The sequence below is a fragment of the Chroicocephalus ridibundus genome, chromosome 4 (genome assembly GCF_963924245.1).
Source record: "Chroicocephalus ridibundus chromosome 4, bChrRid1.1, whole genome shotgun sequence".
Lineage (NCBI taxonomy): Eukaryota > Metazoa > Chordata > Aves > Charadriiformes > Laridae > Chroicocephalus > Chroicocephalus ridibundus.
In genome coordinates, this window is record NC_086287.1 from 21,308,356 (window position 1) to 21,369,303 (window position 60,948).

The following is a 60,948-nucleotide window of genomic DNA, read 5'->3' on the forward strand; positions in this document are numbered from 1 at the left end:
TATTGTTTTAAGGGTATTTTCTATTTCTGCTATTATTTTGCTGAGAAGTGGTGACACCCATGGAGGGATGCATCCGTAAACATGCATAATTCACTCCTGGCTAAGGCCAAGACAATACCCTTTGCTTATCTCTGACAGCGGTTGAATTAATGTTGAGGTCAGTCAATAGACTCTTGACTTTTTTGATTCTTCCCCAGCTCAGTCACCAGCCTCCAAGGAGTACATGGGGTTCAAACTGGTCATGTGGCCAACAGCTTTTCCAGATTTTGTGTGTGTCACGCTGATATGATTCATTTCCGCAAGCAGCCAATTTCCCAGTCCTCCGATAAACCCCCCTCAAGCCTCAGTTCTTTCCTTGCCTTAGAGAATCCAAATTTTAGCCTCTGGGGAGCTGGTAGCCCCAAATTCTGGGGCACTTGCTAACTAAACAGCTGCATTTCAGCCACCTGGGGCTCGTTACAAAAGGCAACAGCTGTGTGAGAATTTTTCCCATCTCAGTGCTGCAGCTGGGGAGCTGAGCAAAACTCCGTGCATCCCCCACTCCCTCCTCCGTGCAGGTGGCTTGCGCTGTGCACAGCATCACGCGGGCCTTGGCTTTTGACTGTGCTGGAGCAGAACGAGCAAAGGGGACTAAAGCTATCCTTTCTGACAAGCCAGAAGTGGTGCATCATCCTCAAATGGCTCTCCCCGCCTCCTGAGAGGTCAGCTCCCCACCAAAAAAAAAAAAAAAAAAAAAGCCAAATTTAATGTTGCGTTTCCAGATCCTTTGCTCTCCCCCTTTAACAAAGGGGATGCGCTCCTTTGGGTGATGGGGAAGGCTTAAATGGTTGATACAAGGAGGCCTGAAATCTCCTTTTTTTCTGAAAAGAGAGGTGAAGTATTTTTTCTTCAGCTTGTTTTTTTGATTACAGATAAAGCCAAGTACCACCTGGATTTTCTTCTGAAGTGGTACAGAAATGGGTGAGCTTTGTAACATCACAGATGCCAAGAAAATTCCTTTGAAGGGGACCAATGGGGAAAAAGGACCCAAAAGAACATGTTTGCTTTTGTCAACACTTAATCAGTTCAGATTTTCAACAAAGAGCTGGGAGAAAAGACTCTGAAAAGAGTTCACAAGCCCTCCGGGACCACAGGGAATCTCCCACCACACTCGCCGTGCCTTTTCGGCTCTATGTGCCTTGGTTACTTTGTCATTTTGTCTGGGTGCTACAACTGGAGACCCAACCTTGTGTGGGGTCACACTGCAAAGCAGTGGTGGAGTCAGGACCAGAGTCCAAAACCCTGGCAAGAGGAGGCAGGGAAACTGTTTTCTCCTCTTACTAAAGGAGATTCCCACACACATCCCCTTCTCCCTACTCTCTGATCAGGGATTGAAGACCCAATCTCACAGAGATTACAAACAGGTCATAATTTTCAGTGACAGCACAGGCAATTTCACCTCTGAAAAGCGGAGCATGAAATGCTTTGCCAAGTCATTCTCTTCCCTGAGCTCTTATTGTGCTTCTGTTTTCTGTGGCAACTGCGTATTTGTGTCATGGCATCTCTTTTTGCATATTATTACTCTGTTTTTAATTTAAAGCAGCAGAGAAGCAGAGGCAGATCTGGAAGGGAACCACAAGGAAAAGCATCTGTTTGCTGCAGTGCAAATGGTGCTGCATCGATCCTGATCTGTGACAGGGCTGACCCCAGGCTTGTGCAGAATGCTACCAATCATGTCTGCTGGTCTTCTCCTGTCAACCTGTCAATATAAAGAGCAGAAAGGAAATCTAAACAGTCCTAATTGCTTTTTCCTAGGTCATAGTTCTATACACATACCTTTTCTATGCTAGCAGGTAATCACTGCTTATGTGGAAAGAATTAAGTGCGGCTGATCCTTATCTCCTAACATTGTTCCCCAAGGTGAGTGGTGTGGCGGAGCACTTGCAGTATCAGGCAAAGCATCCTGCAGCGCTTCGGCTCAGTCACGTTGCCGCAGTCTGGATGTGCAGCTGCCTGCTGCTGAGGATCGACCAGTACGTGACAAAGAATACGAGTCTAATTCTCCATTCCTTTATACCCTGTGAACGGGTGCTTTAAGCTTTGTGCAACACAAAGTCCTACAGCTGCGGACTTGGTGGCTCCTTCCATGTAAGCAGCAGCATGCATTGCAAGGACACAAAGCACGGGGGCTCCCCATGGAGCCAAGGACCAGAGTTCTCTTCTTGGCCCAGGGAGCATCCCCCTGTGTGGAGCCTTTGCTTCCATCTGGAGCGGCCTGCTTCTCCCTGAAAAGCACTTGCCCACTCTATGTCAATCAATGTCCCTCAGTCTGCAGAGCCCTTACTGCCCTGCTTAACCCAAGCCTACCATGTGTATCCCATGCTCAGCTCATGCCCATGCCTTCTCATGATGTTCAGGTGGAAATGCCTTGGCTTTACCAAGTGTTTCTGACTCTGTTCAGGAGGGTAAATATAGTGTTCAGATTTCCAAAACTCTTCAGGTGAGACGTCAAACAAGCAGAAGAAGACCTCCACCTCCACTGGTGGCACACCCTGGTTCAGGGTATAGCACGGATGGACAAGTGTGTGCACAGTCTCCCTCTGTAGCCTTCACTTCATCATTAGTGCAGGTAATCAGGGCACAGCAGGTGAGGAGGAACAAGTCTAGGGACTTTCCTCTCAGACCAGAATAAGAAGGGTTTAAAGCTTTTTATACTGGAAAGGTGGCAGGAGGGGTTAGCAGAAATCTGCCAAACTGGGACAGCCTAGTGCTACCAATTTAAAAAGAGGCAGACAACTTTCTCCCCTGTTTTCAGCATCTAGCACTGCCTCCATCTTGGTGGCTCCCACTCAGCCTGGCCTGTCTCATGGAGATTGCGTGACCTGGTGAGCTGAAAGGGAGCTTTACCCTGCTGGGGCCGCAGCAGCTCTGCTTTCAGCCAAGGAGAAGTCATGGCCAAGGAATGGGGAGACGTCCATGCTGCATGGAGCAGCACGGACATGTACACCTGGGTGCGGAGTGGCTCTTTTTTGCTATTGAGGAAAATGGGACATGGGAAAGAAGAATTCTTGCAGAGTCCTGAAATGTTCTGATTTTCAGAACGTATCTGAAACATATCATATCAGAACATATCATAATAGACTGATATGTTCCTGTAGTCCACAGAGGGAATAAAAGGAAACAGGAGAAACCCTGACAGCCAAATGACAAGCAAGTCTGAAACTTTCTAGAAGAAGTGGAAGAGACCTGGAGGAAATTCCACCACTGGTTCCCCGGGTATCTGCAAGCAACAGAAGACAGAAACAGGGAAGAGGCTTCATTCCTGAGATGGAGATGTGAGCTGCCCAGTGAACCTAGCACTTTGTGTAGCACCGACGGAAAAGGCAAGCTCCAGGTCTGCATTACACAAGAGCAAGCAGTGCTGGTACAGCATAAAAACAAAAACAAAGCGGAGTGTTTCACCTGAGGGTGAGGATGACCTTGCAGTTGACCACTACCCCCTAGAAAAGCACTGGGAGAGCATGGGCCCCGGCACAGTGTGGGGAAAAGTCACAGCAGTTCATCGATTGCTCACCAAAAACATAAATGACTTGTAACTGAAATAATGCAGTGAGGAGAGAAGTGAATGCAGCAAAGTTGACAGGTAGGCAAGGAAGAGCCTGAGGCCGTCACCAGCTGCCCTCCCTCATGGTTTGCCAGGTCTCCTTGGAGGGGAGGGTTAAACCGTGGAATTGTTATGGAGCTGGAGGTTGCTCCCAAGCAGAGAGGTCTGAGGCTGCCAATCTCAGCAAGGCCCTGGTGAAGCCAAAGGAGTCAGCTGAAACACCACCCAAGCTGGGCTGTTCCAGCAGCCCACTTCTGAGCAGCAGGCACCTCCAGCAAAATTAGAGGCTCCGAGGCCAGTCTAAAACGCGCAGGGACCTTCTGATGATAAAATGGTGTCTGTGGATGCAGCTGACGCCTGAACTCAAAACAAAAAGCAGTTTGCTGCTTCTGGTAAATACTATTGCTATAGGAGAAATGCAGTTTTATCCTCCTGCCCGGCTGAATGATCTAACTAAAGCGATTCAGCTTTTATGCAGTGTCCCTAACCAATACAGAACTAGCTTGGGCGTCCAGTGCCCAGTCCTTCTCCTGTGGACTATATAATTTCTGACCGATGGACCAAATCTTGCTGTAGATTCAGTTTGGGGCTCTCCTCCTCCTCAGAGCCCTGTTGCCCTCATAAACCACCCTGGCTTTGCTCTTGTGTCCCGTGCTTTATAGCGCGAATCTGATACTTGCCAGTTGCTTTACAGCCTTCTGTCCACTCCAGTAACACAGCCTTGCTGCGAGCCAGCAGCGCCCTCCGCCAGCCAAGCCGAGAGGACACAGAAACTACTCCTCCGGCACCAGCTTATAATACCCCCATTACAGTTTGTTTTAAGTCCCAAGTGTACACAGGGCTGTAGCACCCTCACTGACAGCCCCACAGCACCTGAGCTGGGTGAGGGGCACAGGGATGGTAACGTCAACGGGTCCGACCAATGGTCTTGTGACAATCAGGTAGAAGTAAGGATGCAAGTCAGGTCTGAGATCAAGCCAGAAAATTCAAACACCCCAGGAAGAGGTGTGGGAGCAGGTATGCCTACAACGTATATCAGGAAAGGACTGAAGGGCCAGGGATGAACTAAAACAGTGCTCCTGGGCCTGTGGGTGGAGGTTGTGGGTCCCAGGTGAGGCTGATTGGGTTAATTAAGGCCTACGAGCCTGACACAGAGCTGCAAATGAGCAGCTGTAAAAATTGTGAATGACTCTTGAGTACAGTGAGAGCCTCCAAGTCACCTCGCTTCCTCTCTTGTGTCTCGCAGTGGGCAATCGCAGACACCCGAAGACGAGCCTAAGAACAGAGCAAGCCCAGAGTCAAACTTCTGAGGGTTTTCACAGCCCCCACCAATGTATGGTTTAGGCACTACCTGAGCCAAGTACAGCTTCTGTGTCCTGGTGGATTTGTCTTCCCTGGACGTGTCCAGTCTTTCCCGTCCAGCATCCTCCACATCCTGCTGTGGGCAGTTCCGCAGCATCACTACACATCACGTGAAAAGCCACTGCCTCCTGAACGGTTCGAAGCTGCCACCTCTTGCCTTCATTTGAGCCCTCTGAACTTTTGTGTCAGAGGAGACAGAGGCTAGTTATCTCTGCTAATTTCTTCCATGCCGTCTGAACCACTGACTTCATGTCAATGGGCACAGAATGGCTGAAGGCTGCAAACTCTGTGTGCTCTAACACATCAGCAAACATGCAGTGGATTGGTAGCAGACCCTGTGTCATCTCTTTTCCTTTGAACAAGCATATTTTGGTAACTTGATGGCGTAGAGGGGAAGAGATGAAGGTATCCAGACAGATGCTTCTCTCTAGTCTCGCAACTGCTAGACTCTTTCAGACAAAAGAAAGCTACTAACGCTGTGAGACCATGGCCTCCTTTGCCTTATCCCGGGCTGGCTGGTTGCCAGCCCAGCTAAGGCAGATCAAATCCCACTGCATCTCATCGCTTGCTGTGACCTGATGCTGAAAAATGCGCTTTGTCTGCCCGTGTTCTTACCTGCCACCCATCTCCTGAGCCAGCCTGTGGAAACTCAGTTGGAGACAGTGCCGTGGTTTAACTCCAGCTGGCAACTAGGACCATGCAGCCGCTCACTCACTCCCCCCAGCTGGGACTGAGGACAGAATCGGAAAAGTAAAAGTGATGACAAACTCATGGATTGAGATAAAGACAGTTTCATAAGTAAAGCAAAAGCCATGCACACAAGCAAAGCAAACAAGGAATTCATTGACTGCTTCCCATTGGCAGGCAGGTGTTCAGTCATCTGCAGGAAAGCAGGGCTCCATCATGTGTAATGGTTACCTGGGAAGACAAACACCATCACTATGAACATCCCCCCCCTTCCTTTTTCTTCCCCCAGCTTTATACCCAGCTTTATATACTGAGCGTGACATCATATGGCATGGAATATCCCTTTGGTCAGTTGGGTTCAGCTGTCCTGGCTGTGTCTCCTCCCAAATTCTTGTGCCCTTCCAGCCTACTCGCTGGTGGGGCAGTGTGAGGAGCAGAAGAGGCCTTGAGAGCTCAGCAACAACTGACAACACCAGTGCGCTATCAAAAGTTTTTCTCATTCCAAATCCAAAACACAGCACTACACCAGCTGCTAGTAAGAAAGTTAACTCTACCCCAACTGAAACCACGACAGACAGGGACTGACATTCAGCTTGCTCTTCTCTCCTCCACAAAGATGAGTATTTCTTTATGTGTTTGCGGTGGGTTTTTTTTAAGTCAGGACCTCTGGAAAACAATCCCTCCTCTCCCTAAAATACTGGGAGATACAAACACTGAGACCTTGGATTCTGTGTTAAATGTTGCTGGGATAAGTTGCACCTCTCTGCTTTCTCTCTGCTTGTTTTTCCTTTCAGTTTTACCCTTCAACTCTGAATGTGTGTCCCTGGAAATGATTCCTTCAGACAGTTAGGCCCCCCCAGCTTAGAAGATACTACTGCCTGCACAAGAGCAGCTGGACCCGCTCTGGATGCCTGCAAGGCTAAAGCCCGATGATTATTTCATGGGAGAAGATGGGAGGGGAGAGACCCGCACAGCATGAGCAGAACAGCTTAACCCCTGTGCTGCTGGATCTCCTGCCCCGCTGTCGTGCAGGTGATCTGGCAGAGGGGGCGCTGGTTGGGACACACACCCAGGCGCTACCTGGATGCCCTCACTCTTGGAAGAATGTTTGGTAGCAAGGAAAGAGGTGAAGCTGGTACCAAGCAGCAAGGAAAAAAACGCAGCATCAAAAGGATGCAGCACCTGCAAGTATTGAGGAGAGACAGCAGAGAGGAGCTGGGAGATGCTGGTGCATTTTCTGTCAAGGGGAAGCAATGCCAGGGCATTTCCTTTCTAAAATTTCCAGGCATATCCTTTCTGAAACAGCCATATTGCAGTCACACTGTTTTTCTCTCACCTGGAGTCATCGTCTGCTCTCAGAGGCAGCAACACCATTGTTCCTAGAGGGTCATGCTGGTATTGAGCGCAAGCCAAAGAAGCCATCCTTTAGGGATGCCCCTGGGTGCCTTGCGGATGGTGAGGACCACCAGCAGCCTGCGGTGGGTGAAGAGAAGTGGGCAGGTGGGGGCACAGTTCCTTAGAAGAGAGCCCCTCTATTCTCTCCCCCAAAGCCCTGGAAGCAGGGCTGGAACTACTAGTAGTAGCTGGAACTATCCATAGCTGGAACCTTCAGTCCTCTCCAGAGTTCTGGCTGGTCCCGAGGCCTCTGCCAAGCCCTCTGCCTTGCTTCAGGGAGCAGAAAAATCCCTGGGGACTCAGGAGAATTTGCTCTTGTGCCCTTGCAGGCTTCTATTTTACTCCTCTGGCTTGGCTGTCTGATGGGCTTTGTGCCACCCTCAGCCCCAGCCGCTCGGTGTACCTCCCGCTTGGACCCCGTCCCTTCCTTCCCCACAGCCCCCTTTACAGCGCTGCCCTCCAGCTGTGCGTTTGCGAGAGGGTGAGCGCAGGCTCTCAAAAACGGCCCGTGATGCTTTGCAAGGAGACTCGGGGATCACTTGCAGTGCCTCCCCCCCCCACCTTCCAGATCGCTCTAGTTCTTGCTCCCAAATTTTGCTTCTGTTTCCCAATAGGCGAGTGGGGCCAGCGTGATGTGAGGCCAGTGAGCTCTTCGGCGTACCCCGAGTAAGGAAAAGCAGCTGTACGTCGTCTTTGCAAATGAGGGCGTTCCAACCCCTCTGTGGTTCTCTCCCTCTCCAGTGGCAGCCTCCACTGCTCCTCCTATGCACAGCGTGAAGGCTGCTCCGCCGGGCACAGCTTGGTCCCTGCAGGACAGGAGAGGACACGCTGCAGATACCCCAGCAGCGGGCCCTCCTCCTCCCCTGCCCGTGACGCTGGGGAGCTGCATCAGCGCGACGGAGGTTTGAGCCGAGCTGTCACAAGGCGAGCTGGAAGTGGCAGCACAAAGGGACTCGCAGTCCCTGTGTGTCTGCCCACCATCCTGCCTCCTCACTCCCCGCACACCCAGGCTGTGGCTTGCTTCCTGCAGCCATTCCTCTGCCGTCAGTGACAGGAGCAAGGCGGAGAGGGAGGGATGCACAGGGGACATATTGCCCTGCAGCTTGTGACCCGGCAGCGAGCAGGGAGTGACCCAACGCACCGGGAGACTCACAGAGCCTCCACGCTGCCTGGGCCATGAGCATGTTTTGTGGGATGGCTCTGGGATGAAGCCAGGCTGGTACTGGGGTGTGCACCAGGAGAAATGCATCCTTGGGGCAGCACCCCACAGGGGATGTTACCACCCCGCCTCCCCCTCCTTAAGGGGAGTTTCAGCGTGTCTCGCTCAGATCTCCCTTTGCTGTCCACTTTATCCCAAGTCCACTGCACTTGGGAACAGTTCAATCAGTTTTGGATTTGACCTGTGTCAGCAGGGATCAGCAAAGCCTGCCAGATTAGGTGGGAGATGCCAGCAAACCAGTGGCGCCCTCTCCTGCCTTAACCTTCCTTTTTGGTTTGCCGCCAAGTCATCGCTGCTTTTACAGGGTTTTGCTGGACAGAAATACCCTCTGTCTCTTTCTCCCCCACCCCACAAAAGCAAAACTTAGCGCATCCTCCTAGAGACTTCTTCTCCCTCAGCAGTTTGCAAGCCACCACTCTTATGCAAGGCTTGGCATTTTTCCCCTGCTGCCTCTCATTTCCATCTAACAGTCTCTAAAATCTTGCAGACTCGTTCATTTCCTCCGTCTTGTGCCCCTGGCAGAGATTTCCCTGCTCCTAGTTTGGCTGAGGTCTGAGTGGACCCTGCGCCTACCTATCCTGCCCCAGCACTCCTGATGGTGGCAGCTGGATGCTGTCTATCTGCAGCACACCTTAGGCTTTATCTGCCTGGTGCTTTGAGCTGTACAAACCCACGCTGACGTGCAGTGGAAGGGGAGAGGTCCGATTTGTTCAGCTCCTGGCTTGCAATTCCACCAGTGGGGTCCTGCAGCAACGAATCAGTCTCGGACTGACACAGGTGGACACCTGGCCCGCAAACTCATTTTTAATATCTATAAACACCGGCTAAGGGTTTATTTATTCTTTCCCAGCAAGCAATTGCATTTAAAGGGGAAAGAAGATATTTTGCCATTGACTGTACTCACTGTAAAATGAGAGCATTGTGCAGGTTTGGAGGTGCGGGTTGTTTTCCAGGGGGCAGGGAGATAATTTTCCACCTAGATCTCATGTGTGAATGCACAAGGTGCTGCAGTAAAAGAAATCTGCATGTTACTCTGCGTACGATTCCCCCACAAGGTACCTCTCACTTTAGGTAGAGATTTGCAGCAGCCAGTTGTCCTTCATAACCCCAGCAGCTAATGCCGCAACCCAGGCTGTCCACAAAGTTGTCTATTACTGTGGCTATTGCCATCAACGAAAACTCACAGCTTAAGGGGGAGTGTCATTATCTTTACCATGGTACTAAGGGCAGTGGTTCCAGTAGGAAACGATGAAGCCTGAGGAAACTCTGCAGGCTTGAGATCATGGGAAATACAGGAATCTCCGACATTGTATAGTCGACGCATTTTTTTCTGCCAGCTGATGCTAAATCTATGTTAGTGAACAGCAAAGAGGGAAGAGGTTGGCTGGCAAAGGGTGAAGTCAGGACGTCCGCTGATCTGCTCGTGCCCTTGCTCTGAAGTTTGACAGTGTTGTTGGAGCCCTTGAAGCCCTTCTGTTTCCCTTTGGCAGCCTCTGCGGTCCAGCCCTGAGGGAGAGACCTTGCTAGCTGAGCTGGAATGTGGTTTTATTGCATTGACACTGAGTCAGCTGGTTTACAAGGGTGAATTCTGAACCTCATCTACCTGCTAATGTTTCCTTAGATGTCTGGGGAGTCAGAGCACGGGGGCAGACCATCCGTCACCCCCAAATCAGAAGAAATACTTGAAAAGTGCACTTGGAAACAGAGATTTTCGTAGGCTAGGGGTCAAATCTTGGACTTTCTTACACTTGAATAATCCCATATGGATTGGCATTGGCAGGAACCAGCAACCTCTAGGGCATACAGACATGCCGCATTACCCATCTGAAATGCATGGCCATGCATGAAGATTGCCAGAGTCGGGAAGAAACAGCGGCAAAAAGAAACACCAGGTTTTGATGAAATATGTCCTGACTTCTGTTGGTTCAGAAACAAAACCCATGGGGAGGAGGGAGAGCTGTCCTCTCGGGTGACCTACGGTAAATCAGCCACTCCTCCTGCCAGCTTTCAAGCAAGGGTTTAGCTCCCCTCAGCAACAACCGATACCCCAGGGGCACCTGTGGGGTGGAGCAGTCCCAGGGACCATCAGGACACAAGCTGCAAGGACAGAGTAATTCTTTCTGAGAGCACAACAAAATTCGTCTCACTGTTGGATTTGGGGCTTTTAGCCCTGCTACGACACTGTGAGCCCAAGAATTGACAAGGAGTGGGGTGGCTACCAATTTTTTCTAATATAGGTCTTGGATGACTGAGGGGGGGTTAATTACAGATCAATTCATTCTCTTCTGCTCAACCTGCAAAAGTTGTTGGATCCAGAGAGAGCGATAAGAGGCTTAGCTCAGCTGTCACTCGATGGTGAAGCTGTCAGTCAAGCTGTCACTTGACTGGTGCCCTTAGGCAGTGGTGGTGGGACAAGGAGGTTGGAAGGAGGTGTTCTACTAGTCCTGTGGGAGTTTGGCGGGAAATTCAAGAAGTGACTTTAAGCTTTGGATGCCTCAAGGGGGAGTAAAGCTGGGGGCTGGAGGGAGTGATCACAAGCATCAGATGTGCTAGTTCAGTGTTAAGCATCCTGAAATATTAAGGGTTTTTTCTCCCCCCCTAAAAACATAGCTATCTGCTGGTTACTACGGGCTAAAGATGCACTGGTTTTTAACCTTTTTTCTCTAATTCTAAGGACTTTAAATCTGTATTATTGCTAGCGGGTGAAACCTCAGGTATGTAAATCACTATTAAGAAGCTGGAAACCCACAGCCCCACAGCCCTGTTGCATGACTGCAAAATAGCCAGAGTTGACAATGCTGCAAATAAGCATCTAAGTTAATTTCCAAAGGTTCCCCTCCTGCAATTCCTCCTCCTCAAGGCTCCTGGCTGTTCTGATGAGGGTGATCTTGATTAATGACGGAGCGCCATGCGAGAAGGCAAAATCAGCAGCAATCCCCAGAGACAGTTCAATAAAGCAACAAATGCTGTTTTCCCCTGAGGTTTGTATTTATTCTGGCAGTGCTGTGATGAGGCAGAAGAAAAGCTAGGTAGGAGGGCTGGTTCTGGTGGAAGAAAAGCTAGGTAGGAGGTCTGGTTCTGGTGATTCCTGGAGCAACAGGCATCTTGTGTGGCTTCCCTTCCATTTCATAGTGGATATAGACTTTGTGCCTCTTCTTCCTCAGCGGGGGTACTGCCAAGAACCTTCCTTCTTATTTTCTCAGCTCGTAGGAACTCAGCATCAGAGAACACAACCTTTCTGTCCCATGGGCCTCAGCTGTACTGGAGGGTAGGACTATAAGCTTCACTTCATGGGGAAGCCAGAGCAATAAATATGTAGCTGAGGATTAAAAAGAAATGCTCGGAGTGGGAACCTCTTCGGTGCCAGTCTGTGTCTGCTTTACCAGCGAGGCACAAGAAGCATGCAGACACAGTCTAAATGCTCTTGCCATGGTAATTTATTTAAGATGCATGATATCCTATGAGATGAAACAATGCCCTGATTAGCTTACTCTCCTGTTCTCCATTCACATTGTTCAGACGTGTTTCAGGGCTGGCAGCGGCAGTGGTGCAGTTGTTCTCAGTGTGGATAAAATAACAGTGCTCCTTTTGCTTCAGAAGATCAGCCCATCTTCTCACCCCCAGGTGCAGCCTAGGAGTCTCCTCTTCCCACAGGTACTGAACAAACCATTGGACCACCACTAATGCAACCGCGCTCTGTCTTCCTGCAACTTGCTGGCAGGAGCTGGTCCAACCAGCCACAGCTCCACTTAATGTCCTCCTGACATGCTTGTACAGACAGTGCTGCTGCTCCTCTCAGCTCCCCAAAACTGTGCCAGCAGCCCCTGATCTCAAGGCCTTCTTGCCTCTGTGCTCTACCACCAGCGTTAAGACTGCAGCCCACCTCCTGGGCTGGGAATAAACAGTGCCTGTATGTGATCACTCATACTAGGTACGTGACCTGCCGCAATGCATGCAGACGAAATGGAGATATGTGCGAAGCAAAATTACCAGTATGTCCAGAGGAACAAGCTCCGATGGCATCCGTGCACCTCCATATTCAGACAACTAGCCCTCAGTGCATGCAGCGCAACCAGATCAAATGAAACTTAACATTGACCAAAACCTTTTTTAAGCAGCTCGACAACACAAACCCTTGGCAAAATGAAACCAGTCAAAAAGCCCAGCTGCAAAAAATATGGCCAATAACAATTTTAATTCTCATGTGATAAGTAATGTCTCCTGGCACCCAGCAAGCAGTCGACATCAAGCTAGCAGAAGTCAGTAAGGACGTCGAATAACCCCATGTTTTGCAGCGACATCAGCAGGTGATCATGCTGGAGGCTGAAAGCAGGCAGCAGCCTCCTGAGATGCCTAATGACAATCACTGAATCATAGAATTGTTAGGGTTGGAAGGGACCTTAAAGATCCTCTAGTTCCAACCCCCTGCCATGGGCAGGGACACCTCCCACTAGATCAGGTTCCTCAGAGCCCCATCCAGCCTGGCCTTAAAAACTTCCAGGGATGGGGCTTCCACCACCTCTCTGGGTAACCTGACCCAATAACTGACCCAATTCATGGGTGGGCGACTGTGGAGATGGTCTTGGCAGCTACTGAACTGATGTAGTGGGTACAAACTATACCATTTCCCAGATCAGTTTTCAGCATCTGGTTGAGCTTCTGAACTGAGATAATCTCTGAAGCCCATCTGCTGCTCCTGCAAACACCAAAGGGGAGGTACATCACTGTAGGGAGCGCAAGAGCTGAGCAATACCTTTCTTTGTGGCAGTGAGCAAGTTTCTTCCCTGGCTCTTTTAGAGGCTCTAGCCCTTTCAAAGGGAAGGCTGCAAACTGTGGTTGCAATCCATGAATATGATCTCTGAAATTTAGTTATTTCTTTGAAGGGTGCTAGCCCTCTCTTGCAGGAACTCCAGCATTCACTTCCCCTTCTGCTCTCAATTCCATTAAACCGGAGATCATATGTTACTGTAGGTATGTTAAAAACTACTGAAAATGGTTTGCGATCTGCTAAAAATCTAGGGAGTTTTATTTAGCATTTTGGATAACTGTGTGAACTGTGTGAATTATTGTCTAACTTGCTTGGTCTGCGAAAGGTTTGACATAGCTCGAGCGACGTAGTGAAAAACAGCTGCCGCACTTAGTCATTAATGAGTGGAGGGCCATATATCTCCCTTATTCAGCTCATATGCCAGCAATGACAGATTTTTTCAGTGTGTTATGTTGTTGCTTAATGTGTTGTGCAACCACTCAGAGTTTAGGTCTGCACTCAGTACCTTATTAATTCAAATAGCATGGCACCAGCCTCAGATCAAGGGGAACTAGGGACCTCATGCAGTGTCAGTGGTTTGTTTGCATTGTTTTTTATGCCAAGAGCTGTGAACATTTTCTCTGGACAGGAGTGATGAAACTTGCTCTAGTTGGGTTCTTTCTGATGATCAAACAAGCAGAGAAGTGGCACGTGGCCATATTGCTTCATACTGACAGACAAAAAAAGCCTGCAAGTATATTTGTTTGCTTAGGGGTTTTTCTCTCCTGATGTAATTATGCAATTTTTTTATATGCTTTTGCAATATCAGGGATGTTGAGTCCTCTCATTTCTCACTGTTGACGGAATACTTGTAAAGTATCAGAGGTGCCTAACATAACAGATATGACTCACAACTCTATATCTGATTGCCAGTTGCCAGCTCTGAATAATTCCCAGGTTCCTTTTCCTGTGCTCCCTCTATATACAGCTCTTTAGGATATACAGACCTTTGATATGAGTTCCCAAGCCACTTGCTCCCTCCTCACCTGCTCCTTTTTCTCTCTTGGCGCAAAATGTCTGGCTAAGGTTACCGGCCTGAAGGACCTAACAGCTGCTGAACTGGGTTATTTTGCACAAAGAAAGGAGCTAGGGAAATAGACCAGTCACTTAGTTGTATTTTTTCCCCTCCAAGCGAGGAACATTCATGAGAGTAAAAGGCAAGAAAAGAAGCTTTGTTTGAATTGTCAGCTATGTGTCCTCTCTCCTCTTCCCTTGAGTGATCAATCTACATAGCTTCTGCCAGCCCAAAGCTAATTCTTGGTACCCGATAAAATAGAGTTTTTCCTCTATACAAACAGAGAGCTCCTGTTACCTCACCCCAAAGTTGTATTAGTGGGTTTTGCTAAGTCTTTTGCAAGGCTCCATATATTTGTGTTCAGCTTGTGTTTTATCACGTTCATCATGTCCGTATTCGAGAAGCAGCCTGTGCTTTTCCCTCCTCCACATCACCTCTTGGGACGAAACTCTCTCATTTCTTGGTGTTTGTCCTTCCACGTGGTTGCATTAAAAAGTACTTTGATTGAATGTGTCCATGGCCAAGTAACCTAGCCCATGCCGTATGACTGATGGTGGCAGATACTCCCCTGTAGCCTGTAAGGATTTTTGCAGGAGTTGAACCACCTGGAAGTATTGTGCTGCCCTTAGGCACAGTTGTCAGACAGTACAGTGTGATTACTATTATTATTATTATTATTTGCATCCTTTTCTTCTCTCTATCTTCTTCCTTCTTGCAAAAAACCCCATATTTAGTTTGAGTAACACAAAGTACCCATGAGACCTGGTGGACTTTGGTGTAAGAATATTTCATAGGGACCCATTCACCAGCTCCTGCCTAAACCCTTCTTTCCCCTCCCCTCCCATAATGGAACACTCTTACTTCTCCCTTTACTGGTTTCCCCGCCTCCTCTAGCAAATACCTTCATCAGAGTTAAATGACCTAGTTGTAAGGATGGAGGCAGTGCACACCTTCTGCCAGCCTGAAAGAGGCAGAAGAGACACTGCCATGATCAGAGATCACAGCACAGCTGTAAGATCAAGTACTTCGAAGAGCACTTTGAAATCCATTGACAAGCAATTTGCTAGTTTTGAAGGCATCTCCAGGGAGCAAAGGGGCAGATGGACGTACCGGAGTTGGAGGAAAGGTCACGGGTACAACCGGCAGCTGGAGACAGTCTGTTGTTCTGCACCGTTTGTGTGAAGTGGTCTTTGGGGGGGTGTAGATATCAAAGGAGGTCCATTTCCCAGGACACCACCAGGCTGGGGAACCTCGTAAACTGCGCAGGTTGCAGTACGAAACTCAGCTGGCTTTGCAACCACCTTGCAGAGTGGGGACGGGACAGGTACAAAACATCCCAGCTTGTCTCAGAAATGTGCAACAGTGTGTGGGGCAATGAGCAAGGCTCCCCTGCCCACAGGCTCCCACCTAACGCTGTCCCCTCCAACAGCCTTGTGTTTATTAGTGGCTCCTTTGCCGAGATGTGCAGGAGACGTGGTGCAGCGGGAGGAGGTGGTGGTGATGGTGGTGAGTCCCTCTCTACCCCTGCGCTCCTCGTTTCTACCAGCATCCAGCGCACACCTTCCCACTGTGGGCACGTGGATGTGTGTATGCACGTGTTTGGGAGGCTCAGCCCCAGCCTGGAGCACACGGAGTGCTGCAGCTCTACTGCCCAGCGGTGGGACACATTCCCCGCCAGCAGATGCTGGTGTGAAGGCAAACACTCCTTAGCAAACTGCTGAGAGTGCTTGTGGAGTGCAGGGCGGCACGTGCATGAATGGAGTGTGGTTGCTCTGCTTCTGGGATGGGGTCAAGTCTAGAAGAGTCTTAAGGGATCTGGCTGAGTGCTGGTCTTGGGGCTTTACAGAGTGACTTTGGCTCTGCCACGAAAGTGGCATGAGGGTGGGCTTATATCAAAGACATTTATTTTGGCTGACAGAATGGCAATAGGTTAATCAAGCAGAGAAAGCAGTGAGGAGAAGAAGTTTTAACCCTTCTCTGCACCCTTGCAGGCTCTGGAAAGGGGAGCCAGTCCCTTAGCCACCCTTGGACGTGTTGCATGCACCTCCTTCTCTAGCCCGCTTTCCAGTCTGTCCAACTCCCCACTGGTGTTCAGGCGATCTCCTTCCACCACCCCACTCCTACTTTGAGGCTTTTGGCAGTCCTGGGGTTTCCTGGGTGGAGGCTGGGAACTCTCACATGGCACCTGGAGTGTCCTCCCCTGCAACTCCTGCGTCCTGCTGCCCTTTCCCCTGCCAGCCCCGGGGAAATTTCTGAATCCTGTGGTTGGGATATGCCCCCGACATGGAAGGGGAAAAATCCATAATCATCTCAGTTAATGTTAAACTGATCTTTATTTAGGAAACTAAGCACCAGAAAGTGTGTTACTGGTTAACTGCCCTCTCTTGCCCTGGCCGTACCTGATCTCAGGACGAGAATGGCACCATGCATTGCTGTCCTCCAGCTTCTGCAGACACTGCATGGACCCCTGTTTAAAAAGATGTAGGTGTTCATGCACATGCTGTATCGTTACAGCAGCTACCCTGTTCTTCCGTCAGTGCTTCTGCTGTTTAGACAGCTATGGGGTTTGTTTGGGTTGACTTTTCTTTTTTTAAAAAAATCTACAAGTACAGACTGTGATGGCTTGTTAATAATATAGTGCCTCTTTCTACGTAGGGATGCCTCAGAACTTGTCTGAATCCAGTCAAAATGGTTTATTTTAAAATATATAGCTTTTTTTTTTTTTTTTTTTTTTTTTTTTTTTTTTGTAGCACAGCAAAACAAAACCACATCTGCTCCATGCTGAGTTTGTTTGTGCAGGTTTCTGTTCACCTCACGTTTTAATATTGAATCTATAAACCCCGGAGTGGAAAGAGGGTGGACAGAATGGTGTATTGCAGAAATGCCACCAGTACGAGGGTGACATCAACACTGCCAGGCATTGCTGTGACAATCTTTGTTTCTTTGAGTTATGCAAGTAGCTACAGCCCCTTCCTTCTGTGCCTGTCTCAGGCCAGAAGGCTGATGGCTCAATGGATGCTACTGTTAAGGCAGTGAGTAGAGAGAAAACAATGCAAAATTCATTGGCAAATCCACTGCTCGCACACACACGGGCTGGAAAAAACGAAAAATCAACAGCAACATTTGCAGAGCGTTCAGACAGCTCCAGCTTCAGCTGTATGTAATCTTCAGGTGTTCTTGGCATAGGATCAAGGTCCTGGTTTATGGAGTGAGAAGGGAGGGAGGAGGAGGACTGAAGCAGGAAGCCCGGTGTTTGACTTGAACACGTTGCACTCAAAATCAGGTGTGGTGCAAAGTCTGCCACCCATTTGATTGGGAAAGTAGCGTTTGAGCTTGATTCCTTATTGTGGCTGATCTCTCCAAGCAGGACAAACCCTGATTTCAGCATAAAGGATACAGGCTCAAGTTCCACGTTATTATTTTTAAGCACTCTTTAATCCCACAAGTTAAAATCCTCCCAGCATAGCTCTAGGCAACTACTAGTAGTCCCCCAGGAGTCTAGGGGACTACTCTTATTACTTTTTTTTTCTTTTCTGAATGGCGGTTCCCTGTTCTCCGCCACCCCACTCAGCAACCCACTTTTTTCCACTGTTGGGATTCTTGCTTATGTTGCTTTTACAGCTTTACTTTCTGTGGGATTGCCTCTTGTTCCCAAATACATCCTTTGCACCAGCTTGGGCTGTCCTTCAAAAAAGGGAAGTAGCCAGTGCAAAGCATTCTGGCGTGAGTTAGAGATCCTTATGGATGAGCTAAACACAGCACAGCAGAAAACAGGTCAACAGTAGCTCTCATGAGAATTTAGTTACATATCCCTGGCATGGCACTTCTGATCTGTCCCAACCCTTCTACTTCCCTGTATGGCCACACCTATGCCAGCAGGAGAGGCGTGCTTGAGATCTTTGTGTGGACAAGGCGGGTTGTATTGACCAGTCAAAGCACATTTTGCTTTCCCTTAGGAAAAATTCATCAATTAACGTACTGAAAACATGTTCCTTCTCCTTTTCCACCCCCATCAGTGAAGGAAAAGCTTGTCTGCTCTTCTTCAGGATGGCATTTTAGGAGTGAGGACCAGCTCTTGTTGTGTGTGTTTGTACAGTACCCATCAGACACATTCCACGTCTGTTCAGCAAGAACATTACAAACCAGAAGTAGAAAATACCATATGGTCCCCCTTTGTGGTGATGTTGGAGTCACTGCGTCATGAGAAATCCAAGCCAAGAAACTTGAATTTGGACCCTTGGGAGTTGAAATGAATTTATATCGTAAGCTCCAGTTCTGGTTTTATAATATATCCTTATGGTATACGATGGCACCATTGCCTACTGGAGTGTATACCAGGCCACATCGATGGAATGTAGCTGCCAGCTGTAGCCCAGAGATGACCTACAGCAGCACTCCCACCCCGCCTTCACATGGCACAACATCTGCCGTGGATGAACCATGCATTTGTACTCGTCTCAGAGATTTTCCAGGTTGCAGAGTGGCAGCAGGGTAATATGGTGGGACTGCAGTTAGGAACTTCTCAAGAGCTGCTTTCTGCCTTGTGCCACGGCCCAAAGGCCAATTTTAACAGTTTGCTGGCACCCTCTTTCTGCCCTACCTCTTGCACAGTCTGTGGCTGTCTGAACGCTCTGCAAATGTTGCTGTTGATTTTTCGCTTTTTCCAGCCCGTGTGTGTGCGAGCAGTGGATTTGCCAATGAATTTTGCATTGTTTTCTCTTTACTTGCTGCCTTAACAGTGGCATCCACTGAACTGTCAGCCTTCTGGCCTTAGACAGACACAGAAGGAAGGGGCTGTAGCTATTTGCATAACACAGAAACACAGAATGGTAGGGGTTGGAAGGGACCTTCCGAGATCATCTAGTGCAACCCCCCTGCCAGAGCAGGGTCACCCAGAGCAGGCTGCACAGGAACGCGTCCAGGTGAATTTTGAGTATCTCCAGAGAAGGAGACTCCACCACCTCTCTGGGCAGCCTGTCCCAGTGCTCTGGCACCCTCAAAGTAAAGAAGCTTTTACTCATGTTGAGATGGAACTTCCTGTGTTGCAGCTTGTGGCTGTTGCCCCTTGATCACCTTCGTTGCTCTCCACCGGACTCTCTCCAGCAGTTCCCTGTCCTTCTTGAACTGGGGGGCCCAGAACTGGACACAGTACTCCAGATAACTCCGCTCTCAGCCTGTACTTTCTCTTCCACTCCATCAAGGCTGATGAGCCTAGCGTAGAGCTGCACCAGCAGGCAATGCTAGCCAGAAAGGAGAAAGATATTTAAGTACACGACATTGCAACACATTGTGCCATGATGTCAGGTACAATACATGTCTGATAATGCACTGCTAGAAATATTTTTCATGCTGCCTCTTAGCTGTGAAGAATTAATGTATGTTTTAACTTGTGTTTCAGAGAGGCAGCATTTCTGACCGAGCATGATATTCATTTTTCATGATGAAGCTGCAATAACATGATGCCAGTGGGACAGCTCTAGGAGGCTGAACATAACCGGAGCATCCTGATGGGTCCTGAGTAATGTTGTATCAGTGGCTGTAATGTTCTGTGGATGCACAGAGGAGATAATTTTTAGCTCTTTCCATGTATTTAATTCTTTATAATAATTAAAAATGCAGTCAATTTGATGCTCTGTCCCTGTGACCAATTATTTAATTTGGTGCACGTCGCTACAATTATTATATTACATGAGAATCTTGGCTTTGAAATAAGTTTATAAGGAGCACTTCGTTTTTTTAATTATGAAATTTGACTTTTAAGTGACTACTGTCAGTGGATGGGAACCCCTGTGCTGAAATTTGAGGAGTTCAGCTCACTGAAATCGAGATATGCTTATCCACGTTTCCACTTTTAGAGGCACTTGTTTCATATTTCCAGATCTTTCCTCACATACACCAAAGCCATTTTAAAATGATAGTCAAGACTCTCATGCAGTATCTTGTTTGAGGAAGCTAGAATGCTTGGAAAAGTCTCAAAATTAGAAGAGTTGGCCACACTCATGATTTAGTGGGACTGAATTCAGGGCTGGGAAAGATGCAAGACCAGAAAGGAACTGTGGCTAAATCCCTTTAAGACTGCCATCCCAAAGCGAGCCATTGTACAGTGGCTGCAGGTACTGGTCCTGCTGGAGAAGGACTCTCCTTCCCCAACTAAAATGTCCCTGGTGTCAGCCTCGCGTTCCTCGCCCAGAAACCCTGCATTCCTGCAGTGTGTGCTGCTTCAGTTCCACAGAGCAATAATGCACTGAAATTTTGGAGAGAACGTAATTCCCAAAGAATGTATTTCCTTATCACACCATTGTCTTTAATAAAATAGCTCCAAAGAATCAGCATGGACTATTTTTTTCACAATGTGATTTTTATTAGTAATTTATTCAGCCTAGCAGATGCCAGCATGCAAACTATGCAAAGAGCAAATCTCTTCCTCCAAGTGTAAATATTTGCAGATCATATTCAATGGTATTTAGTACTCTGCAAACATATTGTCAACAGTTCTCTCCAGACTCTTCCCTAATTGCAGCCTGAGAGTTGGCAGAGGCATGTCCTCTGTGAAAAGATGGCTATGGGAAAGAAATGACAGCACGCTAAATAGGTTCTTGGCTTAATTAGACTGGAGCTGTACCAGAGGTGAATCTGGCCCACACCGGGTTAAAACTCTGTTACAGGAACTTGTACCTACCACATGCAGGGTTGGAGGGATGATGCTTCTCGGGAAACAGCTCTCCCAAGCAGGCTGGGAACCTCTCTTGGCTCTGGATGAAAAGGGCCATTACAAGGCAGGGCAGGGAGGTTCAACCTTCCACATGTTTTAAGGGATGTAGTTTCACCTTTTCTTAGACATAATAGGAGATGCGTGGCTATTCTTTGCCTTGGAACAACCGGTTTATTTGAATAGTCCAGGAGAGCAAATATTCCCTATCCCGACCACCCTCTGTTCTTAAAACAGAAATTTGTTATTTCTTAAATGCAGACCTGCCTTTTGGTCTCTAGCTCAGTCAGTGCAAAATCCCTGAACGGGTTAATGTCTGTGACATAGCTTGACTGAATTAGAGACATTTCTGTTTAAACTAATATCCTAAAATCTCCTTTCCTGCATCTCCAGCCCAATCCCCTTTGATAGCATTTCATTACATCCCATAATCTCTGCTCTCCTGGCAATCTGAAATAAGTACAAACCCACTGAAAGCTCGACGGTGGCTTAGCCCTCATTTATATTCTATGAAAACCTGCTATTGCAAGCATGTCTTAGCACCCCAGCTTTTCACACGAGGCATGTCAAGTTGCAAAGATCTCTGAACACTTCAAAATTATGTCCTTGGGGATTCTCAAAGGGAACAGCCTGACCGACTGATGTTCCCTGTGCATCACAGGGAGAGAGGTGAGTGAGGGCACATTCATGACATCCCGTTCTCTTTTTCTGTGTGATCACAGCTTTCTTGCAGTGCCTGTATTTTCCCGTTCCACGTCTGGGCTTCTCCATGTGCATTCTTTTTTCTCCTGTTTTTCCCAGAAATGTGATTGTTTCCCACTACACCAACCCTACGGGCCACGTGCCCTCCTGCTTTGCTCAACAGCTTCACATTATTTCCTCCATCCTTGTGCTTGGTCCTGCCAGACAATCTGTTCTATGGCAGGCAGTCCTCCGCCCCCCTTCAACTGTCTCTTCTAATTCTCTTAAATTGCAGAGCTTCCTTCTCCCTTCCTCCTTCTCTGGAAAGGAGGGGAGGGAGTATTTCAGTAGGTGTCAGTATCTTACATGATGATGGAATGGTAAATCTATACAATATATACAGACAGATGTGCTTTAAATTGAGTCCTTAATGTGGAGTGCTGGCCAGCTCTGCACTTTTGTCTGCTTTTAATTAACAGATCAAACAGGGTATCAACTCCTCCTCCTCCGTGTTAATTTCAAAAAGCAAATTTGTGTGTTCTAAAATTACATCGGGATGTGTGAATGATTTCAGCATCACTTTCCTCTACGGACAGATTAGCAGTAGCAGCTGAAATCCTTACATGATTTGAGGTAGCAAGGGCTCCTTCTTCACCCGTGCAATGTCACAATCGCTACGTAAAGCAGCCCACAATATGGACTGTGCTTGTGTGTGTACAATGCTGTTTTCTGCATCCTTTTTTTGATGACTCTTCTTTGGGCGATTTGGAAACAACCCAAAGGAGCTGAATTCAGGAGATAGTGTGCTTGCTCTAAAACGGGCACCCGTGGCTTAAAGGAAGTCCTGCACCTTCTGTGGTTTCATGGAGCTGGCTCCACGCTTCAGAACGCGGCTCAGACGTACATATATGCCTGTATATACATCTACACAACGTGGTATATAAAAGCTTCAAAGCTCCACTGCTGCTAGGGTTTGCTCCAAGCAGCTGTGGGCTGCTGATGTGCAAACCTTTGGCACAGCCAGCAGCACTAAAAACAGGAAAACAATCAGCAAGGAGCCGATTTCTGCTATTTGATTCAATATTTAATTCAGCAGCATTCTCTACTTGAACAATGCTGTTGCCGGGGGACTATCACATCTAGTAAACCAGAGACTTGCATAGTTTAGGGATTTCATGAGAAAAGTTATGTCTAGATTATGGTGGAATATCTATGGTTTTCATAGTCCAGGGTAGCAAGAAGCTGCTAGCCTGAACATTTTTATAATTTTTCCTCCTTGGTGGTGATTATGAAAGTTTGGACGCAACTAATCCAGCCATTGTTCCTCTACTCCTCACAAAAAATCCTGCGACGTTTGCTTGCAGAGAACATGGGCAAATCGTGTTGGTATTACGCTGAGCTTTGCCAAAAAGACACTCCGGCTGCTGCGCCGCAACTTGGAGAAGATGGTGGACGCTGGAGTTCGTGTTAGGAAAATTCAGAATGAAAATACCTCATCTGACTACAGCTTCTCACCGGCGTACTGCAGCCCGAACTGTAAAAAACCACGGAGCTTAAGCTGTGGTGCACATTCAGAGGAACTTATACACAGTAACGGCAACCGGGGCCATTCGCAGCTTGGTGTAACTGTAGAGAAACGACAGCACGGCCAGCGCCCGCTCGGTGCCAGGCGAGGGGCCGGCGGGCCCGCAGAGAAGAGGCGAAAGCTCTCTCTGAGGAGACGGGGGCTGTTGGGGCCGCCCAGGCCGGGGCTCGGGCAGGCGGCGGCCCCGAGGCCGTCGGCCGCCGTCGGTACTGAGCCGGCGCTCCCGGCCGGCGGGCCAGCTCCGGCCGCCACACGAGCCCGGCTTTCGCACCACGGAGGCGGGTTGACGACCCCGGGCTGACAACACCCGACCCGGCCTCCCCCACCGCCGGCGCCCCCGGGCCCCTGCCTCCCCCAGCACCCCACCCCAAACACCACCCCCGCGGCATACGTCACTTCCGCGGCAGGTAGCCACGCCCCCAGCGCCGGGCTGTTTCCGGGGTGCAGAGCGTTGCTGCGCACGGGCACGCCCCGCCCCCGGCGCGGGCGCAGGGGGCGTGGCCGAAGGGAAGGAGGGTCGGGAGAGGGCGGGGCTTCAGGCGGGAGAACCAATGAGCGGCGGCGGGGGCGCGCCCGGGGCGGGGCGAGGCGGTGGCATGTGGCGGGGAGCTGGGCGGCCCGGCTCCGCTCCTTCCCCGAGGGGGCCGCGCTGGCGCCGGGCGTGCGGCTGCCGCCTCCGCCGCCGGGGTTAGCGCCGCTTCCGCCCCGCTGCCCTGCGGCCGTGCCCTCCGCCGGTCTCCGCCACGTCGTGAGTGCGGGCGCGCGAGGGCTGGGCCTGGAGGAGCGGGGAGGTGGGGGGCACCGCGCCGGGGGAGCGGCGGCGCTGGGGGTCTCCGGGGCGGTGGGGCCGCGGAGCGGGTGTCGGTTTGAAGCGCTGGGGACGGCGGGGCGGGACGGGGACGGGTCACCGCGGCCTGGGAGGGAGGGGAGTAGGGGCTCCGCAGCCGTTCCCATAAAGTGACACAGAAGTTTGCAGATAAATTTGCAAATAAGTTGGACACCCCTCCCTCGCCCCTCTCCCCCCACCCCCAGCAGTCGTGGAGGCGATGGCTCCGCAGTCACCCCTTGCTCCCCTGCAGTGCAACGTGTCCCTGCCGGTAGGTGACTTTGTTCTTGGGGAGGTGGGAGTGGAGGAAACTCAGTTTTCGTTGCCGGGAAGAGAGCCCATTGACTCAGCAAGTAATTCACTGCCCGAAACGTAACATTTTTAGGCCCTATGGGCCACCCCAGGAACGCGGTGTCTGTGGCGGATCGCCCTTATGCACGGCATCATGTAAAAATATGGATATGTAAAAATATCTTGCGTCTGAGTAAATAACGTCGAGTGTGTACCATTGAGATTACCTTTTTAAACGGAACCTGGCTCTGTGTGACGTCGTACCGAAATATTTGCCATCTTGTTGTACCGTAAGTAAAGGCTTTCAGTAGGTTTAACTGTCCCCTGGGCAATGTTTGCAAGGTGTCACCTGGAATCCAGTAAGCGGTAGGAAGAATAAATACTCTTCTTTGAGCGAGCTCTCAAATGCGGCATCCTGTGGGGATATTCTGTCATAGTGGATCTTCTTCTGGCAGATTCATCGAATCCCTTAACTTTCCCCTCTCCTGTCTCCCAAACTTTGTCTTCTAGGCTTGGCAAAGAAAAATCCTGTCTTAGGATCCTGTCAAGCAAGGTGCCTCGATGTCCTCCACGTTAGCTGACTGAATCCCTGCCAGGCTTGGTCATGCAACAGAAGGCTTGCTTCCTGATAAAGTGAGTTAACTGGCTGCTTACTGGAGGAACAAACCCGTAGAAATACTGATTGTCCCCGCCTTGAGCTGAGTTGCAGCCTTGCTGGCTGAGGTAAACTCCCTGATAGTGAGCATTTGGTGCCCTTTAGACCTCAGGGGGTTTGTGGCTGATCAGCAGCTTTGAAAACCAGGCTGTAAGATGCATGTTGATGCAGTGTCTCTCTCAAAAGTGCATGTATTTTTGTATTAATTTTACTTACCTACCATAATCATCCCCTAATATATATGTTAATGCAGTCCATTACATGGTAATGGATAGTTTAGAAGGAATCTATCCATTTTTATTAGCTTTCCTGTCTGTAGTAGATTAATGCACTTGCTGCGCACGTTTGCTGCTTGATTCTAGTTTTTATATGTATATATCTAATGTATATATACACACATGTATTGTTTTAGTACTTTTCTGGGGGAAATTCCAGACTACATGCCTCTTTAACAAGTTGGTGCAGACATCTTTATTTTTTGTTTTAATTGTAAATTCCCTGATGGATTTATAAAACCATCTGCCAGAAAACAGACTTCGCATCTGGTTATGTGCTATTGAAATTCTAATTGGCACATCCGTGCAACCTTCAGCCTCTGCCTTCTCAGGGAAGACTCCTGGCACAGACTTTTCAAAGGCGATGGGAATAATTTGCAAGCGCAATTTCAAGCGTCAGTCATGAAGAACATCCATGCTGAAGGCCTGATAATGTATTTAAAACGTCTGGCTGCATACCCTGGTTTACAGGGTTAGGTAATGTAGCTACTTACTTTTAAATGTAGTAGCTGACTTTTTCAGTTGTACGTGACTGACTAAATTTTCACGGGAAAATGTCACAGGGACATTAAGGAATGGAGCTGTTTGTTTAAAGCAGAGCATGCTGGAAATGTCCAAAACTTTGCTTGGAGAAACCGTGAAGAATTGATTTGTTTGGGTAGAGTTTGCTGCCTCTTTTTGTTTTTTTTAAAGGCACGGATAAAGCTCTTATCCATGAAGCTTTTAGTATGCAGTTCTGCTGATGTCTCCCCGTGCTCTGACACACAGTGTTAACCGAGCATACGTTCTGTGTATTGTCACCCGCGCTTGAACACAGCTTTATAAACTGAAAGCGCCGTAAGGCAGGTCCAGCAAGAGTTTATGCCAGTGTATTTGTGGTGAAAAATTGCGGGCGACCTGGATGTAGGAGAAATGAAGTTGTTGCTCCGCTGCGTACCCACGAAGCAGGTGTATCGCGGCAGCTGCTTCCATCCTACTGACGTGTGTGTTCTGAGTGATGCGGGGCTTATGGCTCAGAGCAGAGGCGCGGGTGGCTGGGTGTCATGCACATGCATTTTCTCACAGCCCTCGTCTCCATATGGAGATCTTCTACATTGCCTGCGTGCGCGTGCTCAACAGCCATCCTCACATCCGTCTGCCCCAACCTGTTTCTGCTCTCATCGCTGGACCCCGCATATAAGCATGTTGAGGCACTGCTAATGTCTGCGTTAGATTTATTCCTGCCCTTTAATTGTTGCTTTGTGCTTGATACAAACTCCTAATACCAAGAGCAATTACGCACTGGGAAAGCCGAAGGAAAAAGCTGTCAATTCACTGACACTTGTGTGTGGATCCTCAGCTGCTGTGCATTGTATGGCTCCCTTGCAGAGCGATGACAATCCACACCAGCTGGCCATTTGCCCTTTGAAGTATTTAAATTGGGATTGTATGCCTTTCTGAAGGAGATGTTCATCCCTATGAACACAGAGCTGGTACAAAGTTCTTTGTGCTGTAGATGATGCTGTAGATGATGCTGTAGATGATGCTGTAGATGATGCTGTAGATGATACAGATACCCTTCCCACCTCTTCCCCCACCCCACAGCACAGTAATTGCTGGATGAAACTCCACGGCTTATGCTGCACCAGGAGCCAAACTAGATGATCGTTGTGGTTTTTTTCCTCCTACCCTTAAAAGAAGTGGGAGGGCAGTATCCTTCCTGCGTGCGCTGTTGCTGGATGCCATCTGACACTGTGCGCTCTGGCTCAGCGAGGAGGTTGCGTCCCGTCCTCCAGGTGTAACCCTTCATCATACCCCACCCGTCAGTGATACCCAGGGGAAGGACTCCTAAAGGGCTTTTGACTTTGTTGACTGGGAAGCCAAGAAGTCCTGTGCAGTAAACTGCTATTGAACCCTTTCTCTCAGGAGTGTAGCAAGCACTTAACGTGTTTGTTCCTCCTGTCTATTCTGCTCCCTTGGGCTGAAGTTCAACAGCTTAGACTTGGAGGAGTCAGTGGAGCTTGTGAGTTGACAGATGGGGCGTAGGGGTGCTGCTGGCACTGCAGGGACAGTAGCAATGCTGAAAATGAGTGCAGGCAGGAGTGCTTTCTTGTGCATTTTGGAAATGTTGTTCTCAGCTCCTCCAGCTTTTGACTGCTGGCAATCCAAGGAGGTCACCATGCAGGTAAGGCACCCAGGGTGCCTGTGGTACAGCAGTCTATCCAGGAAAGGACAACGTATCTCCGGCATGTACGGGGACCCCCTTCTTGAAGAAATGTCTGCATGGACATTGCCACATGTTCCTGTGAACAAATTGCCCAACAAAAGCAAGTGGCAAGAAGTGCAGAAGTGGGTTTTAATGCTCAGCGGAACGACACACTTGCCTCGCTGGTGTGTAAAGCAGCACTTCTAACTGCTTGCTGTTGTGCTCTCTGTCTTCCTCGTTGCTTTGGTTCTTTAAGTGTATTCGTGGAACCCCTGCATTTAGCTGATGGCTCTGCTGTTATTGTGATTATCACTGAAATGAGGTTTCCTCTGGGCAATTTTGAATGTCGATCAGCGTAGGTGCCAAACCTTCTGGCAGTCTTGCATTGCCTTTGCTGGCTTTGTTTTTCTTTGCTGTCGTGGGCTTGGCCTCAAGGGTCTGATCTTGGGTTTCAGTGCTGAGAGGTGGGGGTGCTACTGCACTGACCCCACGCTGGTGCTGTGCTGTGTCGTCGGGCGGGACAGGACTGAAACGCGGTCCCCGATGGCTGCGTTGTCGTGGTGGGAGAGCTCGTCTTCAGATGCACTTTGCAGAACATGAGATCTCTGGAATGACAGTGTGTGAGCCTGGATTTTTCCATCGTGTCCTTTTCTCCCAGTTCACGTGATCCCCTGGCAACCATTTGGAAAGCGCATTGGGTGCCCGTTGGTTTGTTCGTTTTTTTTCTTGTAGGAAAATGTGGTGTGAAGAAAGGAGCGGAGGGCAGAGAGCCAGGGATTTGGGTACTGGTTTATTTGCAGCCAGCTGGACGGTCCCCCAATGCATGTGGCAGGACCCACTGTCCATCTGTACATCATGCACCTGCCTGAGGAACCAGCTGCGTCCTCCGTTTGAGTAGGAAGTCAGGTCTGCGCAGTCGGAGCGGGTTGCAGTTGCTCGCCCAGGTTAGCTCTGTACATCAGTTGCCACAGCTCCTGTCACCTTTGCTTGGGGAGTCTCAGTTGAGCTGTGTCCGCTAAAGGACAACTAAACTGCTCTGCAGATGTGCCTATGGAGTGTCCAAGCCCTCACAGCTACCTCGTTATTCCCTAAATACACAGAGAGGGAAAGTGAGGTTGTCCGTGTGCAAGGGCCATTTATTTTTTTCTTTTATTTATTGAGACATTCAACAAGTCCTCTTCACAACCATCGCTGCTTTTGCTAAGGATGACCCTCTTGCCCCTGACTGTCCAGGAGGGCGTTGGGATTGCCTTCCCTGAGCTCCAGCTGACTCGGTGCCAAGCCTGGAGAACTGCCTGTTCAGCAAAACACTTGCGCGGCATACTTCAGATAGAGAAGGTATGCTGCTTTTAGATCTGTTTTACTTAAAAAAAAAAAAAAAAAAAAAAAAAAAAAAAAAAAAAAGGTGTGAGGGTCGGGGAAAAAAGTGATTTGATGAAATTTGCATTGAATTTTGCATGTATATTTGTGTTGGATTTATATTTGTTTGGCTTGGGGAGTCTTTGCCGCACTTTAACTAAATCTGGGTTTAAATCCACTTAAGTTAAACTCCCAATACAACTTGTGTGTGGAGACCAGGATGAAATCTCATTAATTTTAATAGGATTAAGCATGTTCTTTTGCTGAGTCGTCTTCTCTATCTTTCTTTGGCTTCTCTGTATTAAAAAGCAGGATAAACCTTTCCACTCTTCCTTCTCTTTGTGAAAATGCTTTGACAGTCTCAGAGAAGTGGCTCTCTGGTTGCATACAATAATATTTTACGCTTTTTTTTTCCCTATGCTTTGAGCTGTAGTCTTACTGTACCCAGGCTTTTATTGGCTTTTGCTTCCCCTAAAGGTGCAATAATTCCTGACAGCAAGAAAACAGTTACAAGTGTTTGCCTGGTAAGCTTCTACACTAATTTTTTTTTTTTTCTTTTGCTCCCTCTGGACAAATTTGAAACTGCTATGAAACAAGTCCATTATTAGAGGGAAATTTTGTACAAGTTATCAGGAACTTAAGCATGTGAGGGTAAAAGCCATCCCTATTCATGAAGCAGGAATAAATCAAAGCACAAGGAACAAAGGTGGAAGTGTTACGAATGCAAACTGATTGAAGGCAAATATTGGGGATCCATTTAAGATCAAGCAAGCCATTAATTGGGAGAGTAAGCTACTTTGTGCATTTGTGTTACCCCTTCGCTTCCTCATTTCTCGCTGTACATCATCCCCTGAATCTTACTATTGGCTATTTTTGATTTGTATGCGATTTATGTTATAGGAGGACTCCTCTTCCCCCTTCTTCAGAAAAGACAAACCCCACAGCAGGTATTTCTGGATGTTCCTGAGGTGCTTTTAATGACACTCTTACTAAATATATGCTTTCACAGGAAAAGTAGACTGTCTTGTAGCTCATGCACTAAGCTAGATTTCAAGAGACTCTGTTTTCATTTCCAGCTCTGACCAGTTCCTCCTACAGCATTATGCAAACGTCTCAGTCTTCTCACGCCTCTCTTTTGACCCTTTGAGTTAATGGAGGGTTGGTCTATCTCACCTATGCTCTGCTCTTTCAAACTGATGCCCTGTCATGCTATGGACTGACCCATATTACAAAGCTTGGGCTGGTGTATTTGTCTCAGCAAGGCTCCTTTACATCATCATCCTTTTGATGAAACTTTACATCATCAGCGTATCTTTTTGTTGGCGGTACCATCTGGACTTAAGTTCCCATAGCTAATTAAAAAAGAAAAGTATGGTGGAGAAGAAGCTCTCTAATTTTTTTGCCGTAAGATAAATAGGAGACTGGCTTATTCGGGGGGTTAGGGATGGGAGTTTCTGGTGGGTGAGAAATGCCCAGTGATAAGTTTAATTTCTCCATGTCCAAGCAAAGAGCATTTACTCCCTAGATCTCTACCCACAGTAAATGGGTGCTAGTCTAATTAATAACTTAATAAACAATAAGTATTGCTATAAACACCTTTTCCCTGCCTTTCTCAGCTGTGCTGATCAAGGTTTTTTTCCTCCTGAGACCAGATTTCTTCTCAGTTATCATTTCTTCCTGTTTCCAAAGCTCTTTGTATCCTAGCTGATCTTGAAAGGTGATGTCACTAGGATTTCACAGCAATTTCTGTGAATCTTCATGTGGGTTTCTGACACTCTTTGACCTGATGAGGCTTAAAAAAAAAAAAGGAGCAATGTGCTTCCCTCCTTTAAAAGAAAACATTCTGTACCCAGGTTCCATTTTTTAAAAAAAATTTAGTTTGGAAAATATCTCTTTCATGAGCATGACAGAAAGTGCTGGGACTGTAGGCATGACCAGCTGGTCTGAGTGTGAAAACTTGAGGCCAGCTTTGAAAAGAGCAAACATGCTCCTTCTTCAAGTGTTTGTTGTCCTTGGTCCTTTTTGTTAATGCATTATGATTATCTAGAGTTTTATAAAATGTGCAAAACCTATTTAATCTTTCCAGTTCCTTTTTATAGCAAGGCTTTTGAAGGATAGTCACAGTAGCTTCCTTGGTTTGTGATACGGATGATGTAGCGTCTTTATAACGTTTGCTTAGGCTGATGTAGAACTGCGGAGCCTGATGTATCTCAGATGCTTTCCATGCTTGGAAATGGCTTTGTTTGCAAGAGCAGCACCTCCTGTGTTGTCTCAATGTGGTACCACTACGCAGAGCTCCTTTAGGAAGAAGTGCAATTGCTGTGGCTGAAGACCACCTCTCACCTGATAGTGAGGTGGAGCATATGCCCTTGAAAGTGACAGTTCATAGAATCATAGAATTGTTAGGGTTGGAAGGGACCTTAAAGATCATCTAGTTCCAACCCCCTTGCCATGGGCAGGGACACCTCCCACTAGACCAGGTTGCTCAGAGCCCCATCCAGCCTGGCCTTAAAAACTTCCAGGGATGGGGCTTCCACCACCTCTCTGGGCAACCTGTTCCAGTGTCTCACCACCCTCATGGTCAAGAACTTCTTCCTAACATCCAGTCTGAATTGTCCCATCTCTAGTTTTAATCCATTCCCTCTAGTCCTAAACCATTACCCAACATCCTAAAAAGTCCCTCAGCAGCTTTCTTGTAGGCCCCCTTAAGATACTGGTAGGTCACTGGTAGCTTTTCCTGACACTGCATTAAGCTGTATCAAATGGCCATTAGCGTAGCCCATATGAACTGTTTCATTTCTACATTTGTGGAGGCTTCTGTTCTTGCGTTGGTGTTGTGACTTCTGTTCTGGGAGTCTCTCTTATGAGGAAAGGCTGAGAGCTGGGAGGGCTCAGCTTGGAGAAATGAAGGCTCAGGGGGATCTTGTCTATGTATATAAACGCGTGAAGGAAGAGTCCTCTTTTCAGTGGTGCCCAGTAACAGGACCAAAGGCAATGGGCACAAACTGAAACACCAGAGGTTCCCTCTGAACATCAGGAAGCACTTTCTCACTGTGAGGGTGACTGAGTCTTGGCACAGGTTGCCCGGGAAGGTGTTGGAGTCTCCATCCTTGGAGATACTTAAAAGCCATCTGGACATGGTCTTGGGCAACTGGCCATAGGTGGCCCTGCTTGAGCAAGGGGATTGGACCAAATGACCTCCAGAGATCCCTTCCAACCTCAACCATTCTGTGAAAATTGTGCAGAGAGCTTCTTAAATGTCTAACTGGAAGTCATAACTCTGGCCAAATGACCTGGTGCGAAATAAACTTCGTTTGCATGGTTTGTAGGTTTCTGTGTCTCTAGAAGTGCTTCTGGTCTTTCTCATCTGAACTGTATGTCCACACACACCACTACTTCTGAGCCTTTGTTAAAAATGGTGCAGTGGACGTTCGGTCAGTAAGAGCTGAAGGACTCGTTCATCAGTCAGCTTATTGCGCTATGTTAGTGGACCTTAAGTGCATGAGACTATCTGCATGAGGTAGAAGCAGAGGTCTAGTCTAGTACAGTATTGTCTTCAACAGTGATCGGTAGTATTGGATAGAGACATCTTCCAGCACTTGGTATCATAAGACCCTCTGGCAGTTCAGTTAAAAGCCAGTATGCTCCCACTGTTCCTCTCTCTTCAGATCTTTTGCGTATGTAGAATAGCAGAGGCCCCAGCACAGATCTCTGGAACTTCACTGGTGGCCACTTGTCCCTGTGAAAACCTACAGCTTCTTTCTGTCTTTGTTTCCTATTCTAATCAATTACCAGTCCATGCAAAAGCTTTTCTATGTGGCCAACAACATCTTAGTTTGCATTAGAACTTTGAAATGGTCCCTCACTAAAAACCTTTATACAAATCCACCTGTAATGAACAGCCTGAAAAACTTTAGATATGAAAGATAATTTCCTGCTACAAAAGCTGTGTTGATTCTTCCTGAAGCCAGGAAGCAAGGCAGTAATTGACACCAAGAACAATTATATCTTCATCTGTGATGGTGTTTTTCAAGGGCTGGCCAACAGGTTTACGTTTGTCTTGTAGATATGGCAGGATCCATGTGTTCTGGCTGCAGTGACCGTCTCTGAGATGGCTGCAGTAGGCATGTGCTGTGGCTGAAATACATCACTAAGAACATCTGGAACATAGAGGACACCTGGCTCTAGCAGGCACATTTTGGGCAGTGAAGCCAGCAGGGGAATGCAATGTCGTGAGTCTGTCAGTGGTTGCATAACTTAATTTTATGTAGGTCACAAGTTCCACTAGTTCTGCTAGACTTACGTATAAAGTTAAACATCTGCTTTGTGTTTTTGAAGAATTGCTGCCCAAGGCAGATATGTTGACATGGAAACAGCTGATAACATTCTTCAGGGACACTTGCTGCTTGAGTTTGAGAAGCATGTGGCCTGGATGGAGCTGTAATGCAGATGGCTTTTGTTACCAGCTGACTTGAAAAGCACGGAAGTTGGGTTTGTTTTCTGTTTAGAAAACAGCTTTTGGCTGGATCCAGTGTATTCATAGGTTCCCATTTGTTGCTTTTCTGTGCGTTGCAAAAGGAGCGAGGATTTTTAGGCTTTGAAAATCTTGTAATGTCTAGAAGCTGGATATGTGTTAATGCAATGAAATCCATTTAGCGAATAAACAGCTGTAACAGAAGTGGCTTTCTGGTGCTGATGACCCATCCTCGTAAGGAATATCTGTATGAAAGAGAGTTTTAGAATAAAATATATACAGAAAATGCTGGTGAGGTGGGGGGGGTTGTGAGTTTTCGTTCCCCCCCGCCCACGCAGATTTTGGCAAGCAGGTCTTTCTGGGTGGTATGTTCTCCACTTGGTCTTTGACCCCTCTGAAAGTGGAAACAGATGTAATGCAAACAAGTGGGCAAGTTGTCCCCTGGGGGTTGACTGAAAACTGCAAACCCTTCCGCTAAATGAGCTCTTAGGTTATTGCATGTCTTGGGACAAATTTGTTTGCAGAACCATATTGAAATCAGGGAGTCTACACCTGCAGAGGTTCCTTCTGGAGTTAAAATACACACTTCAAATTTGTGATGCATTCATTAGGTGTCCTGGTTTGAGGTAAAACAGCACCAACTTTCTGTTCAGTAATTTTATTTCTTACTAGGCTTTTTCTAACTCTCAGAAATTAACAGCATGTTGCGTCGAAAACAGTTCATTCTCCGAGTGATAAGACCACTGTTTACAGTCCGTGCCAAGGAATGGTATGCAGAGAGGCTCTTGCTTATACTTACTGCTATAACAACCAAGGTCAGCTAATTTTGTTTTTTGCCCTGTTGGAGGGTCGTAAAGGGAAAAGCATAGAGGGGTCCCACCTACAGGGAGGAGCGGACAGGACAGGTGACCCAAAACTGACCAACAGGGTATTCCATCCCATCTGCATCATGCTCAGTATAAAAGCTGAGGGATCAAAGGGTCGATGCTGTTTCTTCAATGGCTGACATCCAAGGAGGACCCTGTCTGTTCATCTGCCTTTGATCCCAATCGGTGTGCTCCTGACTCCAGCTCTGGAATCCAGTTCCCACCTGTCGCTGAGTCCAGTCTGGGACTTCCCCAGTGCCTGCTGGTGATGTCATCCTGGGAGCTTAATATAGTTTTGTATATACTGTATATATTTCATTTTCCCTTTTATTTTATTATTAATGTTACATTAAAGTAGTTTAGTTTCTTCTAAACTCATAAATCTCTTTATCTCTCCTCCTCTTCTCCATGTACGAGAGGTTGCGGGGGGAGCATCTGTCGCCGGTCATTGGCCGATTTGGCCACAACCACGACATTGGGTATATCCCGTGGTGTGCTCAAGCATTCACATTTAGAGTTGCTTCTGAGGAAGATACAGTGAATGCCATCCAATGAAGGCATACCAGTAACACTGGATTTTTTATGGCGATTCATCTGCACAAAGGATGTCTGGATGAAGGAGAGAATTTGTAAATAAAATACATGTACAAATTTATTTCAGTATTTTTCCCTTGTCTTCAGGAAAGTTATTGCCAGAGGGAAGTGAAGGAAATGTGCAGTGCCTTTAAAAAGCAGAGACTGAAATGGTGGGCATGCAGTGTAAGTGGTTAGAGATAGTTGATGTTGTAGACGTTAATATGCGAGAAGGGAGAGTTTTCTATCTTGGCCTATCAGTGATAGAGGGTTTGCTAAGCAAGATTTGATGCATAATTCCTCTTCAGATGGCTGTCATTAACAAACTAAACACACACAAAACAAAACAAAAAATCCAAACCCCCAAAAACCCAGCCCACGCTGCAAACATCTAATCCTCGCCGCAGGGCACTTTTTCTCCTCCGTTTTCTGCTTGGGCAGATTTACCTCATGATACAATTTCAGGCAATTGAAGTGAAAGTGCCCTCCTGTAAAGTGGCTCAGATGCTCCAGAAGCTGAGTGCTGAGACAAGCAGGTGTTTGTTGGGCTGCTGGTGGAGGCAGAAGCGCCGCTTTTTAGGGCAGAGGAAGCCTTTAATTTCTCCGCACTTGCAAATGAAACTCGTGAAGGTCCTTCCACTGAGCGCTAAAAGTACTTGACTGTTCCGTTACAGCTAGGCTCTCAGGAAAATTAGCGAGTTTAAAGTGTGAGCTGTTATAATAACTTTGTTAAACCCTCCTGTGGGTGCTTGCGTTGTTTGAGATGCAGCTGCTGGGGGACATGGTGTCTCCTTGCCCTGCTGAAGCTCATGCTCCCTGTGTATCTCCGGCATCATCTCTCTGAACTGGGCCTCTGGACCTGGAGCAAAGCCTCTTCTGATGGAGAACTCTTCTCCGTGAATGTTATCTGCATTCTGCCTTCTAAAGTCCTCCCGGTTACTTACTTTAGGATAAGAATTTATATACTTCCTGCTGGTGAAAAGGTGTCGGATAAAATGTCATCAGGCCTAGAGCTGTGTTTTCAGGTTATCTTATGCTTTCACTAAATACATAAATGTCCTGTAGCCAAGAACAGGTTGTGCAAACGTTTCGTGGATGATAACTACAGCTGATCGCTAGCTTTAGGTGCAGGCTAAACATGCTACGTAGTAAGACATGAAACTTGGTCACAGCTTCTGGTCTCAGAGCAGTGCTGGCACAGTGTGCTAGTTGGACCTGATTCTTCCATAAGGTGGAGTGTGCCAAGTCGTTTCTCCATTAAAAGCAAATGCACCCTTTTTTTTTTTTTAGTACCGTTTAAAGAGGTACCTCCCATTTAGTACCCCTTTTGAAGAGGTGCTTCAGAGTTTGTTTAAAAAAAAAAAAAAAAGAGAAGTAAACTGGAATTACAGAGGGGAGCTGAAAGAGCTGAGGGTTGTTGCCCAACATCCAGTGGAAATGTTTTTCTTTTTCTTGTTTGCTTATGTTTGAAAGTTGGTAGCTTTGTACTGCTGAAGCCTGATACCCACTGATTGTTAATGAAGAAGGTGAAAACCTGGCATCAGCTGCAGTCTTTCTGCAGGACCTAACTTTCTCTGCCTCTTTAATTTTTGGCCTTTTGGAAGTGAGCATTGGCATTAGATTTACCAGAAACAGCTTGGGAAGTTGCACTTCCAGCATCTTACTGAGATGGACACAGCCTTCCACAAAGGACCCTTCTTCCTCAAATCCCTTCTTTCTTGAGATGCTGGTTCTCCACTGAACTGACCCGAAATATAGAGGGAACCTCAAGAGAAGAGGAAACTGCTGGTCTTCTGACCCATGCAGTCACTTAAAAGATAGCTCTGGAGTTTTCTCTGATCTCCTTTGGAAACTTTCAGGTTTCTGGATGATTTTAAGAAGCAAATACACTTCCTAATAGTTAACAGTTATCATGCCAGAGCATGCATGATGCCACACTGAGGTTCCTGTCTTTCTGTACGGATGGCTGTGCTGCTTATCGGTCAGTTCTTGTTTACTACAAATTGCAGCTTTCAAGGAAAGCAGAATTGGTGCCTGTTCACCTTGTGTACCTGGCTCTAAACTGATGCGGTTTAGTGGTGTGATTTACCACTGCTTTGTGGGTAGTTGAGCAGTCTCTAACAGGAGCAAGAGCAGCTGAGGAGGCAGGGGTGTGTTTATGGGGCTTACGAGTTTATGGTCAATAGGGTTCTCCAACCTTCAAGTTGGACTTCTTTGTCTGAGGTCTAGTTCTGAGGATCCTAACCTTGCTTTAAAGGATGAGGCTGAAGAAGTGTCATACCTCAGCGCTGGCCACTGGGTCCTCGCTCTTCTGCATTTATAACCTTTTGTCATTACAGGCTTGCAGAGACTCTAGCAGCAAACTGGATTTGGAGGCAGGACGTGCATGTTAATTCAAGTGTGAATTAATTAATTCTTGGCATGTCTTTCGTTTTGTATCTGATTTCATTCAGTCACAGCCTGTTCCACCTCTTGTTTCCTGACCTATGAGGGTGTTCTGCTGTGATCTGATGATATCAGACAGGTTTGTACTGGATTACGTTGGAGCCAAAGTCTTCAAAACACCATTCAGTGTATTGAAGCGAGCAGTAAGAGTTGCTAGTGGTAAGCGAGCTGTACTTGTAGTGTGGCTTTCACATGTTTGTCCTTATCCTTGTTTTTGTTGTCCATGCTTGGACAACCTCCCCCTGGCAGTCTCTTGACCTAGATAATGTACGCCGAGCTCGTCTTTGGACCAGGGTGGGCTGTTCTTGCTGGTATTTTGGCTTTTCTAGTTCACTGTTCCCCTCGTTACAAGATCAGAGCATCTTTGGCATAAAATCAGTAGCCAGAAGTTTCTAATGGGTTCAGTCTGTGCTGCTGCTTTTAGGTCACAACTTCTGGGGCAGTAAGAATAACTTCTTGCTTTGGTTTTGAGCCCAGGTGTTACAAGTTGAGAGAGAAGTTTCAACTTTGTTTTTTTTCCATATTCTGTTGCTGTACTGCTGAGCAAAAATTGAAGACTGAGATAAGCGTGGAGGCATTCAAGAGTGCTTCAGAAAATATCTGTATTCGAACGCCATTTGTCCAGTAAAATACAGAACATGAGAGAGATTATGGGTAAACATGCAGTTTTTTCACTTCATGTCTTTGGTATAAGTTAAACTGATGTTTGTGGTAGTTCTAATAGCTCTTGGTGAGCTGCTCTGCTGACTCTCTGTAGATGCCCGTGGTATTCAGGTAACCATATGGAACAGTTTTGGAGTCCTCGTTAGCAGCATCAACTGGATAGACTGTGCATATCGAGCTCAGAAAGGTTCAGAAGAACCTGCTACTGATGGTGCAGTCCCTCTTGCACGAATAAGGGGCACTTTCTATAAGGACATTTGTACTGAAAAAGGTTTGAGGAGCTCAAGCCAAGCTTGTTTTACTTTGGCCTATTAATCAGTTAGCATCAGGACTCAAAACTTAAATGAGTTCCTCTGAAACTGAAAAGAGGGAACCTAGAACAAGGTAGGAGAGCACAACTGGAGCCCTGTTGCTGCCTAGGAGACACAAGACCCAAGAGCTGGACTGAAGCACTTCTGCAAATGCTGCCTTGGCAGCCATGGACATCCATGAGAGTAAGGAGAGGGAAGGATGTTTATTCTCTAGGTTCTGATGACCCAGAGGTTTAAATTTAGGTTGGTGCGTGACTTGAAGACTTACTGGCTGTGAAGAACCTGCCAGAGGGAAGGCCAGCAAGGGTGAAGAGAGCTGCTGCTGCATTCAATGGTCTCTTTGTTAGGGAAAAAATAGACTTGGCTAAGCTTCCCCACCCACCCTGCCCTGTGATTTCCACATCTTTCAAGCTGTCAAAATCACAAAGCAGGGAGGCATGTGCCAGCAACCTTCATCTGGTATTGCTATAAACATCTTCCTGGCTTGGACAGTTTGGGAAGGATCTTTTGATTTGAGCCAAATTATATATAGTGAAAAGCTTGACAGTATCATATTATGTTGTGATAAGCTGGAATGTTTTTGGGTTTTTTTTTTGCTGCATCTTGCCTGGCAGACGTTCCGTATAAAGCTACTTTTGTTTTGTACCTACAATTGTTAGCTTAAAAAGAAGAAACCTCCGACAATCTGGAAGCCTTCAGGTTGTTTTGCTCATGAGGATAACTGGAAGTGGAGGCACATATCTTGTGACTTTATTTTTTTTTAATGTTTTTTTAATTTCCATATTTCAGGATATGCACAAAGATCCTATTTCCTTGCCTACTTCCTTTCTTCCTTGGAGAAAGAGCCAAAAATGCTTTCTTTCCTTCCAGGTCTTTTAGCACTGAGGGGAAGTTCCTCCTTCAGTCATTGCACTGGGACCATATTTTGGCTGTCCAGGCTCTCTGATCTTTATTCGCCGTTCCTAAGCTCTCCAGAGCATTGCCTGATGCTTTTGTAACATATGGTGCCATCGCTGCCGTGCGTAACCCTGCTCAAAACCATGCACAGGCTTAACTTCCTGAGGCAGAACCTTGTGTTCTGGATGGAGACGTGTCTTCTGTTTCTGCATGCCTAAAATTAGCATTACAGCTACATGAACCTATAGAGGGGCATAATGATTTCTCAAAAATATCTGGAGTGAAAGATAGCATTGCAGCTATCAACTTCAGTGATAGTTAACTTGACCTGTATTGCCAGGAAATTGCTGACTGCGGTAAAATTCCCCAGGGCAGGAGGTGGGTGGGTGACCAGACTTTAACACATTGGCAGTTTTATTTGCTCCAAAAAGTAACACTTGGTTAATTGTACCTTCAGGCTGAAGTCACTGCTTGTTTAAGTCTCTGTTAGCTCCAGACTTGGCAGTTTTGAATTTAATAGCACCTCAGACACAGTTTATTCCTGTGCTGCGTGTGCGCTGTGCTGGTTCTAGCTTCTAGTGACGTCTCTCGCAAGCGTAAAGCACCCATGCTGCAGAGTACCTGCTTCGGCAGACACTTGCGGAAACCAAAACCATGAGCTTGCCTTTTACTTTTCTTGCTCTCTTGTGCTCTGTATTAGCTCAGTGGCTGCAGAGGTCATGTGGGAACCCACTGGGATGGTTCCTTTGAGGGTCTTGTTGAAAGCTGTTTAATTTGAAACACGTGGTATGAAATACCCTGTGTATGATCTCCTGTTCCCATGAGACCACCGCATGTCTGAAAATCTGCTAGCTGCTTTGGGTGTGGATCAGACCAGGGAAGGTTGCAGTTGAGCCATAGTGCACATTTTTTATTGCTTGGAGGTATTTTTGTTGACAGATTTATTGGCCAGTCACAGCTTTATGCAGTTAGCCTTTGGCACTTCATTTTTCTTTATGTTAAAACTGGATTGTTTCACATATTCCAAAACAAGCCACGTTTTCATAAATGAAATAGCTGTGTGGCCATTTTTCACAGGAAAAGCGTCCTGCTGAGTAGTACTTCTCACCATCTGAACTGCAGAACATGGCACTAATATGAGTGAGAAAGGATGATGGATGGGTGATGCTGTTTTGGGGCTTTTAGGCTTTAACATTTATTTTCTCAGAGACAAAGTGTGATAGCCATGAAGCCTCAACGGTGCCAGCGTGGGCTGCCCTCGTTAGTGGGGTAAGAAATGCATAAGCTGTCTGCCTTGTGCCCTGAGAGAAGAATACGGGTGGGGAACTGAAGCACAGGAAGATGGAGATGGGCAAAGCTGGTAATATTCAAAACAAAACTAACCAAAAAAGCCCACCCACAAAACCCGCTGTGGCTAAATGTACCAAAGATTGTCAATCTGTGGCCTTGCATCACTTCCATGGGAAGTTGGAAGCGGGGAAGGAGCCTGGGCTCAGATTGTGTCACTGTCAAATATGGGGTCTAAACACTAAAAACCTTCTTCCTCTCTGGGTTCCTGGTAGGGAAAGGAAAATTGAGCAAGTTGCTGAAAATCTTGAGCCTGAAGGATATACAGCACTTTAATATCTGTGTGAACGAGGCCTGCTGTTCAGAGCCTGCAATTAATCCACCTCTTGCCTGGAAATGGCTTTCCATTTCTCTTGCGGGGAGCATGGTGGTGGTGGCCTGGCAGAGCTGCTGTTCCTCCTGAGCTTTGCACGGCCTTGGCCCCGTGTAACATAATGTGCCTTGGTCAGCATGGGGCCTGAAGTGCTTTATACTTGTGAAAGTTTCATGTGTCGGCTAAGTCCAAGTGTGATCACAGAGTTTCTCAGCAAAACTTGGCATTCCTCCTCTTTGAAAGAAAGAGACTTTAAGGTGTTTGTTCTATTCATGCAGAGCATCTTGAAAGTCCTGGTCTATTATGTTTGGCCATTTATGAGCAAAAGAACAGATTTTCTTGCAGAGAGTAATATTTCTTGCAGAAAGCAGCTGGAGAAATACTTTAGCAGCTGCAAACTTCTTTTAAAAAGCACTTTTTCCACACCAGTCTTCCAGAGGATGCAGCAACCTTCTCAGAGACTGTCTGCTCAGTGACATTGAATTGTTCCTTGCTCTCTGGCTTAATAACTCCCATCTAAGTTGGTCAAATGTGAATCTAGAGGGTGCGTTGGGTGCGCTGAGCCAAGGATACTGTCTCTGTTCTTTTGACTTCATCGTTTGCAGCTGCTGGCATCTTTTGGCTCATTCCCTGAAGCTTGTAGATGCTGCTGGAGGCACCACAGTCACCTTTCCTGTGGAGTGTGTGTCATGCAGATTGATGGGAGGTTCAGCCATAGATGGGGACTACACCACAGACTGAAGGAGGTGGTTCATATTTAGGGATGCTGTTCCTAACAGGTTCCAGTGTGATGCAGGCTCTGTGGACTTACTGGCTTTGTAGGATTTTTTTAAATCTCTTTTTGTGGACATGTATCAGGAGAAACATCAGAAAAGGCAGCAGCGGACCAAACCGATGTCCATCCAATACCCTGTTCTGCCTGCTGTAGTGAGGAGTGTGCCTGCTAATATGGAGGGATGTGCCAGCTCTTCCGTAATACATGGCCAACTGTGTGGTGTTACGCTCTGAAGAAGTGGTGTGGTAGAAGGAATATAAGTGATGTTCTTCCGGACCTGGGCTGGCAATGTTTCTTCTCCAAATCACATTTTGGAACATGTGGAACTTGTGTCCTACTGTTGCAGCAGATCAGCCTCAAATGCTCTGCTGGCTTCATGTCAGCCCCAAGGGTTTGTCAGATACAGCTTGTTGGTCACCATCCTAGCCTGGCTGATGTACTCATGAGATAAGTCTTGGTGATTTCTAGGTACATTTTCCTTCAAAACTCCTTCTGAAAGTATGGAACTGTTCGTGTCCCACCTCAGTCATCCTCCCAGAGGAGCATTTTGTTAATACTGGAAATGGCGAGGGCATGGAGAACCTGTATTTGGGCAGCAAATGGACTTTTGACCATTGTATCCTGGGTTTTCTAAGGTATTGGTAATGCTTCACGCTGTGCAGGCATCCAGGGAAGCCAAAGGAACTGTGTTGAGACTGGGGACCTAGTAATGCATTCCCCTGTAATCTCTAATGCTTCTCTGCTTCACAACCTCTGTTGGGGTCATTCTTCATTGTTGATAGCATGTGACGCTTTGTAGAAACAGCTTTGTAACTTGCCGTTAACCTTCTTTGGGAGCCAAAGGATTTTAATGGCTCTAAAGCTGCTGTTCAGAGAATGATAGAACTTCATCTGGTCGTGCTCAGCTGACAGTGGGCCAGCCTCATGTGCCTTGGTGCTGGCCCTTCTATCTCCAGACCTTTCTACGTGTGCAACTTCAGCCTTGGAGATAAGCTTGGGAAGCCAAATACTTCTCAAGATTGCAGCACGGATTCCCTGCCTCCTGTGTTCTAGCCTCAATTCACAAAATGAGATGTGCTTGTCTCCCCGTAGCAAAATCTGGTTTAATTCTGTTTTTCTGAAGAGTGAACTATAGAACTTGTTTCCAGAGCTGACAACACATGAAGTGATTATCAGAAATGGCGAGTTGAAAACATGCCTTATGTCTTCTTAATTTGATGGGACAGTAGCATCGTTGTCAGCAAAAGGTATTCCACCCTTGTTTTCCCTGCTTTGTCGTTATACTGAGGATAGAAGATTTCTTTGCAGCTCTTTGACCTTATTTCATGCCTAGTCCATGCATGCTTGTAAGTATGAGTTTTGGGGCAGTGTCTGCTGGCTCTTTGATGACAGCTCAAAGGAGCATGTGTTGCCCTAAATGATTTGCTTTGCTCACTTTGTACCTGTGACCTCTAACATGCACAGTCTTTCTTTCCATGTTTTTTTTTGTCTGGTTCTACATCTCTCCTTTTGCCTTAGTGTAGCCCCTGCATGCACCTTGCAGCTGCTTAAGCAGGAGCGACTGAGGCTGGCTGGGAGGGCATGGAGGCAAGGGGGGGTTATATTTGAAAGGCTTCACTCTGCTCTTACAACATCACCTTAATCAATGTCTTTTGAAATAATGCTTTGAATTTTTTTTTTTTTTTTTTTGCACAAATTCCTTGTCTTGAGCACAGGGAGGTCAGCAAGAAGGGAGGAACGCTTCTGAAACCCAGCAGGCAATGCCCTCTGGGGGGGTGTAGACATTGCAGAGTCATCAGTCATTTAGTTGTTGATTCAAAGTTATTCTGTTTTTTCAGTGGGCTTGTTCCCTGCTGAGTTATAGCCACAGATGGTAAAAGTAAACTTTGCACTTTTCAGAGTGTAGTCCTTTCCCAGATTGTATTTGTTGCTGTCTTTTGTGGTTTGGTTTGGCTTTTAATTTCCCTGGGGATGCCATACAGATGGAGAAGGTAGTGCTCAAAGAGTGAATTTTGCCCTTATTTCTGAAAATTACTTCTGATGAGAACAGTAGTGTTCATCTCTTCCTTCGTGTTGTCTCCAGCAGCCAGAGGATGGTTTCTTCTGGGGAGCGACATGATCTGGAGAAGAAGCTTTAGCTGGTGCTTTTCTGGGCTGTAGGTGTGTGGGGTGGGTGCTTGGTGGGGTCTCAGAGTACAAATGGAGACATGTGGGACTGGCTAGAAGTGTGATGGGAAGGCAGAAATAAAGCTTATTGCTTGTAATCATAAAAGGCAGTTGTTAAGTTGGGAAAAGTGACCTGCAAGTAATTGTGACTCTTGTTCTGGATGTATGGGATTGTGCTAAGGTGGACAAGGCCAAAAAAAAACAACCACCCGACCCTTAGCTGGAGGTTGATATTGAATACAGCATGCCAAGCGTCGTCTGGGCTGCATTAAGGTATGACTGCATCTGGTTATCCCCTCGCTGGTCTTGGAAACGTTTGCTTGTCTGCAGTACTTGCAGTCTGTGTATTGTGTTTGTCTACTTCACACACTCACTCTGCAATTCATAAAGGGTTTTTTATAATTGGATAAAGAACATTTAAAATTATTTTAAGTTTGTAAGTTTGTATTTAGCGCCTTGGGGGAGGGATTATCATTTGTCCCCTGAGGAGACCGTGCTTAGTGAGAGGGAAAAGGGGAGACAAACCTTTTGTGTTTGAGCTCGGCGTGTCCCCCGTAACTGATGCTGGCCTAATCCCGACGGGCTACCAGGTGCTTCAGAAGAGGTGAGAAGCATTTATTGGGATTTTGCTTTCCTCTGCAGCAGTTGGAGTCAAGTGGGACCAAAGTCAGCTGTGATGGGAAGGATTTCTGGTGGGTTAATGTGGTTGGGGATACAAAGCATCTCTGTGCATAGGGGACAGCTGGCCACGTTAATGCAACAGCTTCTAGACACTGGGTGTGATCAACATTTGATCTTACAAGTATATATATATATCTTACAAATATACAAATATATGTAGTTCTTGGGTCAGTTGAGATTAAGATTATTTCATTTGTCCTAAAAAAATGAGATTTTAACTATAACAATAATTATAGTATTTATGGATAGATATAATGCTGCTACGTCTGCATTTCCAAAATGCAATGGAAGATGTTTATTCTTGGGGGGTTGGGTAGCATAACTGCAGAAGCGTTAGTAAAGGTAGGAAAAAACCCACCTATAGTAAGAAAGTGCTCTGTTCATATTCATTGATGTTATTCTTTACTATTTTCTTTAAAACAGAAGATGCATACGTTATTGCACAGCCAATTCATCCTCAGGGTCACTTCTTAGGCTATAAAATATTGCTTCTTGTAAGCCTTTTACCTTGAAAAGGGACAGCAAACATAAGCTGGACTGTCTTTAAAACATAAAATACAAAATTTACCCTTAATGATCTATTTTTGTCTTTTTTTTTATGTGGATTAGATACTGCTTGCTGAATATCTGCCTGTGACCTGTGAACTTTACAAAAAGTGCCCTTATTTCTGTATCACGTGGTGGGAGTGCAGGTTGACAAATGATACTCTGAGTGTCTTGGTGAAGTACCTACAGGGTCCATGAGGGAACCCAAATCACTTGCTTTAAGTTGAAGGATTCAGAGGTTAAAGCAAATTTTTGCAGCCTGTCAGCAATCGGGATCTGTCTGCTCTAGGAAAATCTCTTGTGGGCAGAGTATTTCACATATTCCCTTGCTTTCCCCTTGCTTCCAGTCTCGTCAGCTGGAGTTTTCAATGGTTAAATTACTGCGTACGCTAAGAGCGTGCTAAAGCCTTAAGACAAATTTGTGTAAGTGCCTTGTAATTCAGAGCAGTGGGAAAAGTACTGAAGTTATCTTGGCTGAATAACACAAATTCATATTACCAAGTCCCTTTGGAAAACGTGGGGCTGCTTTCCTGGAGCAGGTGATGCCCGTGTACCACGTTGCGGGGGCTACAGTTATGTATCGCACAGGTCGTCTCCTCTCCTGCGCCGATTCTTTCAAGCCCTGCTAACGTGCCCTTGGAAGAGCAAGTGATGAGAAGGAAGGAGCAAAGTCAGTCTGCCTTGTGCCTGCGCAGCGCGAACTGGGAGACCCCAGCGAAGCTGGTGCTGGCTGGGTACCAGGCGCAGTCTCTGGTACGCAGGACTAGATGGGGCTGGTGAGCTGCCTTTCGCCGCCAAGACTTCTATTGTCAGGTCAGACATGGAAATATTTCCAGCTGCCAGGTGGGATGACCCAAGCGTGAACTTTTGGCTGCAGTGAGAAACCTGCTCGCGCAAAACGAGTGTGGTGCTGTGCACACTTATTTCAGGGAGAAAGCTGCAGAGGAGTGCGTGAGCTAAGGCCAGCGTTTCATGTACCCTACACTCTGGTCCTTTTAGGCTCCCTTGCCCTCTGGGAGAGCAGAAGGTGTAGAAATGCTCCATCTATTTTCAACAGGCAAAATAACTCTTTTTACTAGAATAAATAAAAGGTCAGGAATCATAGAATCATAGAATGGTTTGGGTTGGAAGGGACCTTAAAGATCATCTAGTTCCAACCCCCCTGCCATGGCCAGGGACACCTCCCACTAGACCAGGCTGATCAAAGCCCCATCCAGCCTGGCCTTGAACACTGCCAGGGATGGGGCAGCCACAACTTCCCTGGGCAACCTGTTCTAGTGGCTCACTGCCCTCACAGTAAAGAACATCTTCCTCATATCTCATCTAAATCTACCCTCTTTCAGTTTAAAACTGTTACCCCTTGTTCTATCGCTACACTCCCTGATAAAGAGTCCTTCCCTGTCTTTCCTGTAGGCGGCCTTTAAGTACTGGAAGGCTGCTATAAGGTCTCCCTGGAGCCTTCTCTTCTCCAGGCTGAACAACCTCAGTTCTCTCAGCCTGTCTTCATAGCAGAGGTGCTCCAGCCCTTTGATCATCTTCATGGCCCTCCTCTGGACTTGCTCCAACAGGTTCATGTCCTTCTTATGTTGGGTGCCCTAGAGCTGGACGCAGTATTCCAGGTAGGGTCTTACAAGAGCAGAGTAGAGGGTCAGAAATGCTCCCTTTATCTGCCCCAGGGCCTGAAAGCGCCCTTCTTATTTTGGGGAGGAAGGAGGCTTTGAGTTCCTTAGGGAACTTGTAGGGTGACTAGGGATGCTGAATTCGAGGCACTGCATTTTAGCATCGAGTTTAGTCCCCATCTTTGACTCTTTGGTAGTCCTGTATGTTGTGTGTCCTCTGCAAAGCTTGGGGTAGCTGTTTATATTTCACCCTTTTTCAGGCAAGGTGGTTTTGAGGCTAAAACTCTGTTACTCTGTTCAGGGCTTTAGGACGTACAGTAAGGAGGAAAGTTTGGAAACAAAAATTTCATGGTATGAAGCATCAAAATGTTGCAATGTGGGAGTCAAAGCTAATAAATGTTATCTTGGGCTTTCTTGGAGGGGGAAAAAAAGGCTCTTACGAAGATTCTTCAATTCACAAGCGTGGTTGCGACTGGAGTTGAGAGCTCAGGGTGAAACTTCTTGGATGGATGGCTAAATCAGGGTGTTACGTGTGTTACTGATGGCTGATGTTGGATGATTTTCATTATGCTATTTATACCATTCATGCATGCTGCTCATTCTGTGGTGTGAACTGCTTTTGTGTCTTCAACTGCGGTCACCTCTGAGATGTCACGCAAAGTTGAATCTCAGCACTTTCTGAAGGCCATGACGTTTCTCTTCATAACTGCAGGATGAGGACTCAACCTTGCCTCATTGATAAGGAGGAGTGTTGCCCTTTAAAAACTACTTAGGGAGGAGACTTTCATTCGGTCTGGTTCAGGCTGAACTGTTTGGAAGCCCATATAAAGCTTTAAAAAGTCTTCAAAACAACAGAGTAAATCCAGGTAGAAGCTGATGAGCTGCCCTGAAGTCAATGGGAGCTGCTCCAGTGACTTCAAGGATGAGAGCCCATCCATTGGTGGGACAGTTTCTTGTGTGTGCTTTGGTAATGAAGAAAAGACATTGCCTATTTATTGTTTTATGTGGGGAAATGAAAGCTTACTGTGGGTGTGAATCTTCTTCAGTAACAGGTGATGTGTCTGCGTAATGTCTTGGAAGAGGTGAAATATTGGCTTTTGCTTATTTTCAATCAAAGTTGTTTGGTTTGGGGTTTGGTTATTTTTTTTTAGCTTTTTGCAATGAGCAGGAAAATCAAAGCAGGAATCGACTAAGGTTGATGCTTGGTTTTGACTAACTTGGTGTAAAGGCAGGGCCAGGACTGTGGTTCCCCGTGTTATCAGCATGCTCGAGCTGGTGCAAACTGTTCTGCTGAGCCTGGGGACAACACTACAGAGTGTGTGAAAAGGCATCATGTCTCTGCTGCCGTACACCTGTGGGCTTTGAGTGGCTTTGTACACGTGGCTTTTGACTTGAGCTGCTCACTGTTGGGGCCTGAGGGAAGAAGAACAAAGTACCCTTTATAAAGAAAGAGCCTCTCAGTGAATTTGGGAATGGTCTTTTCTTTTCCTGCCTCTGCGTTGTTACCTGTATGTTGTGTGTAATGATACTTGCCTGCCTTCTGTATTTCTTTTTCCCTATTCCTGCTGATAGGAGTGTGTTTAGTAGAACACTCTTTTGATATAAATTGATCTTTTTTTTTTTTTCTTCTTTTTTTTTAATAGGTATATTGCAGTGGATCTGAAAGTGATATAAGAAAGAATCGGTCCCGGGGAGAGAAGCCTTCCTGCAAGGCCAACCCTGAAGATGTGGACTGCCATTGTATTCTTCCTGCTGATTTCCTTCTGTATATGTGAACACAGGTTTTCTGTCCTGAAAGGCAGAGGAGTCCACATAGTGCAAATAAACAGACTTACAACTGAAAAGCAGTGCAGGCAGGCTTGTCGAAGCCCAGGTACTTCAGGTAAGGTTCTTGTCCCTTAGCTGGAATTCCAGCTGGGTTTTCTGTTCCTTAAAGGTCTCCTCTGCTCCCCTGACAACTATCTTTCTTCATTCCAGTTGTTTACAGGCATTTACAGTTATGGCTTCTCTCTGCAGTCCTGTGGTGCTAAAAAACTTATGACAGCTTTGGTTAAATTGAATCCAGAACAACCATTTCCCAGGGCCCTGCTAGCTTCTGTAAGAAAGAACATGCATGTGCGCTTGGTGTGCACTGGTAGCGTGCAAACAGTGTTAGGTCACTTGACTTGAAGAATGATTATTCCATGCTGCCAGATGTTTGCAAGTGAACAGTGCTGTTGTAGACAGCTGCACCGGAATGAGTGGTCTTTACTCACTGGTATTTATGTGTGGTTTTTCTGCCTTAGAAGAAACCGGTTGTATTCTGCAACCAAGCAGAGAGTTAAACAAGTCTGGGGAGATGAGAGCCTTCTGCTGTCTACCTCTGAGATGTCTTCAAAAGCATTGAACTTCTTAATGAGTCTTTCAGAGTTGTCCTTATGAAGGTCCCTATCTTATCTAGCCACATGTGAGAGATTGTAGCACTTACAAACAACTGGTGATGCTGTGGTGAAGGTGAGACCTTGGCTCAGGTGGATGAATGTCTGACACAGATTGATAGGAACATCATAAAGATGCCTTTTTTTAATGCCCTGTGGTTTCAAACCTTTATTTTAAACGTGAGACATCCCTTCATAGTGGAAGGAAAGTACCTTTATAAACTAAGCATTTTATTTAGGACATAAAATGTGAGTGGGTTTGTCTCCCAGGCACCAGAGCTGTGAAAGTTTCAGCCTCTGCTTTTTAAGTTGGTAAACCCTAGAGAGGTGACACATTCACACTGATTGTGCTGTCTTAGGGTTTGTAGCACTGCATGTTTGTCTCTTCCACTTGAGAATCTCTAAACACTGTGCACGTGTCATCTTCACCACCTGATATCTTGATCAGGGTAGAAAAGGTGCTATCAGCTGCCTCTTCCAGAGGAGGAACATAAGGAATTTAGTTATTCCATGATGAGGGCTGGGAGGTGATCTGAGGGCATGCTTTGCCCTGTTGCTGACTGACTGCAGCCACTCTTTTTAATACCCTTCACCTTTTTCTCTCCTGATGGTTTTTGCACAGAGCAAGTCCAGTTGAGTGTTAGCTTTGGGCAGAGGGGGTTGAGGCTCTAGAATTAGATGACCCATTACATCTTCAGGAAACCATGCAGAACTAAACACAAAAGCTAAACCTTCTCGGATTTTATGTTCTGTATCAAACCCACTGGAGCAATTTAATTCCTATTTGTTACTTGATGGCCAGTCTGTTGCACTACCTGGTGTCAAGGGAGATGGAAAAGATACAAACTCTTGGCATAAATGTATAGCCACGTGCAGAGAGATCATCTGGAGACAAGGGCCTGAAATGTCTTTTTTTGTTTTTATTATTAGCTTTAAGTTTTAAGATTAGCTTTACTGCTCTTGTTCTCTGTTCCCACCTTTCCCAAGTATATTTATTTTTGTGCTTTCTTTCATTGCAGGCATGAGGCCTGAGACTTAGATGTCAGAATAGTTACACCTATGCAACTGTCAGTAAAGGAGCAGTGATTGTTATTTTTTAAGATATTATAGTGTTTTTAAGATATTATAGTTGCAGGCCAAGGTTGCATGGGGAGACGTCTTCATAGCTACATTGCCTGGAGAAGTGTAAAAATAACATTCCTAGCTGTTTAGGTTCTCTTCTGTAGATGTAGTTTATACCCTTGCTGATATAATATCACCAACTTAGAGAAGTAGTGCAGCTATCGCAAAAATAATTGCTTTTGCCGGTACATTCACATCTCAGATGTGCCCTGTAGAAAAGGGAATGGTTGCTGCTCTCGCTATTCCAGCATTGCCTTCGAATAGCCACACCAGAGGCCAGGCTACGTAGTTAGCAAACTAACATATCACAAAACTATTGTACCAATATGATGAGACAGTTTGACGCTTCAATTGCATGCTAACAAAAGCAGCAAAACTCTCTAGGGCTGACAGCACGGGTAGTAACTCTAACCTCTGGTTGTTGTCTAATGTGATGGGTTCAAGTCTCCAGATGGTGCTAGGTTAAGTGATTTACATGATGGGGAAAGTGCCCATCTTAGCAAAGATCTGACAATCCAGGATTCCCAGATGCCTGGTGAGCACGGTGAACCTGTGTTGGGAGGTAAGATAAGCTCGTGCTCTTCCCTTTGCATCTCCAGCCACGTTCAGAGCTCTCCCAAGTTTCTTCTATGGTGACCAGTCCGGGGAACATCTTGGCCATCTGAGCAGTCTGGCTCTGAGAACAGAGCCACTGGGCCATAATTCGGGGCTATCTTGCATGCTCTGGGGAAAATAAAGGGAAAATAGGACATGGCTGCAAGACCAAATATTCCTGCACCCTGCTTCTACAATACATCTGGCTTTTCCTTGCCTTTGGGCATCTGCAATTTCTTTCCAGTAAAAGCAGGCTTAAAAATTAAATAAACCAGTTTGGTAGGGCAGGACCTTGGCTTCTGCCTACATGGTTTCCTTTCAGAATAACTCTGAAGAACTTTTGTTATCCTTCCACTTTCTATTTTTTTCTTTTTTCTTTCTTTTTCTTTTTTTTTTTTTTGTCTTCTCATTGGTAGTGAGCAAAAAGGAGCCACTGTGTGGCACATACCTTGCAGTGGACACATCAGCTGGAGCCTCAACCTGGAGTTGCATCAAAGGGGAGTACTAATGAGTCCAGCTCAACAGAGCATCTGGTCCTCCTGGGGAGCAACTGGGGAGGTTCATGAGCAGCTGGATACCATCCTGATGGCAGCAGAAACCAGGCTGCTTTAACTATGCTGACCCCATTAGTCTCTTGACCTTTATGAACTGACTGACTTAGGTAGCCAATGCAAGATGTGCCACTGGGTTTTTGTTTTCCCCTTCCCAAGAAGTGAGAAATGGCACGATTTACAGTAGTAGGTAGTCTGTGTTTCTTCACCAGCATGGCTTATTGAGTGAGGGACAGGAGATGGCATTGGGAATCGGGGCACATCCAAACAATGCTTTCATTTCTGAGGAGTGGATTTTAATTTCTTGAAGGGCTGCTGCTGTATCTCCTGCTCTGTGTGACTGTTGAAGCTTTTAATTTTATCGCTTTCTAAGTATCGTTTTTTAAAGGCTTTGAATGTTGCTTTCTTAACGTTTTACCAAAGTCAGGAAAATCCACCTTTGCTAGTTGCTTTAGGGCTGTCAAACAGACTGTGGTTGTTGGTAGAGGGATTTCTCCAAGTTCATAAATTTTTCACAAGCTCTTTTAATAACTATGGTAATGTAAATGTTTTTTTATGAAAAGTTCAAGCTTTCCATAGCCTTAATCCTCAGTGAGGGCAACTCTCTTTGTAGATAAGAGCTTTAAATATAGTTGTATGTACCACACAGGCATGTTCTTTACCCTTTCTCACACTTCTAACAAAACACAGAAATGAATTTCTCCTACCATGCACTTAAGTTCCCTTTAATCCTCTGATGGGTGGTCAGTTGGGGACAGATCTGCTTCATCCCAGACTGAGCACTGTGTTATCTTCTATGGTTTTTTTTGTTACAGCACATGTTCCAGAAATTAATTGCGTGCTACTGTGATATTACATAAAATAATAGCATAATTTAGGCAGGAAAGGACCTTTTGAAGGTCTCTGGTCCGAACCCAACTTAGATGTGCCTGTTCAAGACCTGATGGAGAGTGTATCTTCTCTGGCCCCCAGCCTAGTGTTTGAGTGCCCTTGTGGTAGAGACTAATTTTTTCCCTTGATGTTGAAATTTCCTGTAAATCATCTTCTTCAGCCCCTCAGACATCTAGTAGCCTCTCTGGGACTTGCTCCAGTATGTCAATACCCGTATTGTATGCTAGGAAGCCCAAAACTGGGTGCAGTGTTTGAGATGTCTCGTCAGCACTGGTTTGAGGAGGTCCATTCCTTCCCTCGAAGCTTGGTTACATGTATGTAGACATGCCCAGAAAGAAGTTACTGAGTTTGAAGGGATGCCAAGAGAGAGTTCCTACTGTGGGTTTCTATTCAGCTTGTGTTGGGGTTTGACTTAGTAACTAAGAGAATTTCTGTGATGGCTCCCATGGCTAATGGTATCATTGTTCAGTCAATGAAGAATAAATTTCTGTGTAACTCTAAGCACTCAGATGAGAGCTGTCTCCCATCTGTGATGAGATGGATGTCTTCTCTTTGGTTTCGTCTCACTTTTTTCCTTTTTTTTTTCTTTTTTTCCTTTTCTTTTCTTTTTTCTTTTTTCTTTTTTTTTTCCCCTCATTAAGACATCTATATGAATGGTGGCATTTAGATGGGTCCAAACTGTAGTGCACTCTCTTTGTCTGTGACAGGGTGAGTGAATTGCTGCTGTTAGGAGATGTTGGTACCGGAAGACAAGCAGGTAGGTAGGGTGTAGCTGCTATATTGATTTTGTTGGCTTTACAGTTACTTTCACTAATCATAGAATGGTTTAGTTTGGAAGGGACCTTAAAGATCATCTAGTTCCAACCCCCCTGCCTTGGGCAGGGACACCTCCCGCTAGACCAGGTTGCTCAAAGCCCCATCCAGCCTGGTCTTGAACACCTCCAGGGACGGGACATCCTCATCTTCTCTGGGCAACCTGTTCCAGTGCCTCACCACCCTCATAGTGAAAGATTTCTTCCTGATATCTAATCTAAATCTAATTCTAAACTCTTCCAGTTTGAAGCCATTACCTCTTGTCCTATCACTACACGCCCCTGTATAAAGTCCCTTTCTGGCTTTCATGTAGGCCTCCTTTAAGTAATCGAAGGCTGCTATAAGGTCTCCCCTCTCCAGGCTGAACAACCCCAACTCTCTCAGCCTGTCTTCATAGGAGAGGTGCTCCAGCCCTCTGATCGTCTTTGTGGCCCTCGTCTAGACTTGCTCCAACAGGTCCATGTCTGTCTTATGTTAGGTACCCTAGAGCTGGACGCCATACTCCAGGTGGGAGTAGAGGGGGAGAATCACTTCCCTTGACCTACTATCCATGGTTTTTTTTTGATGTAGCCCAGGATATGGTTGGCCTTCTGGGCTGCAAGTGCACATTGCTGGGTCACGTTGAGCTTCTCATCCAACAACACTCCCAAGTCCTTCTCCTCAGGGCTGCTCTCAAGCTATTCTCTGCCCAGCCTATATTTGTGCTTGGGATTGCCTTGACCCAGGTGCAGGACCTTGCACTTGGTCTGGTTGAACTTCATGAGGTTGGCATGGGCCCACCTCTCAAGCCTGTCCAGGTCCGTCTGAATGGCAGCCCTTCCCTCCAGTGTGTCAACTGTACCACACAGCTTGGTGTTGTTGGCAAACTTGCTGAGGGTGCACTCAATCCTACCATCCATGTTGCCAACAAAGATGTTAGACAGCACCAGTCCCAGTACCGACCCCTGAGGAATGCTACTTGTCACTGGTTTCCGCTTGGACATCAAGCCATTGACAACAACCCTTTGAGTGCAGCCATTCAGCCAGTTCCTTATCCACTGAGTGGTCCGTCCATCAAGTCCATGTCTTGCCAATTTAGAGACAAGGATGTCGTGCAGAACGTCAAATGCTTTGCACAAATCCAGGTTGATGGTGTCTGTTGCTCTCCCCTTATCCACCAGTGCTGTAACCCTGCCATAGAAGGTAAACAAATTTTTCAGGTGTGACTTGTCCTTGGTGAAGCCATGTTGGCTGTCACCAGTCACCTCCTTATTTTCCATGTACCTTAGCAGAGTTTCCAGGAGGACCTGCTCCATGATTTTGCCAGGCACAGAGGTGAGACTGGCTGGCCTGTAGTTCCTCATGTCTTCCTTTTTTTCCTTTTTGAAAATGGGGGTTATGTTTCCCCTTTTCCAGTCGGTGGGAACTTCACCAGACAGCCACAACTTATTAAATATGGCAGAAAGTGGCTTAGCAACTTCATCTGCCAGTTCCCTCAGGACCTGAGGATGGGTTTTTATCAGGTCCCATGGACTTGCGCACCTTCAGGTTCCTTAGATGGTCTCACACTTGATCTTCTACAGTGGGCAGTTCTTCATTTTCACAGCCCCTGCCTTTTATCTTCTGTGACTTGGGTGGTGTGGTTAGAGCCTTTGCTGGTGAAGACTGAGGGCAAAAATGTCATTGAATACCTCAGCCTTCTTCATATCCTGGGTGACCGGATCCCCCGTTTTCTTCCAGAGAGGGCCTCCGTCTTCTCTAGTCTTCCTTTTATTGCTGACACACTTCCAGAAGTTGTTCTTATTGCCTTTGATGTCCCTGGCCAGATTTAATTCCATCAGGGCTTTAGCTTGCCTAACCTGGTCCCTGGCTGTTTAGACAGTTTCTCTGTATTCCTCCCAGGCTGCCAGTCCTTGCTTCCACCCTCTGTAGGTCTCCCTCTTGCTTTTGAGTGTGTCCAGGAGCTCCTTGTTCATCCATGCAGGCCCCCTGGCTTTTTTGCCTGACTTGGAGGAGGTGATCCTTGAATATTAACCAGCTTTCTTGGGTCCCTTTCCACTCCAGTGCCTTATCCCATGGAACTCTACGAAGCAGATCCCTCAAGAGGCCCAAGTCTGCCCTCCTGAAGTCCAGGGTAGTGGGCTTGCTGTGCACCGTCCTCGCTGCTCTAAGGATCTTGAACTCTACCATTTCATGATTACTGCAGCCTTGAGCTTGACATTCCCCACTAGCACCTCCTTGTTGGTAAGGACAAGATCCAGCATGGCTCCTCTACCACAAGGAGATGGAAGTTGTCATTGACACATTCCAAGAACTTCCTGGATTGCTTGTGCCCTGCTGTGTTATCCCTCTAATAGATATTGGGGTGGTTGAAGTCCCCCATGAGGACCAGGGCCTGCAAACCTGATGTCTGTTTTAGAGGGCCTCATCCATCATCCTGGTCAGATGGCCTGTAGCAGACCCCCACTGTAACATCACCCTCCCCTGCATTCCCTTGAATCCTGACCCATAAGCTCTTGGTCAGCTCTTCATCTATCCCCAGGTGGAGCTCCATGTACTCCAACTGGTCATTGATATAGAGAGCAACAACCCCCCCCTCCTCATCTCTCCTGCCTGTCCTTCCTAAAGAGCCTGTATCCTTCCATTCCAACACTCCAGTCACAGGAGGCATCCCACCATGTCTTTGTGATGCCAATGAGATCATATCCCTGCAAGCGTGTGCACATCTCTAACTCCTCTTGTTCCCCGTGCTGTATGCGTTTTCATAGAGGCATTTAAACTGGGTCTGAGTTGAAGCTGACTTGTGGGCTGGAGTGGCTGCAATTCCTTTGCGGTACTCTCCAGATGGCCTTCCTTTTGAGGTGTTTTCCCCATTGGCTCCTATTGCCTCAGGAGCCCCTGGCTCGTCTCCATAAGACTTGGAGTGTGCTGCAGGGTACCCAGCACATCTTGGAGCAACAGGTTGAGGGCCCTCGCTAACACCCCATCCCTCTAACCTTGGTGTGTTGTCCCTTGGCTTGTCACAGGCAAGCCTGATAATACCACCCTCCCCCATCAAGTCTAATTTAAAGCTCAGTCAATGCATCCTGCTAGCTCATGAGCAAAGACCCTCTTCCCCTTTGAGAAAGATGAACCTCATCCAATGGGAGGGTAGCTTGGTGCTGTGTAGGCCATCCCATTGTCAAAAAACGTAAAAGTGTGGTGGTGACACCAGCCACAGAGACAGGTGTTAACAGACTGACTGCATCTTTCTTGCAGTGTCACTGCCTGCAATTGGAAGGAGAGAAGAAAAGATAACCCGCGCCCCAGATTCCCTTACTAACTGTCCCAAGGCCCTGAAGTCTCTTTTATGACCCTTGGGCTACGTGTCGCTACTTCGTTGCCACCCACATGGAAGAGCAGCAGTGCATAATAGTCTGAGGGCCGTACCAGGCTGGGAAGTTTCCTAGTGATGTCATGAGCCCGAGCCCCAGGGAGGCAGCAGGCTTCCCTAAGAAGAGAGTCTGCCTGCCATATTGGACCCTCTGTTCCCCTCAGAAGGGTGTTGCCTATATCTATAACCTGTCTCTTCTTCCTTGTGGAGGTGGTTTTTATACAGAGGGTTAGGTCTTTCCGGTCCTGGTAACTCCTCTGGTGTAGCTGGACCATCATCCACATCATCCATTGGCTGGCCTGCCTCATCCAGAGCCTCTTACCTGTTGTATGGAGGCATGTGGGTAGGTGAGGTGGGCAAGGAAGGGGGTTCGCTTGCTGCCCCTAGCACAGACTTGCCTCCATTCACAGCTCTCCATTGGGCTACCACTAGGGCTGAGTCAGGATCCTTTAAGGCCAGACCTTCCAGCTATCTTGCTGTCTTTTCTTTTTTTTTTTAATTCTTTATTTATAGCCATGAAGCAGTGTGTTCAGTATACTGTGTGTAGCGACCCATTTTCTCTGCTGTTTTCAGGTAACCATCACTGTAATTGGTCTGTGCCCTATCAGAATCACTGCATCCTTTTGCGGTGTCACCAGCTGAGCGTGTGCCAGAATGTTGGAGAGGAAGATATCAAAGATCTGCTTGGAGGTAACGCCATACGTGAGACTCTTGCTAAATACAGGATCCTGGTCCTTTTGCCTTAGATGCCTACTTGTAGACCTTGACTGGCTTTTAGTTGAAGGAGGTGGGTTGTGAAATGCCTGTGGGATGATTCTGTAGGTAGTCAGTTCACTGGAAAAACTGTTTTACTAGCTTCTGAAGGGCTCTGGCATTTACATGTGCATGATGGGTCTTTGAGTAACAGTTTGTCTCCAAGTTGAAGGCATCATTCATTCAAGCCATTTGCACTCCACACGCTATCCTTCAGAAAATAAAGACATAACAGTTGTATTTATATTTTTTTAAGAGAAAAGAAAATGTCTTGGCATTGTTTTTTTCTGAGATTGCCAGGATTTTGTGCCAGAGGCAGCAGGCTGCTTCTATAATCAGAGCAGCCTTAGCAGTAATTGCTCATGGTGACTTCCCAGTGCCAGGGTCTTCAATTTCAATTAAGTCACACAATAACAAAATGGAGCTTGTTGGTAATGGGGGAATCAATCTTATAAATTATGTTTCAAGAGTTCACTGTACCCAAGTTTAAAAAAAGGAAAGTTTGTTCATGGTTCTTTCGAGTTGGCATACGTTTCTCTGCAACGTAGCAACCAGACTTTTGATAAGCAGATGGGATTTATGTCACTGTAAATCTAGATCGCTAGTTGTGAAGGAAATTCTTCTGAAGTATGAAGGTTTAAGTGGAAATTTCCACTCAGTTTTGAGAAATTAAAATTATGAGTCTAAGCATGAAGGCTTTGTCACTGCTGCGTAAAGCATGAGTTGTCTTCTCAGGAGCTGGCATTCACAACGCTGCTCCTGTTGATAATGTGCTTCTGCCCTGTAGCTCTGTACTTCGTTACCCCCCCTTTTGTGGAATTAATTCCCTGGTTGGGAAAGTGCCAGAGGTCTGTGGCAAAAAAACCAAACAACAACAAAAAAAAACCCACCCAAACCCCAAAGGGATTATGTGCAATAAAGGCAGGGGTCTGAATTTTCATGTTCTTATTGACTTCAGGACTGATTTATTCCGCTTGTGATATGTGTACGGAATACGTGTTCTGGTTTGCATGTTGTGAGTATGAGATCAGATTTGAGCTTGACAGTTTTATTCGTATGAAATTCATTGGTTTTGTCTTTTTGAAGAAATTGTCAGAAGGAAAAGGGAAACAGTCCTGTTTCACCACCAAGGCTATCCACAGAAAAAGGAGAGGATGGTGAATGCACGGGTTGACCGACACAACATGGAAAACCTGTTTTCCTCAACTGCTCGGACTCACAAGATTCACTTCAGGCACTTGCTTGAGTACAAGAGTGAAGATGTAACAACAAATGCAACCACTGAGACGACCACCACTGCAACGACTGCCACTGAGACGACCATCACTGCGACGACCACCACTGCAACGACTGCCACTGGGATGGTCACCACTGCCACAGCTGTAACAACAAACGTTACAAATGCAACTGTCCTCACTACAGCTTACAAAACAACTGCCAATGGCTCAAATGCCCCTGGAGGTTCTTATCTCCGTGATGAAGCCATGTCATCCAATGCTTCTGCTCCTACTTATGGTAACATCTCTGTTTCCGCGTCCAGCCCTGTCACCAAGCTTGTGACCACCACTGAAAAATCAGGAAATAATAGCGCTGTCTCAGTGTTGTCCCTCTCTTCTTCTGCTCCCCTCACTCTCATTTCTGAAGCAAATACTCAAATGCGTCAAACAGAGCGGTTTAACCCAGACACCACCACCAGCAGCCCTCCTCGCTCTAGTAGCCCCACCACTGTTGGAGCTGGCCAGAAGACACTGAACACATCATTGACCACCCTCATCCCACAGGATGCAGGAACGTCTTCCACTGCTTCCACTCATGCCATGGTTTTAACTACTGCTTCTACAGCAGTAACTACGGCTGCGCATCGGATAAAGTCAACGCCTCACGCTTTTTCAACAACCACAGCTCCAGCAGATGCACCCAAAACAACAGCTTCGGGCCTTGCAGAAACTCGGGACAGGGATAATGAGTATCTTCTCATTGCTGCCGAGCCCCTGACTCAGTACTTGGTGGATAAGAGTTCGCTTCTTGCAGTTCTTCTGGTTGGTACGTTTTTTTTCATAACTGTTATAGTTCTTTTCCTTATGCAGGCCTACGAGAGCTACAAGAAGAAGGACTATACACAAGTGGATTACCTTATCAATGGAATGTATGTGGACTCGGAAATATGAAAGGGTGGGGAAAAAAACGTGGGCAGAGAGATGGAAAGGAGACTGACAGCCTGCCTGACTTGTTTTTGGGTTTGGTTTTTTTTCCTATTTGCCTATAACACAAATTGAAAGTGCTTCCAAATTTACTTCTGGTGCAATTGAGGAGAAATGCCATGTACTGTATTATGAAAAAATATATATATTTTTTATTCAACTGTGCAGCAGGTTGCTGTAAAAAAAAAAAAAAAAAAAGAAAGTATAATTTTTAAACTTCCATAATGCACGATAGCTTTTGCCATTATTTTTCATTGCAAAAAAACCTAACAAGAAGTAAGCCATCATGCTCGGAAAATGCTGTGGCGCTTTTTCAACTGTTTACAGCGCAAGTTCCTTGTGTTTCATTTGTTTCACATGTGCTCCTCTGAAAAGAGAGCAAAGGATGCTCTCACCTTTTGCAAAGTGCTCTGAATTTGCCGGATGAGAAGCGTGGGGAATTGCTGCAACAGGGAACTTCTGATCCAATGTGTGTCATGTTTCGGTATGCTTCTTGCTTGTAAGGAGGTCTGTTTACAAGGCATTGTAAGCTCTGTTTACTGCTAACCCAAGATATCTTTTCACCGTGGAGCAGATGGTTTAAGAGCCTCTGCACTTAAATGATCTTATTTTTGTATTCACTTAATAAAAGGGCCCTGGAAGGGCATATCTTGTTGCATTTCTCTTCATTCCTGTCCCTGCTGGTTCAGAAGCAGGCAAGTGGGCTTCAGGGGCTTAAGCAAATTAGCTCTATTTCAATATTCCAAGTGTGGGGGCTTTGAAGACCTCACTGGAAGTATGGACATATCTCAGAAGATGCTGATCATCTTCCAGGTTACTGCTTCTGTAATTTCGGAGCGGTACGCTGCCAATCTCCCAGGTATGCAGACCCATTTACTGCTTATTTTCTTTCACGCGTAGAGCCTCAGGCTCTGTTTTGGTTTTTGTTTTGCATTTAGGACCAGCTCAGAGTTGCTGTTAATTTGGAAACCTCGTTGCACATGCAGTTGTAGCTCACCTCCTAAAATCTGCAGCTGGGAGAGTGAGTAGAAAACACTTGGTTTTCAGCAAGTATTCTTCAGTGATTAATGCATCTTATTTGAATGACACCTACATACCAATTGCAAAATGCTGGATCAAGGTGCATTGTATTTTTTTTTCCTAAGCAGATCAATAGCTTGTCTCTCACTTTGAATTAGCTGGCTCTTCTTTAATCCTGCTTACATGCAATCTTGAGGCTGATAATAGTCAAACTTCAGAATCTGAGTTGCTGGGCTTTGCTTTGGGTTTTTTTTTTTTTATCCAAATTCTTCAACTGTTTAGAATTTGGAGGGCATCTTTACCCTGGAAGAGGCTACTTTGTAGACTTCTTGTTCATCATCAAGCTGAAAGCGCTGTGAAAACAGCTGCAAATAGCAGAGGCAGCAGCAGAGGCAAGGGGTTGTTTGAAAGAAATGGACGGGAGGTAGTTTCCTGAATCTTACACAATACAAATTTTGAGAGCAAAATTTCAGCAAGCACGTTGAGAGATTGCTTTGGAAGCGAGGTGACTTGGTTGTCAGTGTCAGATTGCATTCTGCAGTGCTTGCACATGGACCACATCTGCATGCCAGTGAAGAGCATCTCTCAGGGTAGAAGGATAGCGTAGTTTTGGGATTCTCCCTCTTCAGAAGGCTTGAAGTTTAAGCCACAAAATTCACGTGACATTTCCTGGAGGGGAAAAAAAAGTTCGAGGAGCTGAATTTTATTGTATTTTAAGGTTATTTTTCACTGGTTTCCCCTCGTCAGAAGGGAACTGAACCCTGATTCCTGCCATCTTCCGGAAGCTGCCCACGTGGAGTTATCTATGCAACAAGGTGCTGGGAGCATCCCTCGGCGTAGCTGCGGAGTTGCACCCCGTTGAGGTGCTTGGTACCGTTCGCCTCTCAGGGACAACTGTTCTGAGCTGTTGGCAGATGCTGCTCT

At 46.6% G+C, this 60,948-nt stretch overlaps 1 protein-coding gene across 3 annotated transcripts; it reads left to right on the forward strand.

The window, feature by feature from the left end:
- Positions 1-23,609: 23,609 nt before the first annotated feature.
- C4H11orf24 (chromosome 4 C11orf24 homolog) lies at positions 23,610-59,640 on the forward strand. Of its 3 annotated transcripts, XM_063334153.1 has the most exons (6): positions 23,610-23,791; positions 24,671-24,793; positions 25,408-25,567; positions 47,954-48,192; positions 56,624-56,740; positions 57,890-59,640. In XM_063334153.1, the coding sequence occupies exons 4-6, from the start codon at positions 48,036-48,038 to the stop codon at positions 58,969-58,971; spliced, it is 1,356 nt and encodes a 451-aa protein (XP_063190223.1). In that variant the 5' UTR covers positions 23,610-23,791; positions 24,671-24,793; positions 25,408-25,567; positions 47,954-48,035; the 3' UTR covers positions 58,972-59,640. The 3 variants fall into 3 exon arrangements, with proteins under 3 accessions (XP_063190223.1, XP_063190224.1, XP_063190222.1); XM_063334154.1 differs by lacking the exon at positions 25,408-25,567 and having other exon boundaries at positions 24,671-24,883; XM_063334152.1 differs by lacking the exon at positions 25,408-25,567.
- The last annotated feature ends 1,308 nt before the right edge of the window (positions 59,641-60,948 follow it).

Bases quoted from the DNA above. Each gene is read 5' to 3' on its own strand.
- C4H11orf24 (XM_063334154.1), top strand. From the start codon at position 48,036: ATGTGGACTGCCATTGTATTCTTCCTGCTGATTTCCTTCTGTATATGT. The intron at 48,193-56,623 runs GTAAGGTTCTTG...TGCTGTTTTCAG, and splicing joins TCGAAGCCCAGGTACTTCAG to GTAACCATCACTGTAATTGG. The intron at 56,741-57,889 runs GTAACGCCATAC...GTCTTTTTGAAG, and splicing joins TATCAAAGATCTGCTTGGAG to AAATTGTCAGAAGGAAAAGG.